General features: G+C 20.0%; 4 protein-coding genes across 4 annotated transcripts; 1 reads left to right on the top strand and 3 right to left on the bottom strand.

Annotated features, from left to right (window-relative positions):
* Positions 1-36,204: 36,204 nt before the first annotated feature.
* On the bottom strand, positions 36,205-38,475 carry BO86DRAFT_134768 (putative COP9 subunit 3). Its single transcript, XM_025666133.1, has 5 exons — positions 37,892-38,475; positions 37,565-37,801; positions 37,056-37,508; positions 36,841-36,993; positions 36,205-36,783 (listed from the first exon to the last, which is right to left on the bottom strand). Exons 1-5 carry the CDS (start codon positions 38,042-38,044, stop codon positions 36,289-36,291), a joined length of 1,491 nt encoding a protein of 496 aa, XP_025525986.1. The 5' UTR covers positions 38,045-38,475; the 3' UTR covers positions 36,205-36,288.
* On the top strand, positions 38,408-40,326 carry BO86DRAFT_411151 (glutamate-5-semialdehyde dehydrogenase). The gene is made up of 3 exons (XM_025674557.1): positions 38,408-38,965; positions 39,035-39,196; positions 39,250-40,326. The coding sequence occupies exons 1-3, from the start codon at positions 38,665-38,667 to the stop codon at positions 40,155-40,157; spliced, it is 1,371 nt and encodes a 456-aa protein (XP_025525985.1). The 5' UTR covers positions 38,408-38,664; the 3' UTR covers positions 40,158-40,326.
* BO86DRAFT_390574 (60S ribosomal protein eL18) lies at positions 40,186-41,246 on the bottom strand. The gene is made up of 4 exons (XM_025672428.1): positions 41,183-41,246; positions 40,956-41,060; positions 40,517-40,884; positions 40,186-40,469 (listed from the first exon to the last, which is right to left on the bottom strand). Exons 1-4 carry the CDS (start codon positions 41,184-41,186, stop codon positions 40,392-40,394), a joined length of 555 nt encoding a protein of 184 aa, XP_025525984.1. The 5' UTR covers positions 41,187-41,246; the 3' UTR covers positions 40,186-40,391.
* Positions 41,247-41,671: 425 nt separating this feature from the next.
* BO86DRAFT_390572 (putative mitochondrial carrier protein) lies at positions 41,672-43,519 on the bottom strand. The gene is made up of 5 exons (XM_025672427.1): positions 43,057-43,519; positions 42,678-42,998; positions 42,282-42,560; positions 42,087-42,223; positions 41,672-42,024 (listed from the first exon to the last, which is right to left on the bottom strand). The coding sequence occupies exons 1-5, from the start codon at positions 43,153-43,155 to the stop codon at positions 41,802-41,804; spliced, it is 1,059 nt and encodes a 352-aa protein (XP_025525983.1). The 5' UTR covers positions 43,156-43,519; the 3' UTR covers positions 41,672-41,801.
* Between the last annotated feature and the right edge of the window lie 28,570 nt (positions 43,520-72,089).

Below are 72,089 nucleotides of genomic sequence, written 5' to 3'. Positions count from 1 at the left end.
GTAGTATATTTTTTTTTTATTTAAAATAGCAGCTGTTATTTTAAATATAGATACTAATAACAGCTATTATATATTTTAAAATATTATTTTATATTTATATATTATAAAAGAATAGCTGCAGCAAATCTGTATTAATTTTTTTATACTTTTTATTTTAGTTTATATTATATTTTTTATATAGTAACCCGGGCTGGTACTGGAGCCTACAGCTTTATAAAATACTACTTTAAATTTTAATAATAAATTAAACTATAAAAATAACCGGTTAACTGTATAAGTATTTTATATATATTATATTTTTATTTATAAAAATAAGTTTAATATACTTTTAATAGGCTAGATATTTATAGCAGTAGTATTTAGTAGACATAGAAATAACTATTAAATAAAATAAGTAAAAATAGATAAAATTTAACTAAAATAAGTTATAGACTAATTTTTACAGTAGAACTATAAATTTAATAGTATATACTAATAGTATTAACTTTACAGCTAAAAAATTAAACTATAAAATAGTTTTACTATTTAATTATATAAATAGTTTATACTATATATAAGAGTTTTTTTATAATATTATAGTTATTATATATATTTATAGCCTAGTATTACTTTTTATTACTATAAAAATAAATTTTAATTAGCTAAAAATTTAAAATAGACTATTCTACAGCTAATTTATAAATAACTATCCGGATTTTATTATATATATTTATAAATCAAAAAAATAAAAACTGCTTTATTAAGTTAAGAATATTAAGATTTTTAGGCCGGTACTAGTTTAGTTTTAAATATTAAAATATTAAAAATATAGCCTATTTTATTACTATTTTATTTTTTAATAGACTATAATCAATTTTTAGATTTAGATATTATAAATAAAATTATTTTAATTAAACTGTTTGATCTAGATATAAAACTAAAGCTATATAAATTTATATATATATATATATAGTTTATAATTTTTATAGTTTATTATGTAATTCTTAGATACTATACTAGAGAAAATCCAGATACTAATAAAATTTTTTATATAAAATATTTTTTAGTTATATATTAAAAAACTATATTACTTTAACAAAATAGGTAAGTTTTTTATTGCTGTTAATACCAGCCTGGGACAACTTTTAAAAAATAATTTATAATTAAAAAATTAAAATTAATAATATATAAACTATATTATATAATTTGTTTTTTTTATTACAGCTGCATTATTATATTAATATTTAAATCTACTAAAATATTAAAATATTTAAGTATATTACTAAGTATATATATAAAAATCTAAAGTATACTATACTATATTTTTAAATTAAAAATAAAATAAATTAGTACTTTAAAAGCAATTATATCAGTCTAATAATAGCTGTTATATATTGTTTTTATTTTTATATTTATAAAAAGTATTTACTAGTTACAGTCTTTATAGTCTATTTTCTAAACCAGTAGACTGTATTATTTTTTAAAAATATAAATATATAGTAGATTATAAACTGCCTAAAGTTTTTCTTTCGTATATTAATAGCCTTTTTTAAATATAATATAAAAATAGTTTAGTTAGATTTTAAATAGATCTGTTATTAGTATATAAAATATTTTAATACTTTATTTAAAATATAACAAAAAATATAAAATTATAGCAGCTGTAGTAGTAAAGTTTTATAATTAGTTAAATATATTACTATAGCTTTAATATAACAAAATATTTTTATTTACAGCTTTTTTAACTATTAAAATAAAGTTTATTGGCTTTACAAATTTTTATACTATTAATAGTATATTTTATTTTATATTCTAGACGGCCTACCGGGCCCTCAGTCTACTTAATAATAATAAAATATAGTATCTAATATTTTATAAAAAAATAGTTTTTATATTTAAATTTGTTTTGCAGTTTTTATTTATAATAGTACTATTATTTAATTTAGTAGATAAACTACTAGTACTGTAAAATAAATTTAAAATATTATTTATAAATAATTTTATCTATTAAATTTTTCAGATATAGAAGCCTCTAGCTATTTTTAATTATAAAATTAACTACAGTTTTTTTTATAAATAGGCTGTTGAGGGCTAAAAACTGTTTACTTATAAATTTTTAGCTTTTTTTAATTAGCTAATAAAAATAGGCTAAAGGTATTATTAAATATTAAAAACTAGTAAATTAGCCGGCTAACTATATTTTTTAAACTAAAAAATCAAAATATTAGCTAAATAATTTATAATATATAATTTTTAATAGTATTATAACAGCTATTATATAAAAACTACTAGTTTACTATTTTATTTAAAATACTAATAATACTAGAAAAATATTTTTATACTATACTATACTATATATAATAAGCTGTATTTATTTAGTAAAAAAGTTATTTATAGAATACTTTTTAATATAGTAGCTCTACTTTTATTTTATAGCTATATAACCTATTTTAAATTCTATTTTTTTAAATCAACTAATATATTTATTTATTTAATTAATTTATAATCTAATTTTACAGCTAAGCTGTAAAATATAGATTTAATTATTTAAGATAAAGTTTTTATATAGTACTACTATACTTTTAAAATAGTTTACTAAATATTAGATAATATTAGGTATTACCCTATAAACTGTTTAGTAGTATTCTAGTTTTTTTTAATGGTGATTCTATATAAATATTTATAGTAAAAAGAATTTTATTTAAATATTACTATAGCCTATTTATAATATTTTTTTAATACTTATTCTATATTCTACAGCTCTATAAAAACTACTATTTATAAAAAATTTAAAAAATGAAATATATACTCTATAGCTGGTTAATATATTATATTACTATAGTTCTACAGCTAAATTAGTTTACTTTTTAATATAAACTAAATTAAGAATATTTAGAACTTTTATAAATATATATTTCTTACAGCTTATTTTATTAGAGCCTAGATATCAGCTTTTCTACTAAATATATAATTTTTATAGTTTATAATATTTTTTTAAATAAATTTAATAGTTACTATTTTAATAAGCTGCTGGGCTGGGTAACTAATATTTATACAGCTAAAAAATTTTAATAAATAATATTAATAATAATACTAAAAAATTTATATATAAGTTTTTATATACTATTAACTAATTTAGTTTATTTTTATTAGTTTTACAGCTAAAACTAGGTATACTAATTATTTATCTATAATATATATATATATCAAGTAGTTTATATAATAAAATACATTTATTAATATAAACCCTATAGCTATACCTACTTAAAACTAAAATTTCTATTAATAATTATATTAGCTTAGTATAGTTAATTTTACAGATTATTTTATATTTAAATAAAAATAAACTTTTATTTATATTTATTTATAGGCAGTTTTTAGTCTATCTTTACTTTATAATAATAGTAAATTATATTTAAAACTAGTTTTTATAAACTATAGCTGTAGATTTTTATTTTCTACTATTTTTATATAAAGAACTATATATAGTATTTTTTATATAACAGATATAACTAGGCTAGCTGTTTTTTATTAGCCAAATATAACTACTATTAAAAATATTATATATAAAAAATTTTTAAAAAATTTTATAATTAAAATAATTACTGGTTTAGTAAAGTATTTAATAAATTTAATTATTTATTTATATTAATATTATACTATAATTCATTCTAATAGTTTATCTACTATAGTTTTTATATATTAATTAATTAAAAACTAAAAATTTTAATTAATTATATAAATAGCTAATTTAGATATATAGTTTATTTAAAAAATATAACTGCTTAAAGGCCCAGCTTTTAAACTATAAGCTTATTTTTATTATTATTTTTTTTATCTTTTTATCTCTTTTTAATTAGTAGTAGTATTAAAATAGCTATTAAATAATAAATAGTATTAATCTAGGCCTTAGCAGCTGCTACTATAGTATTAGTAGCAGCTACTATAGTTTAAAAAACAGCTGCTAAAGTATTTTAACTATTAATAGTAGTTTTAAACTACTAAACTATAATTTTAGTAGAAAAGTAGATAATAGAAGTAGAATTAATAATATATTAGCTGATAAAAAACTTAGTTAGCAGCTTTTTTAAAAATTTAAAGCCTATAAAAAACTTCTTCTTTTTATTATTATTATTATTATTATTATTATTACTATTTTTATTTTTATTAGCAGCAGTATAACTATACTAAATTTAATTTATTAGTTTTAGTAGTATATACAGCAGCAGCAGTATTACTAAAAAAAATAGTATTATTTATAAAAAATATAGATTTATAAAAGCAGCTGCGGCTGTAAACTATATTTATATATTTTTATATATTCAAATTATTAGTTTTTTATTTTTTTTAGTACTATAGTTTAGATTAGTTTAAAACTATAGTAGAAATATATATTATTTTATATAGTAGTAGTATTTAATTAGTTACTATTTATATAATTAAACAGTACTAAACAGCTGTATAATACTAATCTAATATATAATAACTAGGTTTTATATATAATATAATAAAATAATTTAATTTAAGAATTTTAACAGTCTAAAAGATAAATACTTGTAAAAAAACAACTGTTTTTTAAAAAAAATAAACTGTGGTAGTAGTAGAATATAAAAAATATTAAATAATAAGTATTTTAGTATTTATAAAATATCTACAGGTAATATATTAATTAATTAATTACTGGATGCCTCGACCTCCTTACTCTCAAGCGATCATCAGGGGCATGGCAGAATTAGTATACAGCTGGTTACTTCTACTATAATAATACATACAACGTGTACATATTTCCAATTAGGAATGTATATAACAGCCTGTGCGGCAGCCAGAGCAAAGCAAGGGTACAAGGCTGGTTATTATATTTAAATATTTATTACATTATTTAGTTTATTAAATATTAACAGCAGATACTATACTCTGCCTAACTAACTATTTAAAACTAGAATATACTTTCTCAATTTTTTATTATTTAAAAGTTAAAATATTTTTTATTAATTTAAAATTCTAGTAACTCTGCATCTTTTTAGTAATTTTTACTAAATATAAAGATTACTATACTAATTAAACAGATAAACAGATAGCTAAAAGTTATAGTATTTTAAAATGTTAGAATTCAAAATATATAATATATCAATCTATACAGGTATTAATTTTGAAATATTTTAAAATATATAGTTTACTATTCTAGTACTTTTAATAGAAATAGCTGTAAATATATAGACTAAATCCTATTAAAACCTATATTTATATTCTACTTATATATTTAATATTTTTATATTTACTATAAATAATTTTATATTTTTTATAAAAATACTATATTATATTTAAATAAACTGTAGTTGCTTAGATATTAATATTAAAATAAAATATAATTATAATATATTTTATTAACAACTATTATTTAGTTATTTAGATTAATTATTACTATATTTATTATATTTATAATATTTTTAAAATACCTGTATATATACCCCTACTAAATATATAGTTAAATAAAATCTATATATCCTAAAAAATACTAGTTTGTATATAAGCTAAATAGTTAAATATAAATAGTAATTTTGTTACAGTGTAGACCTGATGTACCTATTCCGCCTGTTCTACCTGTTTAACCTGTATGACCAACTTATTTAATCTGCTTAACCTGTTTTACCCCAATAACCTATCTGCCTTTTTTAACTGCTCTGGAGGTGACCCGCAACCTCCTTAACTGCCTGTCTGCTCCTGATCCTGTTGTAGCTCTTTGAGCTATATCTTGTCTATAAACCTAAGGATAGCCTAACCCAGTAGCTAGTGAAGAATCTAGAGAACCAGTTATAGAGAATTATCCAGCCAGAGCTGTTATTCCTACTACCCAGCCAGACTAAGAACCAGACGCCAGCCCGCTCCCTGACAAATTTTAAAGATTTAGAAATCTATTAGTTTTATAATTTACTAATTCTATATACTTCTAAACTTAATAATATAAATAATTTGAATATTTAGTTTCAAAAATAATAATTCCTGTATATATATATATATCTTAAACATTTTACTAGTATTAAATTATATTACTTTAGTTGTTTCTTTAGCTGTTATTTTAAATATTAAAATTACTTTAATTATTTTTATTTTAAGTATTAATATTCCTCTAGTTATCTCTTTAGCTGTTGTTTTAAATATTAATATTACTTTAGTTATTTTTTTATTTAATATTTTAAATCTGATTTTAAAAATTTCCCTAATTGTTGTTTTAGATAGAGATACTAATATTATATTTATTCAAAACTTTAATAATAATATTTTATTAATATTTTAGTATTTAAAAATATAGGCGGCCTATTTTTATTAATTTAGTCTAGTACAGTTATTAAAAATATTTCAAAGGCAGAGATAGAAAATACTACTTTTATTTTTTATAATATTTTAAAAACTAAATTTTTAAAAGCTTAAAAAACTATATATTTTTAATATTTAATTAATAAATAGATAAACAGTATTAATACAGCCTAGGCTAAATTAATATAAACTAATAAATATATGGATAAGTTAATTAATACAGATTAGACTAAGATTGATTAAGTATACTAAATAATTTAAAATACACTAGATTATTTCTAATTTCTAATTTTTTATTTATCTATTTTATTACTTATTTATTTCTTTACTTATAAATAATTCTTAATTTATTTTGTTTATTTATTCTTTTATTTATTTCTCTACTTTTATTATTTTTAATTACTGTTATATTACTTTATAAAAATATAGATTTTAAGCAGAACGGTACTGTTACTATTTTAGTAGTACTGCTACTGGTTACTGCCTACAGCAGGACCTTTAGATTCTTCTGTTTTTTTAATTCCTTAGATAGTTTATTTTATAATTAATTATACTTAATATATTTAATTATTATATGTACATACATATATGAGATCATAAAGATCTGACAAATAATATATAATTATACTAGGGGGTTGGTCTATTAGCAGCTTAAAATAGGCCTACTTCTTTTAGCTGTTCACTAAAATTTAAAAAAATAAAATTATTTAAAGTATATAAACTAATAAGACTAAAAGGTTTAAAGTATTTAAAAATAAAACTATTTACTAGAAACTATTTTTATAAAATAATAGAAAAATAAATAATATTTTAGGGGTAAAACGATATAGAATTTTAATAATAATAGTTATAGTAAATATATATAAAAGCTTAAAAATAGTAGATATATAAATAATATTTATAGTATTTTAATAAAATACTAGTTTAATTTATAGTAAAAATATTTAGAGTATTTATAGTAGTTAAACTCTTAGTATAGAAACCTATAGTATATAATAAAGAAATTTATAAAATAAGTTTTAAAAATAATAAATCTGCTTAAGTAGTTTTTATTCTGAAATTTAATTAGTTTTTTTAAGTATATAGTACCGGGTTAATAGTGGGTCTTTAGAGCTAATTTTAATGTTTATTAATTATAAAAAAAATTTATTTTCTAGTTTTTAAAAAAATAGCAAATGTTAGAATCTGTTAAAATTTAAAACGTTTTAGTATAATAGTATAGCTTTTAGTTTTATTGATTATTTATTTTAGTATAGTTAATAGAGCAGCTTTAAACATCTTAGCTTTTATAGCTAAATATCAAAATTATCAAAAACAGCAAATTTTCTACTGCCTTGTAAAAATAATATAAATTATTATAAATATTATAAATACTATTTAGATTTCTAAAAGCTTATTTTAAAATCTCTAAAATATTAGTAGAATTATTAATAAAATAGTTTTTTTTCAGATATAAAAAAGTACTTAGATCTACCAAAATCTAAAAGGAGGCTGGTTATATAAATAATTTAGAATTTTATAATAAAAAAGCAGTTAAAATTAACAGTTAGTTTATTTTTAATTTAAAATATAAAGTAGATAAGAATTTTTTAAATTACTTTCTCATTAGAATTAGATATATATTTAAAAAAAAGATAGAAATAAAAGATTTAAAATTAATTAATATAATTATATCTACTAAAGCAGCTGTAGTATTATCAATAATAAATATAGATTTTAAAATATATATAAAGCTATTTACTATAAAAGTCGCTATTTAAATAGCTTTAATATATTTATTTAAAATTTAATTTCTTATAGTAATTTTATAGGCAGTAGTAATTTTAAATAGTAATTAAATTAATTTTATCTTTTTATAGAAAGTTTAGTTAAATTAGAATATAAGTATAGTTTTTTTTAAAGTAAGCTATTTCTAGTCCTTATAGTATAAGTATAGATTTAATTATAATATTTGTGCTATTTTTTTTATATTTACTAATATACTAGATAAACATTTTAAAATTATTTAATATTATTAAAGGCTGTAGAATTACTGATATTTTATTAGTACTACTATTTCTAAAAGTTAAAGCTATATAATATTAAAAAGTAGATTAGTATCTGGTTTTTAGTCTAGCTGGGTAGTAGACATAATATTATAAATTTAATAGTTTTTTATAACTAATTTTTTAATATATTTTTTGGCTACTAAATTAGGTTATTTTTAAATTTATAAATAAAATATAGTTTAAAAAGCTATAAATAAAATTAGAAGTAGATAAGCAGTTAAAAAGGTTATAAATTATATATAAAGCCCTTAAAAAGAATAGTTTAAATATTAGAATAAAATAGATTAAATAGATTAAATATGTTAAATATGTTAAATAGATAGAATAGGTGGAATCAGTGTATTAGATCTGCAATATGACAGAAACTCGGTAGAAAAAAAGGCAGAAAAAACTTGGGCACTATATTAATACTAATTAGCTGAAGAAAGAGTAGAAAAAAAAGTAGAAACAGCTTTGCTGCTGGGCTTAGCTATTTAGTATGAAAGCCTGCAGGCTAAAAGGCCTTAAAAATATATATATAGATATATATTAATAAAAATATTAAAAAGTGGTAATATTGAGAAAAAGTAATAAAATAATATGTTATAAAGAGCAAGGGCTTATAATCTAATAATACCTCTAAAAAAGGTGGAAGATGATTAGATTTTTACTATATAAGGCTATCTGCGGAACTAGCTAAGGCCTCTGAGGTGGGCGGTGAGCGGGCAGCCTTAGGCAAGGCCCCCAGGCCGCCGTCATATTAATTAAAATCTTAGCCTTAATTGATTATAGCTGCAGAGTTTATATTATTAGATATAAGTTATTATATAAACTGTTTAATATATATATATATTTTATAAATAATTAATTAATATATTTAGGTTTAGCTGTGAAACTAATAAAGATAAACTAGATAAATTAATAGTATCAAGAAATATATAAAAAAACTTTTTAATATTATTACTAATGTTATTTATTAAGATCTTATTACCTATATAAATATTAATTATTTAGCCCAACAGCTTATTAAAATAGTAATTACTAAACTTATTCAAAAAATATTATAAATTATAAAAATTATATAATTAGTAAAAAAGCTGGTATCTGGGCTTTAATAAAAACAATTTATAAAAAATATATACTTATAAAACTTTTTAATATTTTTAATTTAATATATGTTATAAGATAGGCTAATTCAGCTGTAGAATCTATAGTTATATAAATATTAATTAAATATATAGTATATATTTTATTTCTTAAAGTTTTTTATAAACAGCAGTTTTAGATTATATTTAAACTATTTAATATTATATAGAAATATACTCCTTTTCCTATATAGAATTCTATATCTATTTTTATTTATATAATAGAGTAGATTAGTACTTCATTATCTAAGATTTTTTATATTAATATTAGATAAATACTAATAATTGATAAGTTATTCATTTTAATAACAGTTTTACTTATAATTCTATAGATTAAATATTCTAAGTTAATAAGGGTTTATATTGTTATAGTAAAATCTAAAATAGTCTCTACTAGAAAATTTATATACAATTATATATTCTTTTTAAAACTTTTCTAATATCTTCTAGTTTTGTCCAGTAGTTTTTATTTAAATATATAACTTTATACTTGGCTTTTTCTTTTTCTAAGTTTAAATTTTTATTTATAAAAAATATATGTTTTTTTATTTTCTGAAAACAGATATTACAGCTGCTATATTTATTAGTTATATAGCTAGTTTTAGTATATATCAATAAATTAAATAGCTGTTGTATGTATAAGAAAAAAAGTAGTTAATTTTATATTTATTTTATTTTTTACTAAATATTATTTAATAGGCCTATTTCTTACAGCATTTAATAGCTGCATATTAATAGTTTTTTTATATATAGCAGCTATTTAGATAGATTTCTACTTTATTAATTTATAATTTAGTCTCTGCTGTATTTGTATAGTTTTATTAAAAATTTTTTTTAAAAAATATTTTATTAAAATTATAGTGTATATAGTACAGCTGATTATAGTAGCCCTTATATATAGATTTTAAAAAAATTCTAACCAGTTTTTTAATAACCTTCACTTTACTGTAGTATTTAATATAGTTTTTTACTTATCTAATTAGTTGTATTCTTCTGCCTACAATAGGGCTTCATTAAAATTATTTAAAAAATCTTTTTAATTATTTAAAAAATCTTTTTAATTTTATTTTTTTGACTTTATGATATTTATTCAGTTAAGGGCCTTATATTATATATTAAAGTTTTTAAAAATCTTATTTATTATTTTTATTAATTTTTTAGATTATACTAACTTTATATTCTAAGTTTTGATTTAAAAAAGTATTTATTATACTGTATATCTGCATAGCTAAGTATAAATATAAAAAATTTACTCTAGCTTAGTAGAATAGTAATCTTTATTGATTATAAGCTTTATATATATATATTTAGCTTAAACAGTTTATAATTATATTTTTTCTATCAAGTAAGTTTATATTAGGATATTAGTGATAAGGTTTATAGTATAGTTTATACAACTGCAGTAGAAAATTTTCTTTTTATTTATTATTAAAAGTAGTAGTTATATTATAGCTTTATATCTTATTTATTTCTATCTTATTTATTTATATTTCAAAAACTATTTTCTATTCTATGATTTTTATATAAAGATTAATTAGCTTTTATAAAAGTTATATATTATTATATATTAGTATAGGTACTGTAGTTGGCAGCATTTCTTCCTGATCTATTTATTCTATTTATTTTATTATTCTAATATTTTTAATATTTTTAATATTTTAATTTAATTTATTTTATTAATATATCTAGTCGGGCTTTATCTAGATTTTTTAAATAAGCTATTTCTAATATTATAGGATAGATAGATTATACAAACTAAAATATACTTTAAATAAAAAGAAATAGCTGGGGAGCTATTTTATCTATTCATATAAAGTTTTTTAAGTATATACTAAGCTAGTACTAGTTCAGCAGGTAGTGTGTAGGGCCTCAGGCACCATTTGTTGCCTGAGGCCGAGCTCTATATCAGGGCCTTAGTCCCATAATAATAATACAGTTATACTATATATTTGAAACTCTAGTATAGACAATTATCTACTGTCGTAAAGTATATATAATCTATAATAGTTATTTAAATAGCTAAAGGCTGCTGTAGCAGACCTCAGCAGTTAATTTAATATATACAGTACCTCTATATTTCTATAGTATGCCTGCAGTATATTATATTCCCAGCGCACCTCACACCTTCACACTCAGCCCGTTTAAAAAGAATGTCTATAGCTGTATTTTAAACTGAGAAGTATTTTTATATACTCATAATTAGTATAATTAGTAATGATATATTATATATATAGCTAAGGTCTTAAACAGTCGGCTAAGTAGAATAGTAAAATATAGTAATATATCAAAACTTATATTAGTTAATAAATGTAAAGCTAAGTAAAATTCTACTAGTTACTATATAAACTACTAATTAGTCTGAAACTAGCCTTTTTAAAATATTATTTATTAAAAAATAAAGATAGTCTATAAACTTAGGATTTACTTATAAATATTATTTTTTTTATAGAATAAGAGAAAAAAAGATAACTAGTAATAGTAGTAGTTATATTATTCATTTATAAAAAGAATATTAGTGAAAAGTTAAATGTTATATAAAGATAGTAGCTGTATTATATACCAGATTATATAACAGTAAAGATATACTATTTTTAGTAGAAAACTAAGCAGCACTTTTACCCTTCAAGCTGCCGAGCGGAGCAAGAATAAAAGGCTTGTACTTAATATTATTGAAAAAAAATTAATAATATATTATTAATAAAAGAACTAAAATAAGCAGAAGGGCTTCTAATTCAAGAAAATATAAGAAAAACAGATTTAGGGTATTTTTATAGAACTAACTATAGGGCGGCCGAAGCGGTGAGCTGCCCAGCCAATAGAATGCTGGGCATTTACATTATCCTTAGTAATCAAGATTATATCAATTCATGATATCGAGTATCTTCACTGTTACAATATTGACTAATAGATTGATATTCTACCAGTACTTCTTATGGTGTATATTGACTGTGTTAATTATTCTGCTGTTTTATCTATAGACCGCCCTAGTTACCGCCTAAGCAGAAGAACTTCGGCCTTGCTAATTTTTTAAACTTTTTTATTTTTTCCAACTTAATTAATTTACTTATTTATAAAATTATTATATTTTATATATAGTAGTATATCTGGTTATTTAGAATATTATATTATACATCTCTAAAGTTCTTACTAGTTAGATTAATATATTCCTAATTCTTTATATTATATTTTCCTATTTTACTAAATACTAGGCTTTTATATTAACTTTTTAGTATCTGTATTGCTAATTATAGAATCTCTGTATTCTGCCTATTGTATCTGCTTTTCTTTATTTTTATTATAAATTATCTTATTTCTTAACCCTGCCCTAATTTGCCTATTTTATTTTTTAATTTATATATTTATTTTTTATTTTATTAAATTAGTATTATATATACTAGTCTATACTGTTATCTGCTATTCTTTACTACTTATTTTTTATATTCTAGACTGCTGAATCTTTTCTTATTTATATATTCTAATCCAGTTATTTATTATATCTGTATTTTGTTATTCTAAATTTTCTATAATAATTATAATACCTGTATTGTTTATATATTAAAACTAGAATACTAAATTATTGAATTTTATATATATTTAGAAAGTTTTTTTATATTTATATTTTAATACTAATATACTCTACTGAGCTTATTATTTTATACTAGTTATAAATCCTCCTTTATCTTAGTAAAATTAATTATATTTTTTTATATAGGATATTAATAAAAGTATTATATATAAAGATATTATTTAATTCCTTATTTAAACCAATTTTTTAAGTTTAAGTATTATATATATTAACTGGTTAATTGGTTTATATATTTAGAAAGTTCCTAAGAGTTATATTAAGCCTACCCGGCTGTTTAGCCGTGTATAATCTTATATATTAACTTTAACATCTTTTAAAAATATATTTTATTTTATTTTTTAAATTTCTACTTTAGAATCTGTATTTTCTTTTATATATATTATAATAATTGCTCCTATACTAAGCCCAGTTTCTAAAGATAAGAATACTAAGTTTAAAGACATTATCTTAGTTAAGCAACTAAAAATAATTACTTCTAATTTAAAAACTAATATTAATCCACTACTTTTATTATATTTTATATATTTTGATATATTTTAAAATCAACTTTTCCAGTTGATTCTATACAGTTAATATATTTACTTTTTTTTATTTTTTATTTTTTACTACTGTATTCTAAACTGCCTGGACCGACCTATATTACTTTACTATTTAATATTCTTTTTATATTTAATAGATTTCTGCTGTTAATATTTAGGCAAAAGATATTTACTATGCTTACTTAATTACCTGTATAATTATCTAAGTATTTTTAATTTAAATATTTTTATTTATCTACTCTGTTATTTAAGTATTTTTTACTAAAGTATATTTTTTGTCTACCTGTATTTCCTTGCCTATTTATATACCTTATACCACTGTATTTTTAAAAATATAAAAATTAAAACAGGTTAATATATCTTGTATAATAGCAGAATCTAGTAGTATTAGTAGTACCTTTAATGATACTATTAAAAGTCCTAATATTAAAAATACTAAGTATTTAAAAACTACTATAGCTAATATTTTCCAACACCTTAAAGCTATAGATAATTATGTAAATAAATTTACTACTAATAAAAGGCGCGGTTATTTAAAATATAAATTTTAAAAATATTTATTTTATCTACTCTATAATAAAAATAATAATAGTAATCCTACTAAGGTAATATATATTAAGAATCTTAAACCTAAAGATATTAGCTTTTTCTATTTTAATATATTTAGTAACAATACTATAAAATAAATTAGTTATAATTTATATTATAAAAATCTTAATATTTTTATTAACTGTATTAAAAATATTATACAGTATTACAGTAAAGATACAGTAAAGTTTAAATTTTTAAATATATATATATAAAACTATATTAATATAGTATACTACTGGTTTTAATAAGTATAAAAAATATCTAATAGCTGGTACTAATCTTAAACTCAAATAGCTTACTAAATTATTAAAGTATTTTAAACTAAGCCTATATACTATAATAATAAAACTTAGTAGCTTATTCTATACTATAAATAATATATAAGCTGGAAAATATATTAGTTAATTTATCTAAAAGATAATTTGTTATACTTATACTATTTATATAAACAACCCCTTTAATTAGTTAATCTATATATAGAATTGCCTTAAGTTATATCTTTATATTTAATTTAGATATTCTATATAAAATATAACTATTGGTAAATTTTTTAAGCAGCTTAATAAATAACAGTATAATTAGAAAGCCCTTGCCTAGATTGCTAAAAGTAAAAATAATAAGTATAGTAATATTTTTTAAAGATCTGGCCTTTGCAATTCCTATAATTATAATAATTATAATCTCTATAATTACTATTAAAATTATACTAATAAATATAATTTTAAAAATAACTGCAGCTATAAAGACAATTAGAAGCCCTAAAATTATTAAAACTAATTAAACTTAAACTAGCAGTTCAATTAGAACTAAGAATAGTAGCAATATTAACTATAGTAAAATAATTAGTTGAATAATTAGCTTTAATTTTAAACTAATAATATCTGTACCGGTCTGACTCCTGCCCAGCTATCTGTAGTAAATTAAAATGATTATTATTCCTAGAATTAGAATAATTAAAAAAAATTATAAAACTAAAAATATTAGTATTAATTCTAGAACTTAATACTTTAATTATTTTAGAAAAATAGTTAGAACCAGTATATATACACTGCAGTCCCTAATCTGTTAATTTCTATTGAAAAGATATATTGATTTTATAACAATTATTTTTAAAATATGCAGTATTCTAGGAATTCCTATAATTAACTATTTAAGCAGTTGTATAACTGTCTTTATAATAACTATTCTAATTATATTAATCCTAATATTAAAATATAACTATAATTAACTTAGAAAAGAAAAGGTATACTATAAAAACTAAAATAATATTAATAATAAATATACTAATATATATTTTACTAAGAATAATAATACTATATTTACTTTTATATAGACTATTTTTTTTCTATAAATATAAAATATAGTCTTTCTATTTTCTGCTTATTTTAATCTTTTAACTGTTTAAATGATATATAATAAACTGTCTATTCTGTATTATAACTGCAATGTATTAAATATATCTAAAAACAGATTATATAAGTATTTTATATTTTATAATAAATATTTTTCAGATATTGTACCTACAAAGCAGATTACTTTTTTAAATATTATTAAAAATATTATTAAATCTACTTAATTGAAGAATATTAATAATAATTTTATTTTAAATAATCTACTGCTTTATATATAGTATTCTGTAACTGCTATAGTAGGCCTTAATACTACTTAAAGCTATTTATTTATCTGTATTAATACTGGCTATAAAACTATTTTTATAAATACTAATTTTAGGTAAGTTTTTAAAACTAAAATATATTCTGCTATAGTACTTTTTTATATTTTTAGTATTAGATTTAAATACAAATCTACTATATATACTATATTTAAAATATATATATCTTACTAATTATAAAAAAAATAATTAGTTAATCTATTTATATAGTTAACTATTATATACTATAATAACTGTTAAAATATATCTTATTAAAAATATTATTTCTAATATTAAAAGATAAATTATTATAATTTAAAAATATTAAGATTTATATTTTTTATAAAAATATAAGTAAAACTAGACTGTATCAATACTTTTATTTATATAACACAGTTAGTTATTATTTCTCTGTATTATTATAATTATATACCTATTAAGGTCTGTATTAATTTTACTAATACTAACTATATTTTCATACTAAGAAATAATACTAGTATATTAATATATATATACTTAGTAGATATGTATTTTTTTTATTAAAACAGTTAATAACATATTTTCTTAATAAGAATTAAATACTGAGTATATATTAGTATTTTAACTAATAACAATTTTATTACTATATATTATATTAAGAACTATATTATTAAATTAAAATACTTAATTACCTATACTAAAATACTATATTTTAAAAAAAACTCTATTTAGTAAATTATACTGTTGCTATATTTTTAAGGTTTTAATATATATAACTAACCTGTCTAGTAAAGGTTTATCTACTGTAAGTGTTTTTAAAATAGTACTGTTATATAAATATCTATTTTAGCTAATTTAAATTAACTTATCTACTGCTTTAAATACTAAAATTACTAAGCTTATAAATAGTATAACTATTTATAGTAATTCTAATAATATTTACTGTTTTAGAAAAGTATTAATATTTTATAATATCTGGGTCTTTTTAAATAGTTTAAATATTCGTATTACTAATATTTTTAAAAATTAATAGATACAGATACTATTAAAAATTCTTTTTTAAAAAGTCTGTATTTATTATATTCCCTAATACAATTAAAAAGTAATTAATATTATTTTTAATTTTTTATACACTACTGGAAAAATATTATATATAAAGATGTATACACTGTTATTATATCTAGTATTTATTATATAGTATACTATTAAGAGCTAATTAAAAAAATATACTATTATTAATTTATATAGTATTAACTAAAAACCTAAGCCTAACTATTATTCTGTTTTTATATAAAAAAATCTTTTAAAAATACTGTATAGTTAAAAGTATATTACTGTTTTAAATACTATATACTATTTCTACTAATAGCTACTAGTTAAATAGTACTGTAGTTAACTATCTATTATTATATATTATAGGATTTATTAATTCTGTTTTCTATATATAGAAGCAAATAGATCTTAATCTTGCCAAGTTTAAAAAGTTTTATTATATATATATTAATAATATAGTTATTACCTCTAATATTTTAAATAAGTATATTAGATACCACAATCTTATTTTTAAATATATTAAATATCTAAACTTAAAACTTAAACTATTTAAAATATTTATTAGTTTTTTATTAGTTATACTTCTAGGTTAATATATCAACACCCTTGGCCTTAGTATATTTAAAAATAAATTACAGGTAATTTAAAATCTTTAGTTTTTCTTTAATTTTACTAAATTTAATTATTTTTTTAGTTTAACTGGTTAGCTTTACTACTATATTCATAACTATTTTTAAAAATATTATATCTATAGAATTTGAAAATACTAATATTAAAAGATTATTCTAGTAGTTGCTAAAACTATGCTACCTATACTATATTTATCTCTACTAATAAAAATAAATAAATATTTAAAGTATTAAAAAATAAGTTTATTAACCTAAAGATATTAGTAGACTATAATTTAAAGTATTAAATATATATTAATTTTAATATTTATTAAAATAATTATAAAGTTATAATATACTATATTAGTAATAGTTTTAAATATACTAATTTAAGCAAGCCGCATATCCAAATATATATATAGCCTATTTTATTTTTTTTTATATTTTAACTTCTGCTAAATATAATTATTAGCCTACTAAATTAAAAGTATATTGTTTTATATAGGTATTATATAAACTGTATTATTTTATACAGTCTATACTATCTAATTTTCTGTTTATTATATATAGTAATTATTTAAGTACTGTTGCTATATTAAAATAGACTATATTTAATACTATTATAATTAAATATCTAAATCTATATTTTATATAAGTCTTATAGTATTTACAGTAATATAAGCTGCTTATATTCTACTGTTCCAGAATTTTAAATACTGTTACTAATACCTTATTAAGACTTCTATACACTAGAAAAGTCCTATATACTACTAAGAATTATAATTTAAAAAATACTTTAATATATTTATATTCTTTTTATATTTATTTTTTATATCTTCCTTCTGTTTATCTTTTTTATATATATTATATCCAAAGATATCTGTATTTATTAAATCTATATTTTATATTACCTATATTCTAGAACTTAATAAATTCTTTATATATTATATTTAAAATAGATATATATTTAATATCTATATATTTAAAATTATTACTGTTCTGTAATCTAATCCCAACACTATATTACTATATTTTATAAATAATAATTTTTAATTTATAATAAAATGTATTATATATAATTTCAATAGATCTACTACTCCTAATATTTCTAAAGATAATATTAAAAAGAATAATAATATTTTTAAAAAGCCCTAAATATACCTTTTATATTTAATTATATCTAAAGTTTTTTATACTATTTATAATAAATGTAGCTATTAAGGCCTCGCGAAATATATAGCGAAACTAAATAGTTGTATTATTTATTAAATCTAAAAACTTTTAAACAACTATATCCTTCAATATTTTATATATCTCAATAATTGTATCTGTAAATATTATTTTTATAAATAACTATAACTAATTCCAGTATCTGTATTACTATTTTTAACTATTATAATAGACTTTATTATTACCTGACCTGTATTAAATATATATAATAAACTGCTTATTATTATTAATAAATTTACTAAATAATTTAGTCTACTGTCTGAAAAGTCAACTTGGACATTCTTATAATAGGGTATTAGCCTTATTAACTATATATAATTCGATAATTAGAATATACTGTATTATTTTACATTTAATAAAGATTTTTGCTTTATATTAGGATTTTTAAAAGAATTATTTATATATATAAAATATTACTAGTTTTATTTTACTGTAGTATATCCGCAAACTGATAGCCAATTAAAATATATAATTTAAACTATTTAAATAATACTTTACTATAAAATAATTTAAAATATTTACAATTAGACTATTATATTTTTTAATATTATTACTATAGTTAATTTTTTACTATCTGCAACTACAGGCCAATTGTCTTACTGTCTTATATATAAAGTATTTCTAAAATACCTTTAGTTTTTTATTAAAAGTATATTATATTAAGCTAAGCGCCCCAGTATTCCCTATATTAATCTGTTTATTCTAAAAAATACAGTATTTAAAAATATTAATATACCCTGTCCAAAAGATACTAGGTTAAAAAATATTAAAATTATTATTTTATATAAATATCATAGAAAATTCTTAACAACCTAATAGGCTACCTACAAATCCACCACATATTCTATACATAAATATTATAATGTTAACAACTCTAAACCTTTTATATATTTAATTCTTTATTACTTTGCTAGACTATAGGATAGTAAAAATTAGCTTTGGAATAACAATACTGTTATATTTTTTATATTTAACTAATTTTTTTTAATAATTTTAATTTGTTATTTTTAGTTATTTATAGAATATAGTTTATTACTGCAACAATTGTATTAAAGTATTAACTTGGAGTTAAAAAACTTTTTTATTTTTAAAAAGTTTTTATTTTTAATACTTTTAGATTTTTTTTAAGAATTCTACTGCAGTTAAAGATACTATTAGCTGTTTATAAAATTATCAACACCTTTAGTATTAAACTACTAAATTATAAAAAAAAATTTAGTAAAATAATATTAAACTAGTATTAAATTTGCAGCAGAACTATTTATCTTTTTTATATAATTTTAAAATAAATATTGAGATTAAGAATATTCCCCAGTTTAAACTTTTTTTAATATTTAAAAATAATAAAAATAGTTTTATAATTAGGACTATAATTTTTAAAAAGTATCTGCTAAATTTAATACTAATTATTATAAAGTTTTTAAAGCTGTAAGCTATATAAGTATAACTTATTATTAAAAATAGTATTAATATTTTAATAAATTACTATTTAAATAAAAAAAATATTAGCTATTTATAGTCTATTTTTTTTAAATAGACTTTATTTTTAATTTAAAATACTGCTATTTTTAAATCTGATATTATAGACTAATTAAAAAAAGCTTAATAAAAAAGCAACCAAAATCTATATAAATTTTATATCTATTTTAATACTTTAAAATAATATTTTTTTAAAGCTATAAAAAAAATAAAGCTATACCTTTTTTACTAAATTATTATCTAAGTTTAGTTAATATATCTAAAAATATATATATTAATTATTTAAAAAATAAGATAAGATAATATTCCTTACTACTTATTACTAAAATCTATACTTTTAATAATAAAAACAGAAATAAAAACTAGAAGATGTTAATATTATCTAAAAATAATTTTAATTCTATATAAATATTTAATTTTAAAATTCTAAATCTAACTATACTAATCCAACTAGAAAATTACTTTAATACTTTTTATATAATAGTACTAAATATTTTGCTAATCAATATTTTAAAAAAGAAAAAAAGTTAGCTTAAATCTAAAAGTTACAGTTAAAAAAAATAATATAAAAAAATAAAGTAGACTAAGACTAATTTTCTTATCTTAGCTTTAAATTATAAAGTAGAAATAACTAATAAAATATTAATACCTATATAAGTACTCTATATTAGAAAGGTTTATATATATATTAATAGTAGTATAATATATAATCTTCTTAATATTAACTTTTTATAATAATATTTTTTTTAAATTAGTATAATATTTTTTTAACTAAAGGTTATTAATTATACTACAGTTATCAGCTATAGAGTATAGAATATTTCTTTAAATATTACTAATTTAAAAAAAATATAATAGTATTTTACTAGACTATATATTATAACTATTTAAAATACCTTAGTATTACTATTTATAACTATATTTATAAATTATAAAATTCATTTATTTCTATAAAATAAGTAATAGTAGTTAAAATTTAATTATATTTAAAAGCTAAGCTTTTAAAAATTTACTAAAGTCTGCCAAAATCACACTTATATATATACTTTAATTAAAACCCTAAAAAAACTATAGTTTTCTAAAAATAAAAAGTTGTTAAACTATTTTTAGAATAATTTTATTCTACTAGAGTTAATAAAGTTTATAGATATTTTTTTTCTAATTAATCTAAAACTTTACCAGAATACTATAATAAAAACTATACTATTAATTTTATTAAAAATAAATTACCCTTATTCAGTCTTATTTATTTTTTATCTAAAAAAATTTACTATTTTCAAAAACTATATTAATAAAAATACTACTAATAAAAAAATACAACCCTTTAAAAGTCCTGCAGAAGCTTCTATTTTTTTTATATTTAAAAAAAATAAAAGCCTATATTTATATATAGACTACTGTACACCTAATAAAATTACTATTAAAAACTAATATCTATTTTTTTTAATTTCTAAAATTTTTAATTATTTTACAGAATATAAATATTTTAGTAAATGTGACTGCCGTCCTCAGGAATCGGCGTATTGAGGTGCTCGCACCTTCCCGTATTGCTGTCTGCGATATTGGTCTCTGTGGTTCGCCGTAGGCGACGTACTTTGCCTCTCGGCCTTCCTGGCCCTCTTAGGAATGAACAAATTCTTCATCTATTTACTCCTCGCATATAGCGATTATTCACAGTAAAATTAATATTTAAAACATTTACTACTATATTTATATTAAAAGGGAAGATAAATAAAAAACTATATTTTATATATATTATAACTATTTTAAATATATAGTAATACTATTTAGCTTAACTAATACTTTAGTATTTTTTTAAAACTATATCTATTCTGTACTTTATAATATTTTTAATATTATCTATATTTTATATTTAGATAATATTTTTATTTTTTTTATAATAAAATATAAATATACTAAATATATTAAATAGATATTAATATAACTATAATAAACTAATTTATATATAAATTATCTAAGTACTTTTTTTTAAAAGTAGATTAAATTTTTAGGCTATATTATTTTTTTAAATAGTATTATAATAGATTTAAGCTGTATTATAACTATTATTTTATAGCTGTTACCTACTATCTACTATAATATTTAAATATTTTTAAAATTTTATAATTTTTATTATTAATTTATTTATAACTTCTTTTTATCAGTATTACCTTGAACTAATCTACTAAAAGAAAGTTAAAATAGAAAAAAACCTGGTATCTACTATTTATCTTTAATTAAAAGGTTAGTATTTTATTAGCTTATTTATATTTTTTAAACCTATATTTTTATTATATTTTTTTAATCTAATTTAATTTATTTAAATTAGAACTAATACTTATAATAAAAAAATTGTAGATATTTTAATCTAACCTAGGCAAATAGGGCAATACTATATTATTACTATATAGTTTAAAAAGTTTTTAAATATAAAAGTAAATTAAAATACTTTGGATTAAAAACTTTTTACTATTATTTATTTATTTAAATACTAGTATTAATATTTCAACAGGGCTTAATTTTTAATTAAAGTTTTATTTAATTATATAAATCTATAAGTATTTATAAATTAATCTAGACTTAATAGGTGTTAAGTACATTAGTATATAAATCTAACTTTTTTTAACTTTATTATTAAATATAGATTAAATAAAAGTAACTCTGCTAATATTTTATTTTGATTATTTAAATTAGTAAAAAACTTATATAATAATAATATAATTTAAATACTATATAAACAGTTAGCACCCACTTTAGCAGTATTTAAAATTAAAAAATTCTAGTTTAAATATAGTAAAATATTTTTATAAAAAAGTTTTAAATTTAATATTTATATAGTATTAAATAAGCTTATAGGCTTTACTGGTACAGAATTAGCTAACTAGACTATAGTTTATATAATAAACTATTTTAAAACTACTAGTATAGCAGCAGTAAAAAAAGTAGATAAAACTAAAAAAATTTATAAATCTAACTATAATATTAATTTAAAAAATTTAATAAAAATTTTATAGAATTAAAATTTTAAAACTAAAAAAAAAAGCTTAGCTGCCTAAAAACTAGAAAATTACTAGTAATAAATTACTATATTTTAAAAATAAACTTTATATATTAAAAATAAAACATCTATACTAAAAATTACTACAGCAGTACTATAATAATCTGTTAGCAGAATATTTTAATTAAAATAAAATTAAGCAACTTTTTTATAGAAAATTTTATTAAATTAATTTATAAAATAATATTAAAAATTATATAGTATTTTATCCTACCTACTAGTATTAAACTATATCTAGATATTTTTTTTATAAAAAATTAAAAAGTCCACTAATTTTATTATAGCTATAAAATAAAATTTTTTAAAACTATTAGAATTATACTATTAAAATTATTAAATAAATTTAATTTTTATAATTATAAACTACTTTATAAAAATAAATTATTTTCTAGCTGTATTATATATAATTTATATAGAAAAACTAGCTAAACTTTTCTATTATAAAATAAAATTAAAATATAAACTATCTAATAGTATTATTATAAATAAAATTTTTTTATTTACTAGTTAATTTTAGTCTAATTTTTATTACTAAACTAAAATTAAAAAAAGATTATTAATAGTATTTTATTTATAAACTAATAGCTAAACAGAAAAGGCTATTTAAGTACTTAAATATTATTTATATTACTTTACTATAGAATACTAAAATTATTAGATAAATCTACTTAATAAGGCAGAATTTATATATAATAGTTATTTAAATATTTTTATAGGTATTATTTTTTTTTAAGTACTAATAGGCTATTCCCCAGAGTTTAGACTTTAAATTAAAAATAATTTTATAAAGGTGGGGATACTGTTAATTTTAAAAAAGCTAAAAAAATTATATACTTTATAAAAAAAACTATAAGAAAATTAGTAAAAAGTAAATAAAAATTATTTAATTTACTATAATAAATATTATAGTACTTTATTTTTTTTTAAAAAAAAATAAAATAGTTTATATATTTAAGTAAAAAAATCTGGTTAAGCTGTCTACTATAAATATTAAGTTTAAAAAAACTACTTAAAAATTAGTTTTAAAATTTATAAAATTTTTTAAAAATTTTAAAAATAATAGAAAAATAAGTATTTTACCTGTACCTCCCTAAACAGTATATATAATTATATAATATATTTTATATTTTATTATTAAAACTATAAAAAATTAGAAAAAATAATACTACAATATTACTAATACCAGATCTAGATAATAATAAAAAGTAAAAAATAAAATAGATTTTAAATAGTCTATGCTATTATAAAAAATAATTTTATTTAGTTAAATAGTAAAAATATTTTTTTAAATATAATTAATAGCTGTTTATAGATAATTTAGTAAATACTTAGTAAAAGATTTATAACTTTAAAAAATAAACTTTAATATTATAGAATTTAAAAATAAAATATTTATAAAATAAAAAAAACAGCAGTAAAACAGATACAGTACTAATATAAAAATATATTTTTTTAAAAAAAAAACTATAATTATATAGTAATACTGGACTATATAAACTATAGGTAATATATAGTAAAAATTATAATAAAATATTATAAATATAAAAATAATATATATATATATTATAATAAAAATATATAACTATATTATATAATATATTACTATTATTTATATTTATATATAAAAACTATAAAAATAAATAAAGTAGATTTATAGATTATATATATTTAATACATATTAACAAATTAAAATAAAATAATACTATAAACTATTAAAAATTTTTATTAAAAAAATTATTATAATATTTTAGATTTTTAGCTGTTTACCACTACTACTGTTACTATATATTTTAATTACTACTTTAACTATTTTATTTAAAAATAAAAAATAGTTTATTACTACAGTAAATAGCTAGTATTACTAAATAAAAAATAAAAATAGTTAAAATTATATTTTTAATAAGCTGCTAGAGTATAATACTCTACTATAAAAAATAATATTTAGCAGTATATTCTTATTAATTTATTAATAAATTTTAAATATTTTAGTTATTTTATTTATAATTATAGTTTTTTTTATTATAGCTGTAATATAATATTTTTTATAATAGGTTTATTTTATATTAGTAAACTGTAAGGCAAGTGTATATACTAAAAAACTAAATATATAATAAAAAAAATTATTTTATTTTTAGATTTTTATTTTAAAAATTAGTAAACTAGTATAAAATTATAGTTAACTTTTTAGTATTTTTTAGCATTTCTATAACTGTCTAGTTAATACTTAGTTAAAAGATTTAAAAAACTTTTACTTAGTTATTTATAAATATATAATTAGATTTGCAAGCAGTATATTAGCAATATTTAACTAATAATATAGTATTAAAATAATACTTAAATATAAATTATTTACCAGTAACTTAGTTGTAGTTTTTTATACTAGTATATAAATACTTTAAGTAGAAGTAGACTTTAGAAAAAAAAATATTTTAAAAAAAAATAAAAAATTAATAAAATAAATATACTAATTTATTATAAATACTACAGCTAACTGTTAGTATTTTAGTACTAAAAAAATAAAAAATATAATATATTTATTTTAAAAAAATTAAAATAACTATAATTTAATAAAAAATTAATATAAAAACAGGCAGAGAATAAGAATATAATAATATTTTAATAATAAAAATAATATAAAAAAAAGTTTAAATATAATTATAGTATTAACATTATATATAAAAAAATATTATATTTTTAAGATAAAATAGTATTAATTTATAATATTTAATACTAATTTAGATTAGTATCTGCAGTAGTATTATCTACTATTACTATTTATATAAAATAAATTAAAATATCTAGTAAAATAGTACTATTATACTGTTTAATTACTGCTAAGAACAGCTGTATATAAAAGGGGGCCTAATTATTATAAAAGTTTTTTAATAATCTAATAGATTATTTCTAAATCTACTATATATTCTATATATAATTATTATAATATTAATAATTCTAAACTTTTTATATATTTAATTCTCTATTACCTTACTAGACTACAGAATAGTAAGGATTAGCTTTAGAATAATAATACTGCTATGTTTTCTATACCTAACTGATTCTTTTTCCTTAACAATAAAACAATTCTAAGCCCTTTTTTTCTGTATATTAAAAAATGTCTATATTATTAAAGATATTAAGCAAGATCATATATATTACTTTAATACTAAGAAAGTCTTAAAATATATATTAATCTATATAGAAAAATATATATAATATTAATTATAAACCTATTTATTTTATTTCTAGTAATAAAGTATATTTATATTTTTATAAAGAATATATACTGCCTGCCGTTTTTTGCTAAATTAAAAAAAGCTATTACAGTAATATACCAGCCCTTTTTGTAATATTTAGACACTTAATATTTGTTATTAGTAATATTCTGCTGTTTATCTATTGCCTCTATTTTTTATACTGCCTATATAGCAGAACTTTCTGCACCTCGCGTTCTTACTCTTCCAAACTTTTTTTTTAAAAACTTTATTATAATTAATAATATTATAAACTTTATTTTTATATATAGTAATTCTTATATATAGTAGTATATCTTCTGGCTATCCAGATATATATTCTATATACCTTTTAAAAATACTATTATTTTTTACTTTTTTATATTTATTTACTGTTTTAGCTGTTACAGGCACTTTATTTTAATACTATTAATTTTTTTTTATATTTTATATTTGTAGTTCTGCTAGTTGCTGTAATTTTTATATTTCTAATTCCTTACTCCGCCTTTACTTATAGGTCACTTGATATATAGAATCCTGCTCTAGTTATTTAATTTATTAAAACCTGCCCTAGTTACTTAACTGGCTCTATATATTTATATTTACTTTATTTATATTTTATCTAAAATTATCTTTTATTATATTCTTTACTATATTCTACTTTAGTATATTAGTATATTATATTTTAAACTATTCTATACTTATATTTATTTATATTAATATTTTTTATCTATTTATATTTATTATTTTATCTTTTCTAATTTTTATATTTATTTTTTATATTTTTAATATTATATATGTTATATTTGTAGATTCTAAACCAAGTACATTCTAATATTAATAATATTAAAATTTACTTATTAAATAGTATAATTCTATAAAAAATTATGCAGTGTATTTAAAAAACACCTTAATAAAAATATATTATATTATATTTACTATATTATATTTTATATACCTGCTTTTTTATTTTTAAAATATTAACTATATTTATAAGCCCAGGATATTAATTAGTCTATTTTTTATAAAAATCCTATTAATTTTTTTAATTAAACTAATTATTTTTTTACTAATTAATTTTATATAAATTAGAGTTGTAATTCTTACTTTTGGCATCTTTCTAATAGTTTTATTTAATCTAATAAACTATTTAATTATATTTATTTATATTTAACTATATATTTATTAGTTTTATTTTCTACTATACTAACTGTTTTATATATACCAGTTAAAACACCAATATTTTCTTCTGCTACTATTATATATTCTATACAGTTTTTAAAATATCCAGTTTATAGTCTAATAACTAAAGATAATAAATTTTCTAAAATATTTAATATTAACTAGTTTTAGAGTTGTTAGGTACTGTATTCTATATCTATAAACTATATCTAAAATAATTTTTAGTTAATTAAAAAAATTAGTTTTTAAAGTATATTTTTTAATTTATTTTTAACAACTTCTATAAATTTCCCCAGTTTTACTGCTTTACTGTTTAGAGTATATTTATATTTTAAATATATTAGCTAAAGCAGTTTACAGTTCAGCTGTATATATAATTTATATAATTTTAAAATCTATTAAAATTTTTAAAACTTATTTAATACTATAAATAATCCTATTAATTCTAGTATCTTGGCATTATAACAAGTATAAAATCAGTCTAGTTAAAAATATTAATTTGGAATATATTAAACACAGTAAATACAGATATAAAAATAAAAATAAGTTAATTTTAGTACTGTATTGCAATAAATACTAATATATTTTACTATACTTAAAAATAATATCTAAAATCCTAATATTTAAAATTTAAATATTACTTATACTAATTTTTGCTATATTAATTTTTATACTATAAAGGTAGTAGTCCACCTAATAATCCACCCGGCAAACCTTTTAATAGAGGTGGCCCTAGTAGTCCCGGTAGTCCCGGTAGTCCCGGTAGTCCTAATAATAGTATATATAAAAATTTTTCTAAATTTTCTTATTCTAGTAATTCTAAATATATTATCTATACTATATATTTAAAAAAGTTAAAGTCTAAGATAATTAGGTACTTCTATTCTGATATATCTGGTAATAAAATAATAAAGTAGATTAATTATAATATATACTATAAAAATATAAATTCTTTTTATTAATTTTTTTTATAATATTATTAAATACTATAGAAAGCCAGCAGTTAAAGCAAATCTTTAAATATATCTATAAAATACTATACTTATATAGTATATAACCAGCTTAACCAAAACTAAAAAATATCTTATAATAAAAGTCAGCCTTAGTAAAAAATAGCTAAAAAAATTAAAAACATAATCTAAACCTAATATTTTTAGCTTTATAAATAAGCTTAATAGTATATATTATAGTCTATTTAATAAATAAGTAGATTATTATATAAAATAATTTGCTTATAATATTATATACTATACTTATACTATATAAATAAATAATATTTTTAATTAAATTACTTATGTATAGAATTACTTTAATTTATATTTATATAATAGTATAAAATGTTCTACAGCCAATATATTAATTATACAGTTTTTTAAACAACTTAATAAACAGTAGTACAACTAAAAGAATTTAGTTTATATTATAAAAAAAAGTAAATTCTATAGTAATTTCTATTTATCTGTATTTTATAGTAGTTAAAAACAAGCCTAAAAAACTATTATTCCCAAGATACGAAAAATAATACTAATATCTCAAAATATAATAATAAAAATAATTAATTATATAAATATATATTATACCCTTTAAATAATTAATAGTATAAAAACTATAATATTTTTTTTAGCAAACTTAGTAGTTAAACAACCAGCCGTATTAGCAAAACCAGATATATTAACTGTATTAATAAAAAAGTTAAAAACAGAAATAATAGAATTAATATCCCTTCCAGCAGTATTCTTAAAACCAGCCTTAAAATATAGCCTAAAATCAGAATAATTAACAGATATAAAATCAGCCTTATTAATTCCAAAATCAGACTTAAGCCTAAAAACAGTATAGTTAGTTTTATTAATATAATAGAAATAATTGTAATAACTATAATAATTATAATTATAGTAACTATAATAATTATAATTATAATAATTATAATACTTGTTATATATATATTACTACAACAAATCCTACCCTTTTTAAGCTATAAAAAATATCCTAATTTTTTCTATTAATTTAATAATCCCTAATTTAACTATATCTTTTTATATAAAAATATATATATAGATAATATAAATATATAGTATATAGACTATTTTAAGTATATATTTTAGCCGCCTATTAGCTTTATTACAGAACTTTCTAAAAATCCTATTAACCTATATAATAAGTCTAAAAATACTTTTTACAATTATAACAAAGCATATATAATTAATATAGTTAAAAATACTTACTTTATTAAAAACTATAAGATTACAGGCCCTCTATTTACTAAGCCAGACATCCTTTCTATTTTATATATAAATTATATATTATTATTTTTATTTAAAAAATAGATTTTATAAATATATTAAAATATATAATACTAAATCTTTAAATATAACTCCAACTGCATATTACATGAATAACAATACTGTTATAAAATCCAATTATTATATAAAAAATATAATATCCGGAGCCACTTTATATATATAAAGATCTGTAATAGTATAAGTTAGTTAAAATAATATATATAAGTATATATTAATATATCTAGATATAAAATAATTATCTACTATTATAAATACTAATTTAATCTATTTAATTATTATTTTAAAGATATTTATAAGTACACCTTTTAGTATTGCTAATATCAGATCTTTATACCAAGCTAAAAAAAATATTATTTTTAAAATATATTTTTTTTTACTATATTAGTCCAGTATTAATATAGTCAACTATCTAAATATTATCTAATATAATTAATATTCCAAAGTCCAATTCTGCCAACATTCCTATATTTATATATATTATATTTAAAGTATAGTTAGTTAAAGAACTCCAACCCAACTGTTTTATTAGAATTAATATAATTAAATATAAAGATATTATTTTTAATTATAAAAATTAAACTACTATTATTTATAAATGCTAAAAATTTGTTGTTCCAGTATAGATAATTATTAAAACTAAAAAAATTAATATATCTATATATATAGTACAGTCTGTAGTTATTCCTATATATTCTAAAATATATATTTCTATTAAAATATATAAAATACTTTTTAAATTTAACTTTATTTTTAAACTAAAGTATAGAACCGGTATCTTAGTTATTTATTTAATTAATACTAATTTTTTATTTATTAAAACAGTTAATAAAACTTTTAAGCCTATTACTTTAGAATATTACACCTATATTAGTATTATTACTAATAACAACTATATTACTGTATATTATATTTAAAATAATACAGCTAAGTTAGCCTGTTTATTTTTTACACCTTTTACAGTCTTTTAATATATCTAAAAAACTACATTTAAAAATCTATATACAGATATAATTAATTTATTTTATTAACTTTATATTATAAGTATATTAGTATACACTACAGATATTAGTACAAATAAACTATTAAAACTATTAGTTTCTTAATATAAAAATAATTATAAAAATATTAAATCTTTACTTTAATATATACCTAAAAATATATTTTTAAGTATCTTAATACAGTTAACTTTTAATATACTATTTATTTTACTGCCTGTAATTTTTTTATTTTTTTAGAAAATTAACCCAGCTGTTTTTAAATATTGCTGATTAACTAAATAATATAATAAGTATATTAGTAAATAGTATTATTATCTATATTAAAAATTCTAAAATAAAAAATACTTTTAAAAAATATTAATATTATATAATATGTAGATATTATCTAATAGATCTAATATCAGTATTATTTAAATTCCTAAAAAGTATTTAGCTGTATATTCTTTTAAAAAAAATAAAAAATTATATATCTAAGCTATATATATATTATATTTCCAAGGCTAATTAAAATATTATTAATAAAATATTTAATTTTTTTTATACTACAGATAAAATATTCTATACTACTGGCTATATATTTTTATTATATTTTATTATTATAGTATAAAAAATTACTAATAGTTAATTTAAAAAATATATTATTATCAACCTCTACAAAGCAAATAAAAAAACTAAGTCTAATCTATATTTAGTTTTTATATAAAAAAATATTTTATAAATAATTTATAGATATTAATATATTAGTATATTTAATATTATTATCTGCTTTTATTAATAGCCTATTAAAAGAATTATAAAAATTACCTTGCTATTATAATATATTAAGATAAAAAGATTTTCTATATAGTAATTATAGGCTTTATTAATTCTATTTTTTATATAAAAATAAATAGATTTTATTTTATATAAATTTTATATATTTACTTATATATATATTAATAATATAGTTGTTTAATTTAATATATTTAACAAATATTTTTAAAATCTATCCACTATTTTTACTTATTTTAAAAAATTAAATTTAAAACTTAAGCTAAAAAAAGCCTATATAAAATTTTTATTTATTATACTTTTAAAATAAAAAGTAGATACCCTTGGCCTTTCTGTATCTAAATTAAAAGTTAAAGCTATTTATATATAATTTGTTTTATAAATTTTACTAAGTTAAAGTATTTTTTTAGTCTTGCTGGTTAGCTATACTACTATATAAATTAATATACACAAAAGACTGCCCCTGTCTAAAATTAAAAAATATAGTTATTAAAACTATATAAAAATAAAAATAAAAAATAAAAATATATATTAAAAACTATAATTTTAAATTCTATCTTTAGAAAACTTTACTTATTTTAATTACTTTAAAATAAAATTACAAATCCAAAGTATTTAGTATATATCTAAATAAATAAATATTTTTATATTAATATTAATATAAGTTGCTAAAATATAAATATTATAATATATCACTTTAAATCTAAATTTATTTATAATAATTTATCTAAGCTGCCCTTATATATAGTAGTAATATTTATAATATTTCTTTTAAAAATATTTACTAGTACTAAAAAAAACTATTAACTAACTACGCTAAAAGTATTTTGCCTTATATAAATATTATAAAAAATAAAATACTTAATTAAAGTATTAAGGCTAAATATAATTATTTATACTAATTATATATCTACTATTAAAATTTTAAAGCAGATAATTTTTAATACTATTTCTATTAAATAATTTAATCTATATTTTATATATATATTCTACTATATTTAAAATTATTAAATATATATCTACTATTATTCTGGAGAGTTAAATACTATAGTAGATATACTATTTTAATTATTCTAAGCTAAAAAAGTTTTATATATTCTATATATACAACTGCAAAACTTTAAAAATATTCTAGTTATTAATATATTTATATATTCTATATATACTTTTAAAATTAGTAATTATTTTAAATATTATATTATTAATAGCTATATTAAAAATTCTTATACTAAAAAAATTATGTCTATTTTTAAATCCAACCCTAAAACTTATCTTCTCTATTTTATAAAAGATAATTTACTATATATAGTTAAGAATATTATTTATAATATTAAAACTAGCAAAACTGTTACTAATTTTAAAAATAACTGTTTAAATAATATATACTCTATACAGACTGCGGACAGTAATCTTTCTATATTAAAAAAAGCATAGCTATATATTCTATATATTTTTATTTATAAAATTTTTTTAAATTATTTATAACAACAATCAGTACCAAGGCTATAAAAAATATACTTTTAAACTAAATAGACTTTTAATATACTAAAAAAAATATATATTATATTAATATATTTAGTAATATTCTATATACTTAGATAATAATATCTAATACTATAAACCATATAGTTTACTTTAACTAATTATTTTAATTACTTTATTTTATATAATTATTATAGACTTTTTTTATTATTGTTAATAAGTTTACTAAATATATTAGCCTTATTTTAGATAAATTGACCTAAAAAGCAAAGTATTAGAGTATTACCCTTATTAAATATATATAACTCTATAAATAAAATATACTATATTACTTTATTTCTAAAAAAAATCGTTAATTTATAAGTATATTTTAAAAAGATTTTTTTTATTTAAATATAAAATAGTTCTATTCTACTGCAGCCTATTCTTAAACCAATAAACAAAAGAAATATATAATCTAAACAGTTAAAATTATATTATAATAAATAATTATATAAAACTATACTTTATAAGTATTAATATTATTATTTATTATATTTATAATTAATTTATTTTCTTCAGCAGCTATAAAAAATATACTATATTACTTTATATTCAGTATTTTACTACAAGAACTATAGTATTTAGTTAAAATAATCTTATATAAAACTATTCTAAAGTATATTATATTTAATATTGCTGTTTCTACTAAGCTAAATATTCCTAATATTAATTCTACTGTTTTCTAAAATACCAAGTCTAAAAATAGTTAATTTAATATTTTAAAAATTACTTTAATTAATAGTCTAAATATTTTAATATATCTTAGTATATACCTTCTATTTATTTATTTTCTTATTTATATTTATTTATTAAGGTAGTTGTTCCTTCCTCTATTTTTAATATATATAATATCCTACTTAAAGATATTCTATATAAAATTATTATTTTTAAAAAATACTAAAATTATTCCAGAAAGCATCCTGTTACTATAAATCTTAATAATATTTAAAACTTTTTTTTATATTAATACTAAAAAAGCTGTTAAATTTACTACTATATATATAAAGTATTTATATAACTGTTGTTATAAGCCCTTATTTTTTATATCTGGTAATATAGTATATTTACATCTCTACTATAAATATACTATATTATTTATCATAAAAAAAGCTATTACTCTAGTATATTAGCCTATTTTATATTTTTAATATTATTAGTTATTATACATATTAACTTAACTTTTCTAAATTATAAAAAATATATCCAGTTATATTAATTGTGTAATTGGAACTGGTCTACTATATTAATAATCTTAATTCTTTTAAATATATATTACTTAAGCCGCCTAAGGTAACTAATAAAGCCTTTTTTTAATAATAATAATTACTAAAAAGTTAACTACATCTTAAAGTTATATATAATTTATTATAGTTAATATTATATACCAGTCTTCTAATACCTTATTTATTAAAAAGAATATAGTTTAGAAAATAATATATAGGTCTATTTATTTAATATCAACACACCTAACCTTATTTATATATTTAAATATTTTAAATAAGTTGCTATATTAAAGATATTAACTTGCTGTTTATTTATATATCCATCCTCTCCTTTTCTTTATACTTAAGAATATTAATCTTTATATTTTTTATTCTATATATTTTTTATATTTCCAAATATCTTACTATTTTATATATTTTATTAATTACAGCTTTGTATATTCTTGTCTATTACAATTCCTATTTTTATATATAGCATCTTATATATTTAATTAACTATAATAAAAACATCTATCTTAAAGTACAGTATATATAATATTTAAATATTTAATATTTATTATTAGCAATATTCTGCTGTTTATCTATTGCCTCCGCCCTTTACACTGCCTATATAGCAGAACTTCCCGCGCCTTATATTCTCACCCTTTCAAACTTCTTCCTCAAGAACTTCATTATACTTAATAATATCATGAACTTCATTCTCACATATAGCAATCTTTATACTTTTTTTATTATTAAATTATTAAATACTATATATATTACCTTTATTTTTTTTAATTTATAGTATATTTACCCTGTTATATTTATTATACAGCTTAAGCCTACCCCAGTTAAAACTAATTTATATAGCTGTATATCTACTAAGCTGTTTTATATTATTAACAAATACTTCTCCAATAAGAACTGTTGGATAGTATTTAAAATTTTTAATAAATATACTGTTTATTACAGTTAATATTATATATTTATTATATAATATTTTACCTGCTGGCTTAGATATAGTTTTAAAAATAATATATAAATCTATACCTCCAATATTACTACAGATAAATAAATTAAAAAGTATAAAGATTATTATACCTTTTAGTTTTATATATTTATTGATATTAAAATATATTATCTTATTTTTTACTTTTATTACTATTATTATATTTAATAATCTAAATATATTGTCTTTATACTCTGTATTCTACACTGCTACAACTTTATATTTTTATATTTTTTATACCCGGTATTTTGTACTTTGTATACTATATTAAAGCATTTTCTATATTTTATATATTTAAAACCACATTTATATATTCTAGACTATTTTATATTACTTATATTAATTTATTTATATATATACTTCTAAGAATATCAGTCTTAAAGACCAGTATTTATAGTATATATTAACTGTATTAATTATTCTGCTGTTTTATTTATAGACTGCTCTAGTCACTGCCTAAGCAGAAGAACTTCAGCCTTGCCAATTCTTTGGACTTCCTTATCTTCATCAACTTAATCAACTTACTTATTTATAAATTCGTCATACTCTACATTTTGACATTATTATTATCATAATAATACTTTTAACCTGCTCTTAAACTTAATTTCTAGTATGCTACTATACTTTAAAAATAGCAAAAATAAGTTGGTAAATTATTGACTGCTACTATTCTATACCTAGCTGACCTATTTTTCCTTAACAATCAGCTGGAATCAGTACCAAATGTGTATTTTTTTTAGAACATCGGGAGTGGCTTGCACAAACAATGTGCATTGACTGTATGATAGAATATTTATACTTGAGATTGCTACTTAAGGATGGTGATAATCTAGCTGAGATCTCCCATTATGTCTTCATCAACCCCAAAAGCAGCATGATCAATACTGCCCCTACTGCTTCCTTTTCCTGCAACACCAGACAACCCCTGGCATCTCACAAGAAGATCGATGTTCTCACGGCCTATCTTTAACTCATTGTTACATTCCTCACTGTTGTAGGTCAATACCTTAAGTGCATGGCTTTTTGTCACTAGCCCAACCCTCATTCTGCTTCGACTGCAATAATAAGGCTGTGTTGACTTAGGTAAACGCAACATGCTGAAAGATCGATCACATGGCCTTTGTAAGAGTCGTGCCTCTAGCACTCCTGACATCACGAGAAGCGCAATCAAATTCTCAATCTTTGCCGGCGAATCCAAACCCGAAGACGCCGCTATTCCTGCGATATCTTTTGTTGTCAGGGCCGAGAAAACGCTGCACAGCTTGAGTACAAGAAACATGTCATAGGCCTGGAAAAGCTGGCGAACAAGGCCAGAGTTGAGATCCTGGTAAGGTATCAGCAAAGTTTGCTAGTATTGAATGTTGCCCATGCATTGACTCACAGCACACCAAACCGATTTCCCCAAGTCCGCCTCAGTGCGCAATCTCTGCTCATCCGACTTTACAAAAGCATCTGCAAGGGAAAGATAGGGTCTTGCGACTGCTTGGTATATCTTCATCACATGTGAGGATATTATCTTTGGAGCAGTGACGAGCTAACTCAAGTGATTAGTCAAATTCGAATAAAAATCTCATCCCGAACACCCTACTAACTTACCTTTCCGTGTCTCAGTAAACCCACAAGCACCCATTTTTTGAATGCTTCAATCATGACCTTGCTTACTGAATTGACAACAGGCAAAGAAATCACAACACTCAACCAGTGCAGGGCCTTATCCCACTCTTTAAGTGCTATGTATATCATGGCACCGTAAAGATAGTGCTGCGCAACATCCTTGTGTGTCAGTCTGGGAGAGATGCCGGGTGCCTCAACGATACAATTGTTGGCATCGCTGTTCGAAGCTAGCAGGTATCCGTTGCCACCCCTGGCAGGCTGCTCCAAGCTTGTATGAATACTGGATATATGTCTATCAAGTACGGGCAATGCGTAGCTATAAGACTGCGATAGAAGGCACAGTCGGAGGAACCTTGCGTGCAATGAGGAGAATTCACACACGTTTTGATCAAGTCGCATTATTGCGTCACTCAACACGCGCACTGCTAACAATGCCTGCTGCATGTTAAATGTCTGAGACATGTAAAGAGATATTTAGAAGGGAGACTCGCCTTTGAGTCACCCTCTGCAGCATCTAGAATCATATTCACCAGTTGACGCCATTCATGGCCCGCGAAACGAACCTGAGGCCCCTTAAAGTCCCCCAGAAACTGTACGGCTGGAAACCATAGCCGGCCACCGGGCTTGATGTCGTCTGGTAAAGCACTTCTTGCTCTGCTGCGTGCCAAGTCAATCTGATACAGCAACACGAATAAGTAGGGTAAAGTGTGCTCGTGGGGACTCAGGTCCTTTGCAGAGTTAGACTCCAAATCAGTACAAACTCTGATAGAGGCCGAGTATGCCCGTCATATTCCGAGGAAACGTATATCTCTGCTTACAGTTAAGACAATCTCGCTGAGAAGGCTGTGACTTGTTCGCCGAAGAATAGCGATCAACTCCTGCGCCCGGCATTGATAATCCTTTTCTGAAAGAAGGTCTTGTGAACGCAGATGGGATGATAAAGAGATAATGTGCTCAACAGACTCTGCCATGATTAATAAGGCCGGGTTTGATTTCAAGGTTTCGAGGAAGAGCGAATAACCCCTGCGCCCAAATAGGGACTGGCTTTCAAGGTTTCGATGATTGAAGCAATCTCACATGGATGGTGCAATAGAAGTAATGCCCAAAGTGATGTTCAACGCCAAAGCAGCCTGGGCTAGGCGAAGCAGGTAAACGATGTTCTCCACTAGCTAGAAGATGCTGCCGAGGTTGAAGATGGGATTCCGCCGACGTGACCCCAGGGCGTTATCCTAAGGATGCTGCCTTTAGGGTGTACAGGCCTGTAGTAAATTTTATGCAGCGGGGCAAATGCAGACTGCGAGATGTTATCTCGACATATATCTCAATATTGTGTAACAAGTTCTTCTGATTCCGGCGATCCGGCAGGGAGCAGCATAACGCACCGCCGGAGACCCCACCAAAATACGGACGAGTCCACATGTCCTTTTTGGTTAGCAGCATTGTTTACAGGTTACCTTGGATCCTTAGCGCCGCCCTAACCATGACTCACTGACCGAATTCTGGGAACTGCACCCCGGATTCCGTGATCAGACGGCTCTCTGAACCTGTATTGGTAAAACATTGAGCACATTCACTTGTATTGTGGTCTACAATGTCCCTCACAAATTCCTCACCAGCGGAGATCGCGAAATCTGCGTCTGTGGCGTCTCGTCTTTTAGCAACCCTATCTGGGGCTGAGAGGAACGACGCTCTGACAGCGCTCCACGAAGCCCTTGCGAAAAGCCGGAATGATATTCTGGCAGCCAATTCGAGAGATGTTGCAGCTGCCGAGCGCGCAGTTGAAGCCGGCGTTCTCAACCAAAGTGTTCTCAAAAGGCTCGACCTGTCACGACCCGGGAAATTTGAAGATATGCTTCAGGGTATCTTGAGTGTCAGAGACTTGCAAGATCCAGGTATTTATTCCATCAAATTACCGCGAGACCTTTCCCCTGCGATGTGACCAAAGAGCTGACGTGATGAAGTCGGAAATGTGACCATGAGGACACTGCTGGATGACGGCCTGACGCTCGAAAAAGTTAGCTGCCCCATCGGGGTGTTGTTGATCATCTTTGAGGCTCGCCCTGAGGTGATCGCCAACATCGCTGCCCTTTCTATCAAATCTGGAAATGCTGCTATCCTCAAAGGTCTGTCTATTCTTCTCTTTCACAAAGATCGCCTGAAACTGATAGTGATCAAGGTGGCAAGGAATCTACTGAGTCTTTCATCGCGATATCCAAGGTGATTTCCGAGGCTATCGCACACACTCAGGTGCCCAAGGCTTCGATCCAGTTGGTGGAGACACGAGAGGTCGTCTCTTCCCTGCTTGCTCAAAACACCGACATTGACTTGGTTATACCCCGGGGTTCCAAGGATCTTGTCCGTTTCGTACAGGACAACACCAAAATCCCTGTTCTGGGCCATGCAGACGGTCTTTGCTCAGCATATATACATCATGACGCCGATCCTGATGTTGCTGTAAAGGTTGTTGTGGACTCCAAGACCGACTACCCGGCAGCGTGCAACTCCCTAGAGACCTTACTCGTGCATGAAGATGTACTCCATACTATCTTTCCTGCTGTTGCTGGGGCTCTTTTAGCTAAAGGAGTATCACTCCGTTGTGATCCGGCTTCAAAAGATGCGCTTTCGAGCAAGATCGTCGCTCAAGAACAGTCCTTGGTCTCGGAGTCTATCGCCTCTGATTACGAAACCGAGTTCTTGGACCTCATTCTGGCGGTAAAAACCATACCCAGCGACGATTCACCTGGGAAAAGCCTTGACGCAGCAATTGCCCATATCAACAGGCACTCGTCAAAACACACTGACATGATCGTCACGAGATCGAGAAGCACTGCAGAAAGGTTTATGAATGGCGTTGATAGCGCCGGAGTTTTCTGGAATGCCTCGACGAGATTTGCAGATGGGATGCGTTATGGTTTCGGTACGGAGGTTGGAATCAGCACAAACAAGGTCCACTCAAGAGGCCCCGTTGGCTTAGATGGATTGACCATTTACAAGTATAAAATCCGGGGGGAGGGCCACAGAGCTGCAGATTATTCCGAAACAGGTAGTGGTAAAAGCTGGAAACATGAGGTGCTACCTTTGTGAAGTGCTGTTACATATTCCATCATTACAATTGAACGTTTTGAATCCATTTTCATTTTCGTGGCACCCAAGCTTCTCTACCTGATTATTCATGACTAACAGATTGCCTGTCGCAGACAGTCGAAGTAATCGGGCGCTGGCCATGCTTCAAAATCACGTGGTTAAGGTTGGGCTACATGATCCTGCAACACTGGGCAGCATCTACTTAACAAGGAAAGTACGAGTCCGACCACTATTTTAAACCTTGAAACCACGAGACCTTCTCCGACCACGAGCACGCTCGAATTTGCGGCCCTTGCTGCGCACATATGGTTTCTGTAACGTATTAGCATGGTCCAATCCACTGAGTCTATGTAACATGCCTTGTGGCTGTGGGGACCGAAGCCGAAGTGTTTCACAGCCTCTCTGGCATTCTTGGGCCCGCGGAGCAGAAGAGTATTGGCTCCAGTTGGTGCGCGCAGAGCAAGCTGATCGAGAGTAAGAGTCTCACCACCGGCCTTCTCAATCCTGGCGCGAGCAGTGGCAGTGAAGCGGAGAGCGGCAATCGAGAGCTTGGGGACGGTGAGGAGGCGGTTGTCATCGGTCACAGTTCCAATCACGACAATTGTCTTGCCCTTGTGGGAGTCGGTAACGTTGGAGACAATGCGAGAGACAGAAACGGGGGGGCGGTTGATCCGGGACATGAAAAGGCGACGGAGCACGACCTTGTTGAAGTTCGATTCCGTGCGACCTGATATGGAGCAAATTCATCAGTCTTCATTCGCTGCGCATCTGATGTTCAGGAAGTGGTTGGTGTCATACGGGCGAGAAATCGATAGAGCTTCACCAAGACCTGCAAGTAAACGTTCTCGCTCTTGGGCGCCTTGCGGTGGGTGCCGCGCACATGGTGGCGATCCAAGTCGATACCTATAGAGAATCAGTACTTATTCGGTTCACATTTCAGCGATAGCAACGCCTATCGCAAGTTTGACAAAAATGAATTCAAAGCGACCGATAACATGCACCGTCCGCAGCATTTAGAAACGTACCCATGGCTACTGATTCTGATGGGACACCTGTAGGTTAGCTGGCTATCGCACCCGTAGGTAAAATGAAGCTGCTCAGATTTTTAGTCTACGATTTTCAGATGGACGGTGTGTGCGGGTTGTGCCCTAGTCTAATCCGTAACAGGTTATTTCCAGATGCCTGGCTGCCTGGCGCCTCAGGCAGTACCACTGGATAACTTTATTCTGGCCCGTAGGTACGTGTACCTAAGTGTAATGCACAGCTCCGCTCCACCTTGGTTCATGTCTTTGTAATTAAAAATGTGTTCTTGTAGTACTAGCTTGTTCTTAGACCCATAGTTTAGCTTACTTTTATCTGCGTAAGAGCATTCTTGAAGTTGATGTTATCTATGGATAGAAGAAACCTTTATATTCTTGGCTTCTTCTTCTTCTTCTTCTGCGCTTGAAAACATTACCAGAATGAAGAGTATCATGTTGTATTTTAGGAACAATTACTCTTCGACGGTAAACAAAAGTCCTGCTCGTTCCAATGGGAGAATTTGCAGGTTTTATTCCCCCACTGTGTCTATGTGTCTTCGGTGATCTCTGTTCTTGTTGACGGGAGAAATTTATCCACGCGATAAGATGTACGGCGGTTGTATTCTCATATCTCGCCCATGCTAACAAGGAAGTCCCTTGTCAGCTCAAAGCTGAGCCAGCTGCTGGCCATACTTGGGGCCACTTTCAGGAGATTTGGAACAATTCCTTTGAATAGGCCTCGTATGCCTTCCTCGGCCATAATAACTTTCACAGCATCTACAACCGATGTGTATTTATATCCCATCCCCGACATTGTGTTAATCTGAAATCGTCGACGTAAAACATCACTAATAGAAGAGTGAGCATAAGGTAGTCCGTGTGTGAGGATGACAATGTGTGGGTCTCTTACAATGGATACGTGCAGGTTTGAGCCACTGCCCCGGAAACTGCCCCGGCTAACAATTTACGAACGGAACTCGGCGTTGTTTCGCCTTCCGGGGTGAGATAAGTGCGAACCGACTCATATGTCATGAAATTGAGGCCAACCTATACCTGTCAGTTCATAGGCAATATTTGTCAGTTGTTTTGTTAATGCGGTCCTTACGTATGGGGCAACACCAGCCACTGTGGGGATTATCCCCCGATACAATGCTACTATTCCACCTTCATTCTTGTATATTAGGATCATCGTTGTAAGCATGCCCGGCAATGGCTCCCCTGCTCCCCGCTGGCCGAGCGCCGCAAACGAGGCTGACTGGATAGAAAGCCGAGTTCTGACTATGTCTAGAGGATAGGTCACGGTCACGGATGTAACCCCTGCAGCAGCTCCGCATAAGAGGCGCCTGATAGGGGACAAGTCTGTATTAGGAGAAGGCTCTGCGAACTATAGGTGATCGAGTCAGGTAAGGCCAGCCTTCTACTAGGCTTCACATGAGAATGCCCAAGGGGAATGTTGCGACTGAGTCCGGGGCTTTGGACAAGCAGCGCTGAACTCACTGACTTTCTTGTAGAGATTATAGCTTCCGAATTGGACGGCGGAGTACGGCACAATGCGGATGCAGTTGGTCCCGTTTCCCCGCAGATATCCCTTCCAGCCTTCTTCTTTGCCTATTTTCACCAGCGCTTTCCATATCGATAGTTTATATTCATTTCGCCCGACACTTTGTATTTGTAGGAGGATCTTGAGACGTTCAAGTGGGGAGACAATGGTCCTGGATACGGCCCCGGCCACCCCCCCGGCCACGAAAGCTGCGGCAACAGGTTCGGAAATCCTCCTCTTGATTCTACTACTCAGAGTAGGCGTCTGTACAGGGAAGTCGTCCTGGGATTATCCTTGGGTGTAAGTGCGCTGATTGTCTGTTACATGCCGGCGGTCATACCTGGGAAGTACTTGACTTTTGCATGTTGGGCACTTCGGACAACGCAACTTGATTTTCGCCCTCAGCGGATGAGACTGCGTCTCGGGGATTTAAGCTCATTGTCTTATCAATATGCGGCTTCCGAGCCGAACTATATGCATTCGTGGGAAGCTTGCAGTAGAAGATAGCACACAGGACTAGAGTAGTGTATATCCGCCTGGTTTTGTCGAACTTTTGCGATATCTTGGTACTATAAGATGATGTAGATGTGTGGATGGAAGTGCCTTGACGAGCTCATTCGGTCTTTCTATATGGAGATGGAGGGAAAAAAAGTAGAGAGCTTGAATGTCAACGGTAGGAGCGCAGCAGCTTGGGAATGAGATGACAACTGGGCACTACTCCACATTAGGGTCAAGAGGCCCGCGGCGCTGAATACACATGCTCTAAGTAATTGGTGCTAAAACAAGCCTAGTCAGTGGAGGACTAAATCAACTGGCAGGATGATAAACGCAGTCAGGTGCCAAGATTATTGATGAAAAGCATCAACAGAAGTGTAGTGCTTTATGGGCAATAATACTTTTTGCTCCACCAACTCAACCTGTATGCATAGTTTAACACAATGCAAATACTTATTGCTTGGCAAACCCCACACACCTGCACCTTATTGTAACAACTTGACATGTGTATATTAAGAGTATCTGGCAGCTATATAGCCCATTTAAGGTAGAAGCAGTAGAATCTAAAATTAATAACCATAAATATTTTTATACCTCTTATGAACAAGAATATCATATAATAAGTTATATATAGAAAAGAAAAATATAAGGCTGTTTGTATTTCTAAAATAAAGAATAAAAAAATGATATAAAGAGCAAGATATTATTACTAATGATTATATAGTCTACTATACTAAGATGCTTGGTAGAATAAATATATACGAAGTATTTAAATAGTCTTATAAAATCATTAGCTCCTTAATTTATTATTTTAACATAAATGAACAGTAAACGTAAAAAGTTTATTTAGGTATAGAATAGTAGCAGTCTATTAGGTTTTAGACTAATTCTTACTATTAAAAGAATATAGTAAGATTTTAGAGGTTAAGTACTGAAGAAATTTAGAGTTATTGTATTGGAGTTTTGGTACTTTTTATAATATTCGGACACTTCATATTTGTTATTAGCAATGTTCTGCTGTTGGTTTGTTACCTCCGCCTCCTATACTGCTTATATATAGTAGAATTTTCTGTTCTTACTCTTCGAAACTTCTTTCTTAATAAATTTATTATAATTAATAATGTAAGTATTGTTTTTTATATATAGCAATCTTTATATATAATAATATATTCCCTGGCTATCTAGATATATATTCTATATATCTTTAAAAAATACTACTATTTTTTACTTTCTTCTCTTAATTTACTGTTTTAGCTGTTACAAATACTTTATCTTAATACTGTTAATTTTTTTATATTTTATATCTATAGATTCTGCTGCTTACAGTAATTTCTATAATTCTAAATTTTTTACTTTATCTTTACTTATAGATTACTTAATTTATAAAGCTCTGCCCTACGTATTTAATTAATTTATTGAATCTATATATATTTACTTAAATCTCTTGTATTCAAAATTATGCTTTGCTATATCTACTGCTTTTATATATTATATTATAGACTATTTTATTTTTTTTATATTAACACTTTCTATCTACTTATATTTGTTATTTTTTTATTTTTATATATATTTTTTACATTCTTGATATTATATATATTATATTTATATATTTTGAATTAAAAATATTTTAAATTAAATATATTTTAGTATAGCTGTTATTAGAGTTTGCCTATTAGATTATATAATTCTATAAAAAAAGCCTAGTACATTATAAAAAAAACCCTAATAAAAATGTATTACATTATATTTACTATATTATACTCTCAATATCTGCTTTTTTTATTAAAATATGAATTATATTTATAGACTTAGAGTACTGAGTAATCTATCTTATATAAAAACCATATTAATTTTTTACTAATTAATTCTATACAGATTAAAGTTTTAATTTTTACTTTTGGTATTTTCAAATAATTTAATTAAGTATAATAAACTGCTTAGCTATATTTATTTATATTAAACTATATATTTATTGATTTTATCTTCTACTATACTAATTATTTGAATTTATACTAGTTAAAATACTAATACTTTCTTACTACTATTACTATTATATATTTTATACAGTTTTCCAAACATCTAATCTATAGTCTAATTCTTAAAGATAATAAACTTTTTAAAATATATAATACCAAGTCTAAGTCTAGACTATTTTAAGGATTAGATACTACATTCTTTGTCTATAAAGTTTATATCTAGAACATCTTTTAGTTGACTGCAGAAATTAGTTTGTAAAATATATTTCTTTAGTTTATTTTTAATAATTTTGATAAATCTTTCCAGTTCTGCTGCTTTACTATTTAAAATATAAACATATACTTTAAAATATATTAAATAAGGTAGTTTACAGCTTAGCTGTATATAAAAGTAAAGTATATATAATTTTAAAACTTCTAAATAAAGGGGTTTAAAAATAATAAACTTAGTACTGTATCTAGTATTAAGATTTTTGAAACTTATTTCATATTATAAACAATCTTGCTATTATTCCTGGTATCTTGGGATCTTAATAAATATAAAATTAGCATAATTAAAAATATTAATTTAAAATATAGTATTAAATAAAAATTCTCTAGCTATATTAGATGTAATAAAACACAGATATAAGTATAAAAATAAGTTAATGTCAATACTGTATTATAATAAATACTAATATATTTTAGTACTTTTAAAAATAATATTTAAAGTCTTTAATAAAGTCTTTAAAATCTAAATACTACTTTGTATACTTATTAGAATACTTTTTATATTAATTTCAACTATATTAATCCTTTTACTGCACCCTATAGTAGTGGTTTATTTAAAAATATGTTCAATAATTTTTAATAGTAGCAGTTTTAGTAGTTCTACTAGTCCCGGTAGTTTTAGTAGTAGCCTATTTTAAATTGTTTTTAATTTTCTTATTCTAATAATTTCAAGTATATTGCCTATACTCTATATTTAGAGAAATTAAGGTCTAAGATAATTAGTTACTTTTATTCTAATATATCTAGTAATAAAGTAATAAAGAAGATTAATAATAATATATATTATTAAAATATAAATACTTTTCTTAACTACTTATAAAATATTATTAAGGATTATAGAAAACCAACTGTAAAAGTATACCTTTAAAATATCTATAGAATACTATATCTATGTAGTATATAACTGGCTTAACTAAAATTAAAAAATATCCTATAGTAAAAATCAGCCTTAATAAAATTAGTTAAAAAAGTTAAAAAGTGCTTTAAACCTAATATTGTTAGCTTAATTAATATATTTAATAGTATATATTATAGTCTATCTGTTAAGGAGCGGGTTGGTGTCTGGTTTTTAGTTGGGCTGGGTAGTAGAAATAACAGTATAGGCTGGATAATTCTTTATAACTGCTTTTCTAATATATTTTTTAGCTACTGGGTTAGGCTATTTTTAGATTTATAAATAAAATATAAATTAAAAAGCTATAAATAGATTTAAAAGTAGACAGGCAGTTAAGAAGATTACAGATTATATATAAAGCAGTTAAAAAAACAGTTAAATTATTAAAATAAAATAAATAAATTAAATTAAATAAAATAAATATATTCAATTAAATAAATTAAATTAAATAAAATAAATATATTCGATTAAATAAATTAAATAAATTAAATAAATTAAATAAATTAAATAAATTAAATAAATTAAATAAATTAAATAAATTAAACTGGTAAAATAAATAGAATAGGTAGAATAAATATATTAAATCTATATTACAATAATATTTTTTTTAAAGCTAAGCTTTTTAAAATATAGACTATAATTTATTAAAATAACAGTAGTAGAAGTTTTTAACTATTTAATAAATATTTTTTAAATATTAAATTAGCTTAGTAGTTAAATCTAAATATTTAATTTATTTTATAATATATATTAGTTAGGGGCAACCACATCCTCTATAGTTTTATATAAAATTAAAAATATTTTTAATTTTCTATTTTTTTAATTTATTAATTTTTATATAAAATAGTAGAGATTAATACTGGCCTGGAACTGGTTTTTTATTAATAAAAATAAGTAGACTAGTATTAAATATAAAATATAATTTTATAGTAAAAAATAAAACTAATTAGTAGATATATAAACTAATAATTTTTTAATTTTTTATAGTTTTAGAATATTTTAATTAAGCTTTTAACTGGGTCTTAGTATTTTAATAAAATAAATATTTAACTATATTTTTTAATTTTTTTTTAATTTTTTTATAAATTAATATTTTTAGTTTATTTATTTTATATATTAGGCTTAGGCAGTAGATATCTTTACTTTAATAAATTTAATAATAGTTTATATTTTTATAGTAAACTAGTTTATATTTTTAGTAGCTGGGCTGTTTAGGATTGCTATAGGCTTAAAATCTATATAAAACTAAAAGCTGTAGTTTATAAAAAATAAAATAAATTTAATAATATTAAAAAAAATTATATTTAAAATAAATTTAGCTAAAGAAAACTACTAGGTTTAGTTATTTTATAAATAGTTTATATAAATATAAAAATATTATTTAAATATTATATTAATCTTTTTAGTTTAGCTATTAGTTTTAGGGTAATATACTATAAAAAGCTTACTAGTAATATTTAATTATTATATTAAATATTTTTAAAATTTAAACATAAACTAGGATTTTTTATTTAAAAAAATAAATTAAAATAGATTTTATAATTTTTATATTTATTAAATATATATAGTTAAAACAGCAACAGTATTAGTTATAAAATTATATAATATTAAATATTTTATTTTTATTAAATAATTAATTATTATTAAAATAGTATTATAGCCTTAGCTTTTAAACAGATATATAATAAATTTATAAATATATTTTATTATACTTATTTAAATACTGGCAGAAGTTTTAAAGTTTTTTACTTTATTTTTTTAAATAAAATTATTTTTTAGTAGATATAGTAGTTTTTTATTTATTATTTTATATATTAGTAGATAGTAGGCCAGTAGTATTTTTAAACTAGTAGCTTATAAGAATATATTTTTTTAAAATATTTAAAAATAAATTTATTATAGGCTAATTATATCAGCTTAGTTTTAATCTATTTATTATCTAGTATCTATAGTTAGTTTTTATAAAATAAAAACAGATTTTATATAATATTAATAATATATTTAAATAATAGTTTTTATTAGTAGCTAGGGCTTTTAGTATTTTTTAATTTATTTATTTTTTTATAAACTATATAAAAGGGCTTTTATATTTTAGATAAAAATTACAGATCTTATTTATTTTAAAAAGTAATATTTTTTTAAATATATATAATAGGTACTAGCTTTATTTTAAATATATTTTTAGTATTTTTTAAAATTATTTTTTTATTTTATTTTTATTTTTTAGTAAAATTAATTAAAATGGGTATTAGTAGATAAATACAATTATTATTTTTCTATTTTAAAATTACTTAACTTTAGTATAGCAGATGCTTATTTTTTTTAAAAAAAATTATTTAATCTTTTAGTTAGATTATTAGGCTTAATACTATAATTTTTAAATTTACAAATAATTTTAAAGTTAAAATATAATAGAAATTTAAATTATTAGATTTATTAGCAGTTCAGCAGTATAATAAATATAAAATATTTTAAATTATAGTAGTTAATAATAATTTAAATTAAAAATAAGATTTTTTTATTTTAGATTATTATTTTTTAAAGCAGCAGATAATAGGCAGTAATTTTTTTTATAAATTTTATAATTATATTTAGTAAGTATATATTTTTAAAAAAATATATAATTAAATATAAAGCTTTATTATCTTTATACTAAAATAGTAGTTTTTTTTAAAATATAGTTAAAAATATTAGTTTTTAAAATAATATTATAGATTTAATTAAACAGTTACAGAACTAGTATTTTAATAAAAGTATTTTTAAATATATTAAATATATTTAAGTATTCTGCTGTTTAAATAAATAAAACATTTTCTTATTAGATATACTAATAGAGTAGTTAGTTTTAAAAAATTTTAAATAAATTAGTAGTAGAAATTATTAAAGTTTAAAAAAACTTATATATTAATTATATAGATTAAAATAAGCTACTCAGCTATAGCCTTAATTTTTTTTTAAATCTATATAAAATTTATTATAGTTTATAATTAAATTTAAAAATTTAGTTTCAAAAATTATAAACTTATATTTTAATAGTTTAATATATAATCTAGCTTTATATAGCTTTAATAGTATTTATTTAATATATTTAAAAAACTTTTTATAGATACAGCTATAAATTAAAATATTATTTAAATAAGCTGTATAAAATATATTAAAATAGTTTTTTAAAATATTATTTATATATCTTTAGAAGATAGCAGGGGCTTTAATAAATTTAAATTATATTATAAATATTTTATATAGTCTTAGGCGGGTTTAAAATATAGTTAAATATTTTTACCCTTTGTAATTTTAATATTATTAAAAGTACTAATAATATTAATTTTTATAAAGTATTTTATTTTTTTTAGATTATTTAAAGAATCTTTTATAAGTAGAAGCAGATATTTATTTTTTATAAAAATAATATTTAAAATATAATAGATATTATAAAATTATAGATTTTTTTTATACTTTTTTATAAGCAGTATTAGAAAAATAACTAGTAATAAGCTTAAATAAATAAAAATTTTTTTTAATTTTTTTAAAGCTATTTTTTAAAGCTTATAATTTATTTTAAAATATTTTATATAAAAAACCAAATAGTAGAGACTTTCTGTTTTTTAGAGTAATAATATAGTTATACTTTTACTCTAAAAATAATTTTTTAACTTTTTTAAAAAACAATATTTTTAAAATTTTTAAAGTTTTTAAATAAGGTTTATTTTTTTAGCTTAGCTAAAGTATATAGTACTTAATTAATTTAGCTTATTATTATTATAAATATTAAATAATTATAGTATATATAAGCTGTATATACAGCTAATAAAACTAAAGAAATATTTTTTTATTAAAAGTTTTAAAAATATAATATTTTTAAAACAGGCTTTTACTAGTATATTATATAATATTTTAATTTTTTAAAGTTTTAATAGAATATTATAATATTTTTAGCAGTACTGGCTAATAAACTAAACTATATATATAAATTAACTAGTATAAAAATTATAAACTTTTAACTATAAAAAATTAAAAATAATTAAATAGTAGATAAAATAAATAACAAAAAAAAATATTTTTTTTAATATAGTTATAGATTTTTAGAATTATTTAAATATAGAAGATAATATAATTTAATTTTTTAATTAGCTATTAAATTTTATAATTATTTTATAAATTTTTAAAAAGTATAGTAGTAACTGGTAGGACTCAGCCCAGCTTTTATTTATTACTTTTAAAATAAAGTATTTAGTATTTATTATAGTATAAATTCAAACTTTTAGTTTTATAAAACTTAAAATAATAAAAATAACTATTAAATTAATTTTTAAAAGTTTTTTTTGAAGAAACTTTTTTAAGTATAGGTTCTAAAATAGTATATAAATATATAAAAAAGTTGGCCTATTAGCAGTTTAAAATAGATTTACTTTTTTAGCTGTTTATTAAAATTAAGTAAATAAAAATATTTAGACTACAGTAAAAAATAAAATTAAAAAGCTTATAAAGACTATTAATAGATTTAATTACTAAGAAGAGACTTTATAAAATAATAAAAAATTAAATAATATTTTAAAAGTAAATAAATATAAAAGTTTAGAAATAAAAAATATATAAATATTATTTATAGTATTTTAGTATTAGATTTTAAATAGTTTTTAATAAAGTAGTAGTCTAATTTAAAGTAGAAGTATTTTTAGCAGTTATAGTAGTTAATTTTTTAATTAAAAAACTAGTAGTATATAATAAATAAATTTGTAAAATTATATTTAAAAATAATAAATCTTTTTATATAGTTATTATTTTAAGATTTATACTAGTTTTTAAAGTTGTAAAGTATAGAATTAAAAAAAAAGTTTTTAAAAGTAGTTATAGATTTCAGTATTATACTATAAACAGTAGCTATCTAAAATCTAAAAAAAATAAAATAAATTATAATAATCTTTTTTAAAACAAATATTAGTTAAAAGTATACTTTTAAAGTCTTAGCTAATATAGTTTTTAAGTATAAAAAAAAGTATTAGAATATATATATACTTTTTAGACTAAATATTTATATTTAGTTAAAAATACTATAAAGTTATAAGATTTTTATTTTAGTTAATATAGTTTATTTTATACAGTTTAGGTATAATTAAAGTTACTAAAAAAATATTTAAATAAATATAGAATATTAGTAAAATTATTTAGGTTATATTTTTTATTTTTAATATAAAATTATATTTAAATATACAGTACTTAATTTAAATAGCTGATTATATATAACTTTTAAATAGTAGCAGTAGTATATTAGTCAATATTTATATTTATTTTTTTTAATTTAAAAAATAAATTAGTAGAGGTTGGAGCAGTTGTTTTTAAACTTATTAAAATTAAATAAATATTTTAAAAAAAATAGAAATAAAAGATTTAAAATTAATTAATATAATTATTTCTACTGGAGCAGCTATAGTATTCTTAGTAGTATATATAGATTTTAAAATATATATAGGGGTGCTTACTATAAAAATAGTAAATTAAATAACTTTAGTATATTTATTTAAAATTTAGATTTTTTTAAAGGTAATTTTTCTGGCGGTGGTTACTTTTATAAGCTGACGGTTTATATTTAAATCTTATTTTATTTAGTAAATAAAAATAGTATTATATATAATTACAGCTTAATTAAGTTGATTTTTTTAATAGTCTGCTTTAGCAGTAAAAGTATAGATCTGGTTATAATAATAGTAATATTCTTCCAAATATTTATTAATATATTGGGTAAATCTTTTTAAATTGTTTAATATAGCTGGGGATTACAGGATTACTAGTATTTTATTAAAACTATTATTTTTAATAAAATACTATATAGTATTAAAAAGCAGACTGGCATCTAAGTTTTAGTAAAATAAAATAATAATAATAGTATAGGCTAAATAGTTTTCTATAACTGGTTTTCTAATATATTCTTTAGCTACTGGGTTAGACTATTTTTAGATTTATAAATAAGATATAGCTTAAAAAGCTATAAATAAAATTAGAAGTAGATAAATAGTTTAAAAAAATTATAAATTATAAATAGAATAGTTAAAAAAGGCAGACAGGGTATTGGAGTAAAATATATTAAATAAACTAAACAGGTTAGATAGATTAAACAGGTAGAACAGATAAAACAGGTGCATTAGATCTGCACTGTGACAACTTTAGATAAATATACTTATATTTAAAGAATAATAAATAAATAAATTATAAAAAAATACTTATTAAATATACTAGTATTAAAATTATTGAAGTTATTATTAAATAAGACTGTTAGCAGTACAGGCAGACAGAGGTTGAAATAAAATAAATAATAAAAAATACTTAGTAGAAATAAATAAAAAAATATTAATAATTAAATTATTTAACTATAATAGATATTTTATTAAAAGTATTTAAAATATTAGAAGGAAAACTATAAATAAAAGCATCTATTAGCAGCTTAGTAGTGTTAGTTAAAATAGAAACTATATTTAACTTAATTAGGCTACTAAAAAAAGTAATCAGTATTTATAACAGTAGATATAATATATAAAAAAATATTAGATATAAATAAATAAACTTGGTTTACCTACTGCCAGTAAAATATTTAAATACTAAAACCAATATTATATAGAATAAAGTAATATATAATTAGCTTTAGATAGATATTGGTATGTACAAGTCTACTTTAATATATTATACAAACTACTTCTATTTTTTACTAAATATTATACTAAAAGCCAGATATATAGAAAACTATATTTATATTAAAAAAACCACTATTTTCTAAAGTTATCTTTAATTAGAAAAGTAGATACTGTTTATTTTTAAAATATTTAATAGTAATATAGAACTTTAAATAAGGATATCTAATACTAAAGATAATTAGACAGGTTCTAATATAAAACTATAATACAGGTTATAGACTTTTATTAATGATATCAAAATACTAATCTTGAACTGCATATTTTTTAAAAGTAAAAAACTATAGAAAAAAACGTATAAAAACTCAGTTATATACTTTTTACTAAAACTATTAATTATTATATATATGAGCAGCAAGTTAATTACCTATATGTTTTTTAAAATCCATATTCTAATAAAATCTTATCAAATCTATTAATATCCATATCTTATAAAGTTGAAACTATACGGCTTTTAAAAAAACTTTAATATTTTTAAAGTACTAACGTCTGCCAGCTTTTGAGCCAAATATATATTATTAGTAAACTTTTTTATCTTTAAAATAGTTGATATAAACTTAGATGTAAAAATAATCCTATTTATTTTTAGTATTCAAATTAGATTATCTAGTTATTTTAAGAACTTTTAATTCTTCAGTAAACTATTCTGCAGGTATATATTCTAAGTTAAAGATAATCTTAAAACAAGACTAAATATAAAAGTATTATAAATAGGCCCTGACTATATCTATTTAAATTCTTTAATAACTAGGAAAATCTGCTAAGATTACTACGAAAAACAGTAAATATGATTTTAAAAAGAGTAATTTGTATCAACTAAACTATACTATATACTTTGCAGTATACAATTGACTATATTAAATATATATACATATATATTACTAATAATATATTTATAATAATTAATAATATCCAATATTTTAACTTAGCTGCTATAAAACTATGCTCAATACTATAAATAAAGTACCTATATTTAAAAAAAACTAGAATTTAAGATTATTTATATACTATTCATTTCTTAAAAAAACTAGAGAGACTACCCTAGTTCAGATAATGTAAAAAACTATTTTTTATTATAATAATATATAGTAAAACTATTATGTAAATAAGTCTTACTAGTTTTTTTTTAAATTACTTGATAATATACTAAGGAGTTTAATTCAATAGTAGAAATAATTAAATTATAAAGATTCTACTAATTCTAATTAAAGATTTTTGAATCTTTATATTAAAAACATAAGCCTTGGTGACCCTTGCTACACTCCGGGCCAGTTCCACGCTAAGAAAAAAGGCAGTATAGAAGGCGGTGTAGATAACTGCAGCAGAATATTCTATACTTTACTATAAATTAAAAATAAAAATATAGTTACTATATATATACATATATATAATTTACTACTACTACTACTATTCTATATATTTCTAATTAAAAAAAGCTTTAAATTAGTAAGTATAGACCTCTATAGACTTTTTAGATGATTTGTATATTTTTTCTACTACTGTATATATTTAAAATAGTTTAAAACAGCTACTTAAAATACTAAGCTGCTTGTTTATAATATTAATTAATTTTTCTACTAATAATTATTAATACAGCTAATAATAGAATAAAAAATATAATATAATCTAAACCTTTAGCTAATAGAATTTAAAATTATAAAATATTAATTTTTATTTTTTTATATATATAGAGTACAGCTGCAGCTATTTTAAAAGATTTGTTATAGTTAGCTTTATACTACTTACTACTACTGCTACTACTACTATTATTACTACTACTACAATTATAAATTTTTTTAATATTAAGTAGCTGCTCTTATTTATTTTGTAAAAATTTTAAAAAGTCTTTTTACAGCTAATATAAAAGCCTATAGATTAAATTTTAAATAGAAATACAATAAAGATCTGTTTTGATTTTTTTATTACTAGTATTCAAATAAACAACAGTACAGCCTTTAAAAACTTTATTAACTAATTTTTATATAACAAATATGGAATATATAGTAAATATATATAATTTAGTACATAATATTTTTTCAGCTTAGTATAATAGATTAAATATTTTATTACTATATTAACTTTTTTAAAGGGTGGTACACTTGCAGTTTTTTAAAATACAATTGCTATTTATCTTTTTATTAGAATATAAAACTACTAGTCTTTGAAAATATTAGCAATACCAATATTTAAACTATTAGAGTATATTTAAATATTAAAAACTATAGTAAAATCTACAAACATTTACTTAAAGCTACTTTTATAGATGATTGTACTATTTAAAAGTATAAGCAGAGGCTTAGAACTACCTTAATTAATTTTTTAAAAAAGATATTTAGAATTAGTAAAAAGGTTATTTAGCTGATTAAAAAAATATTACGTACAGAAATACTAAAAAAATTATTAAGTATAATAGAAAATAAATTATTAAAAATAATAAACTAAATATTAGCTATGACATCTCGATAAATAACTTAGTAATATATTATCTGTAATTAGAAGTAACCTTAGATAATATTAAAAGGTTTAGATTAGAATATATAAGTTTAATAATATTCTTGTTAGTAGTAAATACAGTGACATACTTATTATTTATTAAAATATTAAAATAAACTCTACAGCCAACAGTAACTAGCTTAAATGAATTATTAATAATTTTTAAAAAAAAGGGTATTACCTAAGTATACAGTAAAATATGTTTATAATTTTTAGACTAAAAATATAGTGAATATGACTTAATATAAGCTTAGTCTTCACTAGTATATATATTGTTAAATATAGTAGAATAATAATTTACTTAAGATTATAAATAGGGGTTTCAATTCAATAAAAATAAATAAATATTTTACTTTAAAAAAATAAAGTTTTTATAAAAGCAGATTATTTTAGTTTATTTTTTATAAGATAAAATAATACTTTTACAACTAATAGTATTAGTGCCACTTCAAATTTCTAAATAAACGTTTTTAATAAAATATATTTTAATAGTAAAAGATATATACTATTAATATATATTTTGAGCACTATTCTAATATCTAAAAATATTAATTTTAAAAATAGTATATATAAATAAATTGTAGTAGAAGCCAATTTTTTAATATATAATAATATAAATATCTTATATAGTTTATAATATTTAGAATAGTATAAATAATATTAGTATGACTAATTGTAAATAAACATCTGGTATGAAAGGATATAAAAATATATTGATCTATAATACTAAGGCTAAATTTAGGGAATATAACAGTCTATATATAAAGTCGTTTATCTAAAAGAATGTATTACTTTTTTTTATATGAATTAAATATAATAATAGAATTATTATTATTAATATTGATTTCAGTAGATATAACAGATATAAAAATAGTATTACAAGTAAGAAAATATAAGGAGAGTGTAAAGATGTGTGGATTTAAGGCTAATAAAAAGAAACTAATTATATAATGGCTGGGAAGACGGTAAGGTGTCCTTGGCTGAAGGCAGGGCCTTTATTATACCCCGTAGCTTACTGCTACTTTTGGAACTGTATATCTAAAACTATCTATATATGTTAAATTAGTGTATTAAAAAATATAAGCTTATAGTATAGAGATATTAAAAGAATTATAAAAAATAATACTACTGTATAATAGGTATTTATAGAAAACACAGTCTTTTAGTATATAAAATAGTATATTTTATAAAATAATTTTCAACTCTGTGAAATACTTTATTTAAGTATCTATTTATATAGTTTAAATTTCTAAGCTGAAAAAAGCTTTATTAAGCTATTTGCAAATTTTTTTTATTTTAGTATATTTAAATATTAACTCTTCTTTTAATAAGTATTTCTTATAAAAAGTAAATATATATTAATTTAATATAGTAAATAAAAAATAAGACGCTGCTGAACAATATTTATTATGTTATTAAGATCTAGATATATTATTATTTACTTATTAACAGATAGTCTAAGTTCTATTATAAACTTATATTAAGAAATAGCCTTATAATATATTTTACTAAGTATAATATACTTAGTAAACATAAAAAAAAGGTATTATATCTGTAAGAGATATCCGGGGTCATGTAACCTCAGACCTTACCACTTCGCCCACACACGGGCCATGTAGCTAGATATATATAATAATAGATATATTAAGCTGTTATAGGTAATAAGCCCTTATAGCTATATTATTTATTAAAAATAGTTTTTTTGATTATCTTTTATTAAAATCTTTTTACTTATACTAAAATCTATAATACTAACAGCTTTTTATACTTTAAATGTATAGTTTATATATTTTATAGGGTAGAAAAGCTCTTAAAATATTTTAGATAGCTTAGCAACCAGACTTAGTATCTAAAAGTCTATAAGAAACACGCCAACTCCACCAAACAGCACACCACTATTAAATTATTAATTGGAAAGAGGGGGAAGTTATATCTAACTCCTTTTTAATTAATTCATCATCCTTAAATAGTATTTTTAGTTTTTATAATTCCATAGCAGCTTAATATTATTTAAAATATTTTTTAAAAGACTAATATAGTTTTGAATTAAAGCCAACTACTGCTATACAAATTTATAAGTATATACAATAGCTATTAACAGCACCCTTAAATAATTTAAACAGTAGAAAAAAATAAATTATAGTTTATTTAAAGTAATTTTTTTACAAATTAAAAACCTTCTTAATTTTATTAGCTAAGTGATTAAGGTACTTTTAGTAAAAACCTTTTATAAGAACTTTAACAAAATTAAAAGTACTTTTAATATATAAATAAATTAGTAGCTATGGATTATTAAAACTATTAATAATTTTAATAAATCTGGAGCTGCTTTACTATTAGTAACAGCCCCTAAAATATACTTATATATTAATATTATTTATATATAAAAGATTATAGATACTATATTTAATCTACTGTACTATAATAATAAGATTTTAGTAGACTATATTAATAAAAGTATTATTAATATAAAAAATAAAATAATTATAGCTTTATGTTATCTAGTAGTAATATAGTTTTTACAGCTAATAATTTAAAATATTTGACATATTTTAATTATATATAAATACTATAAATTAAAATCCTTAGTTGAAATATGATAATGAAGTAATATAAATATTTATAATATATAATATAAATATTAGCTGTAGCCTGTATCAGCTATAAAAATTCTTTAAAATAATAAAATATTTTAATTAAAAAAATTAGAACTACTAATACCAGCTGCCTAGCTGTAATATTTATTAAAATTATATATATTAGCTAAATATAGTTTTAAAAAACTATTACTAAAGAAAGTAAATTTTTTATGCTAATAGTTAAACTTAGTAGTTTAAATATAGTAAACATTTTTTACAAAGGTTTTATATATAATAGTAAATATTTTTATACTGGCTACTATAACTATAATTAGCAGCTTTTATAATATTTTAAATAATAAAAATATAGCTATATTAAGTAGTACTACTAAAAAAACTAGGCCTATATATATTATTTAAGTTTATATAAATTAATAAACTATATATTTCAAAATAATAAAATATATACTAAATATATAAACCATAACTTAAAATATTTTATTCTTAACTATATTTATATGAAAAGAATTAATTAAATGCTATCCAGTAGTGCCGGCTAAATACTTTTATATTATATACTAAACTTTTTTTAATAGTAATAATACTATTACTTAAACTTATTTAATTATAATATATCTACAGCTGTTGAATAAAGTTTAAAATAATATTAGCCTATGGTAAAAACTACTATAGATTAATAGTAAAAAAGCTAAAACCTATACTAGCTAAGACCTATATTAGCTTTAGCTATAAAAGCTAATACTATAATTAATACTAACTATAATAAACAGCTAAAATACTACTATTAAAAAATAATTAAAAAATTATAAAAATTAATATCTACAGCTGTAGTGTTTTTATAGATATTTCAATATTAACTAAAACTATATTTCTTTTTAGTTTGAATAATGTTATATATATAACTAAATCTATAATTTAATACTATTATTAATACTATAATTAGTTTACTATTTTAAATAAAAGTAGTAACAATAAGCTTAGTATTTTTATTTTAAATTCTATTAATTTTACTATAATTATTAATAATAAACAATTACTATGAATAGCTTAAAAGTATATAAATAAATTATTAAAAGTTTAATACTATTATAATATATTTCTTTAATGAAAAGAAATATAAAATATAAAATTTATTACTTTCTAAAAGCTTTAGGTAAACTGCTACAGCAGTTCACTAACTATATATTTTCAAACTTTAAAAAATAGTTTTATTAAATAATAAATGTAATATTAAAAGTAAAGCTTACTCTAAAAGTCTACTTTTTGATAAATAAATTTATTAATTGAAAAGTATAAGCAGTCTGGGACTAATTAAAATTTTTTAATATTTTTCTACTATAAATTTTTAAAAAGAAGCTGTATTTATATCTATACTATATATTAGTCTAGTAAAAATAGTAATTAATATAAAATTAATAAGCGTAAGCTAATATCGAAGCTTAAAAATAAAAACTTTTATAAAAAGAGAATCTAGTATTTGAACTGTTTACTGCAGTTTTATAAAAACTGGATAAATATGTAATTTTTAATAATTTTAATTTATATTATTTATTATATAATCTACTAAAATATATTTATATTAATTATATAGCCAGCCAGCTGCTTGATATTACTACTAACAAAAATCCAAAACTACTTCTACTAAAAAAGTAGTTATATATAAAAAGAATAGTATTTATATTATGATTAATTTAATATAGGCTATATAATAGTTTAGAAAATACTTTAGCTACTACTTTTTAAAAAATAATTAGTAAATAAAAATAAATTATATACTAATATATATAGTACTGGACTTCAGCTTTACTTCTATATCTACAGTAAGGAAAAGTAAAACTAAACTAATATTAATTAATAAATATAGAAAAGTAAACTAGGCAATAAACTAGTTTTATAGCTAATTATAAGTTAACTAGTTAAATTAATTATTATCAATATAATAGTAGAAGATTTTATTAAAATCTTAACTACTATAGTTAAAACTACTATATTGAAAAAATTATTACTAAATATTTTAAATTTAGCTGTACTAAAAAAATAAAAAATTAAAGTACTATATGTAGTAGATTAAGCAGTAGACTAAAATAAACTACTATATAAACTATAAAATTTACTACTAAATTTATAATATATTTTATTAATAAATTACTAAATATAAAAAATAACTGTATTAAAAAAAAAGAATAAAAAGTACTTTATAAAAAAGTTTCAAAAACTAGTTTAATAAATTTAAATATATAAAAATTTATAGTCTATATTTATATCTATATTATAATTCCTAATTAAAAAATTAGTTAAAAAATTTAAAACTTAAGTTAAGTTTTTTTAATAAATTTTATTTTTAGCTAATAATATAGTTAACATTATTAATATCAATACTTATAGCTATTTTAAGCCGTATAAAATATTTTAAATAACTTTAAATAAGATATACTATATAGTTTAGTATACTATATTTAAAAAAGATTTTAGTTTTAATAGTCTATTTAACTTAGCTTTTTAATAAATTCTTTTTTTTATAAAAAATTAACTAAAAAGTTTTGGATATATATTTTAATATAGGCTACTATTTTTAGTATTTCTGCTAATTAACTACTATTATTATTTATAAACTAAATAAAAATAACTATACTACATGTAAAAATTATTAACTTATTATTTTATTTAATATACAAAGTAAAGCCTTTAAATTAATTATTACTAATAAAATTAGTTATATAGTAAAAGTTTTTAAACTGCTTTTAAAGTACTATATTAGTAGATATTAAAAACAGTTTTATAACTATACTTTATATTTAATTTTTAAATAAGTTTATATCATATAGTAAATTAGCTATTTAGTAGCTAGTCTATCTATTATAATTATTTGAAATATTTATAAAAATATATATATTAATATATAATTTATAATTTAAAATTTGTTATCTTTGTTTATATTTTATTTATTTTATACTACTAATTTGACAAAGCTTTTATTATTAAAGGGCTGTATTTTAATAGTAGATTATATTAGTAATATGTATATATTTATTTAAAAAAAGATTATTTTTAAAAACTATATTTACTTATAAATACTATACTAGTATACTAAAATCTGGCAGTACTAATATATTTTAGTATTTTTACTTTTAAAATATAGTTTTATTAATATAATATAAAAATATTTTCTAAAAGCATATTTTTAACTTTATAGCTAAATAGATTTTTAACCATTATAAATATAGTAGTCAAACTAATATAATATCTCTACTATTTTAAAGATTTTTTTAATTTTAAATTTACTAAAACTATTTATTTTATTTAGTTAAAAACTAAAGCTATTTAGCTAACTGTGGTACTTTTATTAATAGCTAATTTTATTTAAAATATATTATATATTAATCTATACTAAATATATATAATAGTTGTACTATTACAGCCGCTATTTAAATATTTTATATAAATTATTTATAGTATTTAAAAACTTAAAACACTACTACTAATATTATAAAATATTTTAAAAATATTTAATATAAAATTCTTTACTATATAGCTGGGGTTTATTAAATAATGAAATAAACTATTTAAAAAGTATATTATACTATACTTCTACTACTAATTAATCTTAAATATACTATTAAAAATATATAATTTTAAATAATAATTTTTTTATTTTACTATAAGACTTTACTTTTAATTTCGTAATTATACTTTAGAAAATACCATTTTAATAGTTTAAAAACTAATTTAACTATACTACTACTAGACTATTTTTAATATTATTGTATAAAAAATCTTAGACTTAATTTAACTATATTACTATTTATCAAAATTATTAAACTAGTACTGGTTTTTTTATAGTAGAGATTTTTAAATATTAATATTATTAGTTTTTAAAATAAAGTTTTTTTATTCATATACTTTGTTATTTTTTATTATTTATTTATATATACTAACAGCAGCAGCTACTTTAGTAGTATAAATACTATAGTAGTAATTTATAATAAAAAATAAAATAAAATAATTAATTATAAGAATATTTATATAGTATATTCTACTAACCTAAGTGGTATTAAAGTGGTTTTAATTTTAATAAAGAAAAGCTTTTGAATCTAAATTCTACAGCTATAAAAATACTATTTTTTAAATAATATTTATTTCAAATATTTTTAATTTCAAAATAGTAGTAATTCTCATTAATGATTTAACAGCTATATAGGCCTGTAATAAGCCCGAGTACTAATTAAAATAAATAATTATTAAAAAAATTAATTAGCTGAACTATATGTATATATTTAGCTAATAAATATATTTATAATAGCTTTTAAACTATAAGAATATATTTAGTAATAAATGTATTAATAAATATACTAAAGCTGCTGTTTTCAAAATATAACCCAACTACTTTTTTTTATTTTGATTTCTTTAGTATAGTAATATCTATAAAGTTTAGTCAATTAATAATAAAAATAGTAATTTATATAGCTATTATATCTACTATATTCTTACTAATACAGTAGAGAATAAATATACTTTTAATTTATATAAAAGTTTATATTAAATATAGTTATCAATACCCGTATAAATATTAACTAATAAAATTATATTAAAACTATAAAAGCTAAAAGCCTTTAAACTACCCAATAAAAATATTAAAAATAAATCTAAATACTAAATTATATAGTAACTAGTAAATACAGAAGCTGCTAATAAGAAAATAATATACTATAAAATAAATATAAAGATAGAGTATACCCAGCAGCCACCAACACCACCAGTTTAAAAAATTTATATAAAAATCTATATAAAAATTAGAATTATAAAGGGTGAAATAGGCCAACTGGCCAACTGCTTTAATTTATATATAGACTTAATACCTCGGCAGCTTATCCAGCCGCCGGACTGGGATCTGCCGCTACTCAGCCATAAGGGCTGACATATGCGTGTATGAATCAATCAATCAATTAACCAATCAATCAATCTACTAATTTATAAATTAACTAATTATATATATTTATTATATAAGTAATATAGCTATATATTATATTATAATTTTAACAAAACGTCTATTTAATATTAATATTTTTAAAGCTGTATTACAATTAAAAGCCTAAATAAACTGGCTAGTATAGTAATATAATTTATATAACTAAATTAAATTTAAAGTTTTTAATATTTAGAATTTATTTAAAAATATATATACTATTTTTAAAAAACTATATTTATATTTAAAAACTAAGAAGAAATTTTATAGATTTTTACAGCTTATACTGTAAATAGTAGTTAGTACTTTATTAATCTAAACAAATGTTTAATATAGTATTACTAATTTTAAAAAAAGAAACTATACTTTTATAAATATATATAATTTTTGTATTCTAAAATAAATTACTTAAACTATTAAGTTTTTATTATTTTCAGTATTATATATAAGGCTAGCTTTTTAGTGTATTTTCAAAACTATAATATAATAGCTAAAATGTATTAATTCTTTTAAAAAGTATATAAAGTTTTTAGTTTTACAACTATAGTCTGCCTATATATTAAATACATATTTATATACTTTAACAGTACCGCTAGTTAAAATAAACTTTTTATAAAGTTTATAGATATTTAATTAGATTATTTAGTATTGAAACTGTTAAAAACTAGACTGAATTTTTATAATTTCTTTATAGTAATCTAAAATATTACAGCTCTGCAACTATTTATTATAAATTAGTATATAAGTTTTCAAAATACTATACTACTTTTTTAGTTTATACTTAATTTATATAGTTTAAATATCCTTAAAAATTAGTTCTTTTTAATTATTACTATATACTATTAATAATAAAACTTTATTTAATATTATATTTAGATAATATAATAATTATAATAGCTGTTGTAGTAGTAAAGGCTATAGCTGTAAATATAATAACAGCTATATCTATGATAAAAACCAGTTTAATTTTCACTATAAATATTAAAAATTTAATACTATTAATAAAAATTAAATATTTTCTACTTTTTAATAATAGAAAAAAATTACTTTTTAAATAAAGAATTATTAAATCTAATAAATAAAAATATAAGTAAAAGTATTAATGCAGTATTTATATCTATAAATTCCATACTACTGTTTAAATTTTTATTAGTTAATATAATTAATATAAACTATAATCTTTTTAGTTTTTTACTATATTAGTTTATTTTAATATTACAACTATATTATAAATAGATAAAGATTTAAATTATAAATATAATCAAATACTCAATTTAAAAAGTATTAAAAGTATACTATATTTTAAGTAATATTTTACCATTTTTATATTTTATATTTACTATATTCTAATAGTAATAAATAAAGTTTTCTATACTATTAGTTATAATACTGTATTTATTAAATTTATAAATAAAACAAGCTGTTTAGTATACTAGAACTCAATTATATATAGCTTATATTAACTTTAATAAGTAATTTCTTTTATTTGAACTGCTGGTGTGACTGCCGTCTCCTTATCTTGCTGTATTAAGGTGCTTGCATCTTCCTATATTGCCATCTGCATTACTGATCTATATAGTTTACTGTAGGCAATTATTTTAAATACCCGGCTTCCCCAGCCCTTTTAAAAATAAACAACTTTTTTATATTTTATTTTTATATATTATATATATTACAGTTGATAGTATATTCTATATATACTTTTAACTACTTTATTTTATAGTATATTTAAAAATTATATTTTTTTTATTTTAATATTATATTTTACCCGTCTCTACTTTATAATATATAAAGTATATTAAAATATATTATTTTTAGATTTTATTAAAAAAGCCGGTTGCTTATTTTTTTTATATATAAACTTTATTTACTTAAATATTTCTGCAACTTTTAATAGCTTATAGCAGTACTTTCTATTTTTATAGCTGCTAATATTTTTTTTTATAAAAAATAGTTTTAGATACTTTTATTTAATTTTATATATTATCTATAATTTTTTTACTTATTATTTTAACTATATATCGGAACTTTCGCCTATTATAAAAATACTAAAAAATTATTATTTTTATATTTATTAAACTTTATTTTTTTATTATTTATAAAACACCTATATATAACAGCTGTTTAGTTGTTTAATCTATATATTATTAAAATACTATAAAGATAAATAGTATTATTTTATTAATTATATTAATTATATTTTCTCTATATTCTTAAATAATTTTTGTATTCTAAAACTATTAAAAACTTTTTAAATAAGTACTAAATAAACTAAACAGTTGATATTAATTCTGCTTTCTATAAATTCTTATTTTTTAGCTAAAAAAATATCTATTAATATTTTTTTAAAAAAGTAAAAATATTTTACAGAGTTAATATATCAGCTGTAGAACTTTTAGTTATATACTTAGTATAAATTTATTTATCAATTTAATAATAATATTTTATAGTATTTTAAATATATATAGTTGTATACCTATAATCTGCTTTAAAATTATAATTTCTAGTAGTCTTTAAACTAGTCTATAGACTATCTGTTTTTAAATAAGGCTGTTTCTAAATTTCTGTATCTAGTATATTAAGTATTGGACCTGTCTAATTATTAAATATAGTAAAATTAATATAAATTAAATACTAAATTTAGAATAAATATTTTAAATTTTTTAAAATATATATATTCTATATTAAATATAAGTACTGTATTAATTATTAATTTAAAATAATTAAGCTTTAAATATTTAAATACTTTAAATATATTCAGCTAGTTTAATTTATCTAATTTTATATATATACTATCTGCTATATCTGTAATAATTATATATTATTATTATACTAAAATAATAAATACTAAAATTAATTTTAGTAAAAAACTGTTTACTGGTACTGGTAAACTATCTGCCGGTTTATTAGATATATTTTATATTTTTTAAAATAATTTATATATTTTATTTATTAGCCTTTAAGCTGATATATAGACTATAAATAAGAATATTAATAATTAGTTTACTAATATTAATAAATATTTTAATAAAAATAGTACTGTAAAATATATTAATAAATATTTTAGTATTAGTACTAATAGTTACTGTTACAAAAATTCTATTCTACTATAAAATATAAAATATTTAAAGGCCGGTAAAAAATATAAAGATATTAGTAATATTAAATATTAAAATATTAAGGGCAAAAAATATTCTGCTGATAAATATTAAAATATTAAAAATAAAAAATATTATTTATATTAATTTAGTAATAATCTTAGCAATTCTAGCTTAAGTAATAAAAATAATAATAATTTTTTATTTTTTTTTTAAATAATTAATATTAGAATAGCTATAGCAGTAATTATAGCAGTAATAATTAATATTATTAAAATTAAAATAATTAAAACCAAAATCTTTTTAACTCTAAGTATAATACTAGATATAATAGTTAAAATTCTATAGCCGACTTTCCAGAGTATTTATATTAGTAGAAAACTAATAAAACTTGCTATTTTTAGTCTAACTGCTCCTCTAATAATTTAATTACCGGTTGCTATAAAAATTTAAATACTTAAAAAATATATTATTAGAATATATACTTTTTTATTAACTATTTTTATAATATTATTAATTATAAAGACAAAGCTACTGTTAAAGTAAATATTTAAATATATTTTATTAGTACTATATTATAATAGTACTGGTCTAAAGTTACTAATTATAAAAAATATTTAATTTATATATTGTTTTAATAGTATTATATACTTATATAAAAATATTTAGACTAACTAATTAGTTAATATTTTTATTTAAAAGGTTCTACTTTATATTTAATCTACTTATATTAATAATATATATAATTAGTTACATATAATATAAAAACATTTTAACTTTAACCTGTAAAATAATATTTTTAAATCTAAAAAGTATATTATATTATTAACTTTCCTGTAATATTTTAAATATTAGATATTTTAATAGTAAAATAAGGTTGATAAATATAATAGCTGTAAAAAAAATTAAAATAAATATTAAAATAATAAATATAGTAATAAAAAAAATTACCGTAATAAAAAACAGTATAACTGCTATAATAAAAGATGGTTTAATTAGTATAATTAAAAAAATAAAGATAATTAGCTGTAATACAGCTGGAATTCTTATTTTTAGATTTTTTATAATAAATATAAATACAGCTAAATAAATATATTTTATATATCTAATAAATCTTTTAGTATATTATATACAGTAAATACTACTAACCAGTATTTTAAACTATAGTATTTTTAAAACAAGTAGAATTTATATTAGTTAATACTACTTTAATATTAATTATACCTTTAATAATCTGCTAAGAAACTTTATTCTAATAGGGGTAAAACTAATATAACTTAATATTAATTATAAAATTATTTTTTATAAAACAGTAATAATTATTAATTTTGAAATTATTAAAATAAAAGATTATTTTAGTATATATATAGTATTAATATTGCCTTTAGTAAATAGACTTAGTTAATACTAATAACTAATTAACTGTTTATATTTTATAAATTTTATTAGGCTAAATATATATTATTAATATATAATCTATTTTATAACTATTTTCTGTAGAATAGTTAAATATATATTATTTAAGGTAATTTTAGCTTATCCAGCTTTGAAACTAATACTGTAAGGGCCCAAACAGCCCTTCCAACCTTCGCGGATATCTGCAAAGGGAAATGTATATAGACAACCTAAGGCAGCAGTTATATAACAGCTAAGTAAACTGGCTGTAGCTGCCCCTAAAAACAGCAGCTGCCTTATAAATTAAATAAAGCAGTAATAATACCTTAAAATAATATATTAGTATTTTTAGCTTTATAAAAGCTATTTATTTATTATACTATTTTACCCTTTAGTTTTTATAATTTTATTATTTAATATTTTATAAAATAGCCTAATAAGCAATAGCCGGCTATAATATATAAAACTAAACTAAAAGTAACTTTTTTAATTTAATTATAAAAAACTATATATTAACTGCAGGGGATAAATTATCTATACTAAAAAAAAAATATAAATTTTAATCTAAAATTTTTATAAATATTTATATTTACTTAAATAGATTACTAAGCTGTAGAAACAGCTAAAGATTAGTACTATAAAAAATATTTATATAAAAATTTAAAAAACTCTAATTCCAGTACTATAAAAACTAAAAAAACTAGTATATATATTAATTTATTTATAAATAAAAAATAATATAATACCTGCAACTATATTATCTACTGTATATCTATTACTAAATAAAAATTAATTATAAAAATTAATAAGTAAAATAAAAGCTAAAAAATATATATTATAGTAGCCTATTTAAATTATATTTTAAATAATCTATAAAAAAATAAGACAGCTAAATTCTACTATAAAAAAATAAACTAGTTTTTATAAATTTTTTAAAATACAGCTGAAGAATTCTGTAAATAAACAGTAGAAAATCTAGTTAAAAATATTTAAAGCTAAGCTTTATAAAAAAAAACCAGAGTTTACCTATTTATAAAAATAAAAAAAAATAAAAATTAAATTAGATTATAAAATATAAAATATTAATACTATATAGCTGTATTTATTTTTTATATTTTTTTATAGTGTAAAAAAAGGTCTGTAAACAGCAGATTTTTTTTATAATTAAATAAGATTTTATTATACTACTTATAAGATTATATCTAGTACTAAGTTGGTAATATAAATAAATAAAAAATAAAATATTTTATAAATAAATTTTAAAAAAAAGTTACAGGCCTACTACTTTTATAAATAAAATTTAAAAACTAAAAATCTAAATTAATAGTTTTATAAAAAAGGTTTAAAAACTAAAGTAATTTTTTTTAATACTACAAGCACCCGCGGAGGCCCCCGGATTCAAAATTTACTATAATTATAAATAAATAAATTACTAAATAAAAAATTATTAATTAATTAAATTATTTATAAAGTAACTAGTAGACAGAATTACAGTATCTACTTTAAACTAAATTAAAATTATAATCTACTTTAGTTTAAAACTAAAAAAATAGCTGATTTTTTATAAAAAAAAATATTTTATAAAAATAAAAATTATTATAAACAGTAAAGCAGAAATAAATTTAATATTTATAATATTTATTAAATAAGTAAAGTAGTTAACTGTTTTAACAAAAATAATTATAAAAAAAATTAAATAAAAAGATATACAGTTAAAAAAAACTATAATATTTATAATATATTTAAAAAATATTTAAAAATACTATAAGAACTAAATAGATCTTATAATTATAATACTAAAAATAGATAAAATAATTTTAAAAATATTTTAAATAAAGTAGTAAAAGTTTATTATAAAATTTAATAAATATAAACTTTAGTTTTATAAATATTATATACTAAAAGTACTATAGATTACAGTAAAAAAATTATACTAAAAAATTTTATAAAAATAAATTTTTATTTAGTAATAGTATAAAAAATTTATAAAATAACTATTAATTAAAAAATACTAATATAGTACTGTAAATATAAAATAGTATTTATAAAAAAAAAACTATAAACTTACCTATATAAAAACTAAAAATAGATTTAAAAATTAATTTTTATAAAAAGTTCCAGCCAAAGCTGGGGCAGATATATAAAATATTATCTATAAAAAAAAATTCTATAAAACTATTTATAAAAAATATTTATAAAAAAATAGATTTAGTATTTTAAATTACTAGTAAATATACCAGTTCTATTTACAGATAAAAAAAATAAAAATTTATAAATATATATAAACTACTATAAATTAAATAAATAAATAATAAAAAATATTTATTTATTATTATAAATAAATAAGTATACTAACTAATTTACAGGGGCTTTTTAATTTATATAGCTAAATCTATATAAAATCTACTATAAAATTAGAATTATAAAAAAATATAAATAAAAAATAGTATTTTAAATAAAGTATAGACTATTTAAATATTTAGTTATACTATTTAGACTAACTAATATATCTATAAAATTTTAAAATTTTATAAATTTTTTATTTATAAAATATCTAGATAACTTTGTAATTATTTATTCAAATAATATTATAGTATATTTACAGGATTTAAAAATATATAAAATATAAATCTATAAAGTACTAAAAATACTATGAAATATAAAATTATATATAAAATTAAATAAATACTATTTTACAGTAATAAAAATTAATTTTTTAAAATTTTTAATTAGTTATAAAAGTATTTATATAAAACTAAAGTATATTACAACTATTTATAATTAGTCTAAGCTGTAGAATATAAAAAATATACTAAAGTTTATAGACTTTATAAATTAGTATAAATATTTTATTAAAAAATATTTATAAATTACAATACTAATTATAGACTTTACTAAAATATTTTATAAAAAAAAAAAAAAAACTAAATATAGTTTTTTAATACTAAAAGTCTATAAAAGCTTTTAAAAGCTAAAAAATATATTTATAAAAAATATAGTTATAGTATATTTAAAAAGAAAAAAAAACTTTTATAAATTAAAACAGATATTTTAGTTTTTATAATTAGTAGAATACTATTATAAAAAAATTAAAAAAACTAATAAAAACTAGTAGTATTTTATTTATAGAAAATAATTTTTACAAAGTAAAACTATAGTATTTATAATTAAAAGTTTTTTATAATTATAAAATTATTTAAAAAGTAGTAATACTGGCTTAAGGGTGTAGAGTACCCAGTAGAAATAGTTATAAACTATAAAAATTTTAAATACTTTATAACTAATAAAAAATTATTATAAAAATAAATTAGATAAATATAATATTTTATAATATTTAAATTTTTTTAATATATAGATTAGATTTATAGAATCCAGTAGACACCCTATTATAATAATTTAACTATAAAAAAAATTATAAAAAAAAATTATAAAAAACTTAGAAAAATAGTACTGCAGCAGTTAAATAATTTTTTAAATTTAAAAAAAAATATAGTTATTTTTATAAAAACTAAAGTACTGTTAATAAAAAATACTACAGCAGATCTAGACTAGCTAAAATTTTATATAAAAATAATAAAAATAACTGTAGATAAAAATATATACTATAAAAATTTATTTACTAATTTTATATAAAAGCTACCCAGCTGCTGTAAAAAAATAATTTTATAAAAAAAATACTTTAAATAAAATAAAAAAAAACTACAGGGGCAGCTTGCCTTATAGTAGAAAATATTTATAAAAAAAAATTATCTATAATAAAATATTAATTAAAAACTATTTTATTCTATAAAAAAATTATATATTTTAGATAACTATCAGCTAAGACTAAAAATTTTTATAAAACTATATAATAATTCTATTACAGAATATTTTATAAAAGTAAAAATTTAAAAGTTAGTTTTATAAAAATTTGAATAGCTGGAACTAGCTAAATTTATATAAAACTACTATTATATATATAAAATATATTAAAGTAGATAAATAATCTATAAAAAATAATAAAAACTATTAAAACTACTACTATTTACTGTAAAATTTTAAAAAAAAATAATTATAAACTTTATTACAGGCCTATTTATAAATACCTATAAAAATAAAAACTTATAAAAAATTTATAATAGTATTATAGTTATAGTAGACCAGTTTAGTAAAATAATTTATTTTATTTTAATTTATAAAATACTATTAAAAAAGGGCTTATAATAACCTTTTTTAAAAAAATCTTTTAGCTGTATAAAATACTTAGAAAAGTAATTATAAATTATAAACTAGTTTTTATAAAAAGTTTTTAATTAAATTTTATTTATATTTTTATAATTAAATAAGACTTAAGTATAGTCTACTACTTATAAACAGATAAATAAAAAAATAAATAGTATATTAAAATAGTACCTGTAAAACTATATTAACTTTAAATAAAATAATTAAATAAAAATACTACTACTTTTAGAATTTATTTATAATAATTTTTTATAAGTATTAACTAAGTACTTTTTATTTTTTAT

The sequence above is a fragment of the Aspergillus japonicus genome (genome assembly GCF_003184785.1).
Source record: "Aspergillus japonicus CBS 114.51 unplaced genomic scaffold BO86scaffold_38, whole genome shotgun sequence".
Classification (NCBI taxonomy): Eukaryota; Fungi; Ascomycota; class Eurotiomycetes; order Eurotiales; family Aspergillaceae; genus Aspergillus; species Aspergillus japonicus.
Note: the sequence above shows the minus strand (reverse complement) of the source record. Positions and strands in the feature narration are given on the sequence as shown.

Bases quoted from the DNA above. Each gene is read 5' to 3' on its own strand.
- BO86DRAFT_134768 (XM_025666133.1), bottom strand. From the start codon at position 38,044: ATGGCAGAGTCTGTTGAGCACATTATCTCTTTATCATCCCATCTGCGT. The intron at 37,802-37,891 runs GTAAGCAGAGAT...AACTCTGCAAAG, and splicing joins TCAGCGAGATTGTCTTAACT to GACCTGAGTCCCCACGAGCA. The intron at 36,994-37,055 runs GTAAGTTAGTAG...CACTTGAGTTAG, and splicing joins GTTTACTGAGACACGGAAAG to CTCGTCACTGCTCCAAAGAT.
- BO86DRAFT_411151 (XM_025674557.1), top strand. From the start codon at position 38,665: ATGTCCCTCACAAATTCCTCACCAGCGGAGATCGCGAAATCTGCGTCT. The intron at 38,966-39,034 runs GTATTTATTCCA...GACGTGATGAAG, and splicing joins CAGAGACTTGCAAGATCCAG to TCGGAAATGTGACCATGAGG. The intron at 39,197-39,249 runs GTCTGTCTATTC...ATAGTGATCAAG, and splicing joins AAATGCTGCTATCCTCAAAG to GTGGCAAGGAATCTACTGAG.
- BO86DRAFT_390574 (XM_025672428.1), bottom strand. The intron at 40,885-40,955 runs GTATGACACCAA...GCTCCATATCAG, and splicing joins GCTCTATCGATTTCTCGCCC to GTCGCACGGAATCGAACTTC. The intron at 40,470-40,516 runs GCATGTTACATA...AATACGTTACAG, and splicing joins TCGGTCCCCACAGCCACAAG to AAACCATATGTGCGCAGCAA.
- BO86DRAFT_390572 (XM_025672427.1), bottom strand. From the start codon at position 43,155: ATGAGCTTAAATCCCCGAGACGCAGTCTCATCCGCTGAGGGCGAAAAT. The intron at 42,224-42,281 runs GTAAGGACCGCA...TGACAGGTATAG, and splicing joins TGGCTGGTGTTGCCCCATAC to GTTGGCCTCAATTTCATGAC. The intron at 42,025-42,086 runs GTAAGAGACCCA...CTCTTCTATTAG, and splicing joins CAAACCTGCACGTATCCATT to TGATGTTTTACGTCGACGAT.